Source organism: Somniosus microcephalus, chromosome 8, assembly GCF_052327205.1.
Source record: "Somniosus microcephalus isolate GS21.2 chromosome 8, FLI_Smic_1.0, whole genome shotgun sequence".
NCBI lineage: Eukaryota > Metazoa > Chordata > Chondrichthyes > Squaliformes > Somniosidae > Somniosus > Somniosus microcephalus.
This window is the reverse complement of record NC_140994.1, coordinates 95,530,257-95,602,345: the sequence shown is the minus strand read 5'-3', so window position 1 is coordinate 95,602,345 and position 72,089 is coordinate 95,530,257.

The following is a 72,089-nucleotide window of genomic DNA, read 5'->3' as shown; positions in this document are numbered from 1 at the left end:
CCAAACTGACACTTGGCCGGGTTGATAATCAGGCTGTGTTGGCTGAGGCGTCGAAAAAGGGTGCGTAGGTTGTAAAGTCCGCGCCTCAATAATGCACAGACTTCGGGAGAACAGTTTAACAAGTACTTTACTGAACAAGAGGCAGCTTGAAACTGAAACTACAGAAGCCTGCTAGGGCCTTTTATAAAGGGGTGGTCACTGCCGGTACTGCAGTCTAAGACCAGTTATTCCCTTAAAGGGACATACACAACAATTCCTCCCCTTTTAGATAAACAGTACATAACATTCATTTAACAACTAAATAATAACTAATTACAATTACAATTTTCTCAGTAATATATACATCAACTGGAATAGTCATTTGTAAGTTCAGTCTTTGAAGAGGCTTCCTGATCCGGGCTGGATAGTGCCTTTCTCGAGTATCCTGTTCTGGCGGTGGAGTCAATTCTGGCTCATTGTCATTGATTGGTTCGTCAGCTTCCAATACCCCTGCTTCTGAGGTAGACGCAATCTGTACTTCAGGCTCATTACCAGGTGCACATGCTTGTGGTACAGGTTTGGCTTGTTCCTGTGACTCTAGAATCTGGTCAGCATGGCGTCTCACGATGCTCTCTCCAACGTCCACTGTGTACATTAGTGGTCCCTGCTGTGTGCATATCGTGCCTGGCTGCCATTTATCTGTTCGGTAGCCGCGGGCCAAGACTGGTTGCCCTATCTTGAAGCTCCTGGTTGGCTTCTCATTTATGTGCTGGAACTGCTTATCCTCAACATCTCGTCTTATGTTTGGTTTGAGCAAATCCAAGTGACATCTTAGTCTCCGGTTGAAAAACAGTACGGCTGGAGTTTGGTTGGTGACTGCATGTGCAGCATTCTGGTAAGCAAACAGGAAGTTATCCACCTTGTGTTGCAGTGGTATGTCGTCATTATACATTGCCTTTATGGCCTTTTTAAAGGTCTGAACAAACCTCTCAGCCAATCCATTTGTGGCTGGATGATATGGGGCAGATGTGTAATGCTTCACCCCATTATTCTTCAGGAACCTCCGGAAATCCTCAGACACAAACTGTGGGCCATTGTCGGAACAGATCTGTTCTGGCAACCCATTCCTGGCGAAGGTGGTTCTTAGGACTGCAATAGTTTTCTCCGTGGTGGTGGAGGACATTTTAATGACCTCTGGCCGTTTCTGTAAAGTATGCGCATATACTTGATACAAAAAGGAAGAGACAGCTTGGAAGGGTTTAACTTAGGTCTTTACTTCATACCCACAGGCGGGAACTGAGGGGAGATCAGTACCCGCAGTACTATTTATACCCCTATGGCCAGGAGTGGCACTACGGTATCACTACGCCCTACAAAGTAGTGCTGCCCTGGCCATAGGGTTAAAGTAGCATACATATTACATACACAACATTCCTCCCCTTTTAATTAAAACGTACCCGTGCAATTAAGTCAACAGATGCACCATAACTAGGGCTAATAACATTTGGTAACACAACATACATAACATATTTACATCAGAGTTGTCTACCTATATATATATAAAAAGAAACATGTTATAGATTCAGTCTCTGAGGAGGCCTCCTGTCTCGACTAGGATAACGTCTTTCTCTAGTCGGTCTCGGTGTAGGCGGCGGTACTTCCGTCACCACTTCATCGCTGGAGTCGTCGGTGTCTGATGGCACATCCTGTGCCGTGGAGCTCACTGGAGTGCTGAACTCCTCGCCATCCTGAGACTTCTGTAGCGACGAGCTGGGCCGTGATTCCGCTGGAACAATGTGCTGAGACGTTTGAGGTAGTGAATCAGTTGGGTTTCTGGACTCCACAAGTTGATCAGCATGTCGTCTGATTATGCCGTCCCCAGTATCCACTGTGTACATCAAAGGTCCCTGGCGGGCCTTTATCGTACCAGACCGCCACTTTTCATTTCTATAATCACGGGCCAACACTTGCTGCCCCACCTCGAAGCTCCGTGTCTGTCTGTCAGGAGCCCTACGAAATACTCGGTTTTCCACATCTCTCCGGATGTTTGGTCTGAGCAATTCGAGGCGAGACCTTAACCTTCTATTAAAGAACATGACGGCGGGGGCCTGGTTGGTCACCGTATGTGCAGCATTACGGTACGCGAATAGGAAATTGTCCACCTCGTGTTGTAGTGGCAACCTTTCCTCCCCCATCGCCTTGATGGCCTTTTTAAAAGTCTGTACAAATCGCTCTGCCAGCCCATTTGTAGCCGGATGATATGGTGCGGACGTATAATGTCACACTCCATTCCTTTTTAGGAATGCTTGAAATTCTTCTGCCACAAATTGTGGCCCATTGTCCGAACAGACTTGCTCGGGCACCCCGTTTCGGGCAAAAATGGTCCTTAAGGCTGCGACCGTCTTTTCGGCTGTCGTTGATGACATCTTTATGACCTCCGGCCATTTTGAGTGGGCGTCCACTACAATAAGGAACATCGCATCCATGAAGGGCCCAGCGAAGTCCACGTGGATCCTTTGCCACGGCGTTGAGGGCCACTCCCACGGATGTAGTGGGGCTTGGGGTGGTACGTTCTGTACCATCTGGCACCCTTGGCATGCTTTTGCTACTTCCTCGATGTCCCTGTCAATGCCGGGCCACCAGACGTAGGCTCTGGCGAGGCTTTTCATTTTGACACCCCCCAGATGACCTTCGTGTAAGTCCCGCAACACTTTATGTTGTAATTTTTGAGGGACCACCACCCTGGCTCCGCACATCAATGTGCCCCGGCATACGGACAACTGGTCCTTCCTCGCCGAAAATGCCGGCAATGATGCGTCACCCTGCGCCGGCCAGCCTTTCACGGTCAATTCGTAAACCCTTGCCAGTGTCGGGTCATTCTGTGTTTCCCGCTCGATACATTGGCTGGTGATGGGCAAGTGTTCCATAACCGCCGTATGATATATTTCCACGGGGTCCTGTACTATCTCTTCGATCTCTGCAGGCAATGGTAGCCGCGACAGGCCATCCGCATTGCCATGCTGTTTGGTACCCTTATATTCGATAAGGTACTGGTGTGCTCCTAAGAACAGTGACCATCTCTGTAGCCTTTGGGCCGTCATCAGGGGCACCCCTTTTGTTGGATTAAATATCGACACCAACGGTTGATGATCCGTCAGTAGTGTGAAACGTTGTCCATGTAGATAGTGGTGGAATTTTTTTACACCCCACACCAGACTGAGGGCCTCCCTGTCGATTTGCGCATAGTTTCTTTCGGCTGTAGTTAACGACCTTGAGGCAAATGCTATTGGCCTCTCCGTCCCATTGGGAAATTTGTGTGACAACACTGCCCCTATACCATACGGGGAGGCGTCACATGCCAACCTCATTGGCATTTTTGGGTCAAAGTGTGCGAGCACTTCCTTTGATGTAATGAGTTGTTTACCCTTTTTAAAAGCAGCCTCACACGCTTCGTCCCAATTCCAGGAGACTCCCTTTTGCAGCAATGAATTTAGTGGATGTAAAATGGACGATAAGTTCGGGAGGAACTTATGGTAATAGTTTATAAGGCCTAAGAATGATCGTAACTGAGATACATTCTCAGGGGGCGGGGCCTTCACTACTGCCTCGATCTTTTCCGGGGACTTATGCAGGCCTTCCTTATCTATAATGTGACCACAGTATGAGATACGTTCCTGGAAAAACTCACATTTCTGCTTGTTCGCCCTGAGTCCGTATTGTTGCAACCGCAGAAGTACTCGCTCCAGGTTAGCGAGGTGGTCGTTATCCGTTTGTCCTGTCACCAGGATGTCATCCAGGTAGCACTGCTTTCCTGGAATGCCCTGTAGGACCTGTTCCATGGTCCTCTGCCATATGGCTGGGGCGGACGCCACACCAAATACCAGGCGATTGTACTGGTACAATCCCTTGTGGGTGTTAATCGTTAGGAGCTTTTTCGAGTCCTGCTCCACCTCCATCTGTAAATAAGCTTGACAAAGGTCAATCTTCGTAAAGTGTCTACCCCCAGCTAACGATGCGAATATGTCCTCTATCCGCAGCAGCGGATACTGTACCGTGTGCAGGACTGGGTTAATAGTTATTTTAAAATCCCCGCAAATGCGAACCTTCTTTGGTTCCCCCGGCGTGTTATTTGCAGATTTAATTTATATCTGGGACGATGGGCGTGGCCCACTCGCTCCACTCAATCTTTGTAAGGACACCTGCACTCTCTAAGGCATCCAGTTCTGCTTCCACAGCTGGCCGGATGGCGTAAGGCACCGGTCTGGCCTTACAAAACTTGGGGTTTGCGTCTTGAGCAATAGTTATTTTTGCTCTAATGTCCTTTAAGGTCCCCAGCCCTTGTTGGAGCACCTCTGGCGTTTTTGCCAATAGTTTCGACAGCCTGCTTGTAATGGTTGTATCATCCTTGGTGGTCTCTACTTTTATCTCGTGTATCGACTTCCAGTCGAAATGGATTTTTCTTATCCATTCCCTACCCAAAAGTGGTGGTCCGCCGTTTGGTAGGATGTATAAATAAAGTCCTGGCACTTTTCTGCCATTGTATTTAACTGTTACTTGCATTTTTCCCTTCGGGTAAACTTTTTGTCCCGTATATGTTTTTAATTTGATTTCGGTGTCCTTTAAGGGAATGCGTTTGAACAGCCTGTTATAATCTTGTTCATTAATTACTGATAGGGTTGAACCCGTGTCCAGCTCCATATTAACTTCGACGCCTGCTACCTTCATTTTAACCCACATTGTGCTGTGGTCCTCCGTTTTGTCTACACCATATAACTTGAGACATCCCAGACCTTTAGGCTCTGCTTTTGTGCCTTCCTGTGACTCGTCTGAGCTACCGTCAGATATCTTATGTATTTTTGTCCTTGCCTTGGTACTGCTCGGATTGCCCCCACTATTGGGTTTCGTACCCGACCGACAAACTTTCGCTATATGCCCCTTTTTCCCACACTCCCGGCATATTTTATCACGAAACCAACAATTACTTTGGTCGTGGGTGGTTTTGCCACAACGGTAGCATTTACCTTTGTGAAATGTCACCTCATGGGTGTCATAGCCGGTTGTATTTTGTCGTATTTGGGCAGCACCCTGTGCTGCTGCTTCATGTGCCAATGCTATTTCCATCGCCTGATCTAGGCTGAGCTGTTTCTTGGCCAGCAACCGTTTTCGTGTACTCTCATTTAACATGCCACAGACAAATCTGTCTCTGATCGCTTCCGCCAAAAAGGCTCCAAACTGGCAATGTTTGGACAACCGTCTGAGCTCAGCCAAATAGGCTGCCTGCGACTCATCATTCCTTTGGTCGCGTCTGTAAAAGCGGTACCTTTCCGCTATAAATGGTGGCTTAGGGTTTAAATGTTCCTTTAACGTATCAACAATTTGGGCATACGTTTTGTCTGCTGGCTTTTCTGGAGTAAGAAGATTCCTCAGCAGACCGTATGTTTTTGCCCCCATAGAATTTAATAAGGTTGCTGCCTTTTCGTCATCTTTCACCTTGTTTACTATGCAATAAAGTTCATGCCTTTCTACATATGCGTCCCAATCTTCTATGTCGGCAACAAATTCTGACAACCGAGCTTCTTTAGCCATTTTTAAAACTACTGAAGAGGTTTTCCCGCCTTTTTCCACTAGATGGCGCTGTTATTTTATTTTCTAAGAGAAAAACTTTCCCCCTTTTGTCCACTAGATGGCGCTGTTCATTTTAAACTGCTGGAGAAAAACTTTTCCCCTTTGTCCACTAGATGGCGCTGTTATTTTTTTTTCTAAGAGAAAAACTTTTCCCCTTTGTCCAATAGATGGCGCTGCTCATTTTAAACTGCTGAAGAGAAAGACTTTTCCCCTTTGTCCACTAGATGGCGCTTTTCCCGCCTTTTCTCCCTCTGCTGTCAACGACGTCTCTCCAGGTTCGTTATTTTTTTCTTCTTGCAGCTCCCGTTATTGCCACCGCCGCTATTACAACGACCTTCCCCTCTCCTGGCCCGCTAGTCCTCGTGGCTCCGTTTGTTCCCCAGATCGCCTGCCCGTTCTGGCCCTTGCAGCTCGCGTTCCCCGGGAAGGATTGCAGTTTACCTGACCCTGGGTGGACTTTTGCCCAGTGGCTGGAACGCCCGTTCAGCCTCTTCTCTCAGCTGCCGCAGCCTTCGCTGGAACCTCTCTCTCTCGCTCCGTTGCTGCCGCTCCTCCTGAACTGGGTGGCCTCCTTCGGTCGACGCTGGACTCTGCACGCTGGTAAGAAGCTTCCCTCCCCGTACTGCTACCAATCCTTTGTTGCACCTTGTACTGGTGAGTTCGAACGTTCCTAGTCGCCAGTGTAAAGTATGCGCATATACTTGATACAAAAAGGAAGAGACAGCTTGGAAGGGTTTAACTTAGGTCTTTACTTCATACCCACAGGCGGGAACTGAGGGGAGATCAGTACCCGCAGTACTATTTATACCCCTATGGCCAGGAGTGGCACTACGGTATCACTACGCCCTACAAAGTAGTGCCGCCCTGGCCATAGGGTTAAAGTAGCATACATATTACATACACAACAATTTCGAATGGGCGTCCACAGCGATTAGAAACATTGAGTCCATAAATGGACCAGCGAAATCAATGTGTACCCGTTGCCATGGAGATGAGGGCCACTCCCATGGATGTAGCGGGGCCTGTGGTGGAGCGTTTTGGACCTTCTGGCATCCTGTGCATCTCTTGGTCATATCCTCGATTTCTTTATCGATTCCCGGCCACCACACAAACGCCCTGGCTAGGCTCTTCATTTGTACCCCTCCCAGATGACCCTCGTGAAGCTCATTGAGTACTCTATCTCTCAACTTGGGTGGAATTACCACTCGGGATCCACACATCAAGGTTCCCCGGCACACTGACAGCTGTTCCCTCCTTGGCGAGAATGCTGGCAACAGTGAGTCACCATATGCTGGCCATCCCTTCACCGTCAAATCATAGACCCGAGAGAGTGTCGGTTCATTTCGGGTTTCCTTCTCAATACTTGCGTTTGTAACAGGCAAACATTCGACTATGGTCGCATGGAATATCTCCACAGGGTCCACTGCAGGTGCTTCTTCCGCCGTAGGCAACGGTAGGCGTGACAGCCCATCAGCGTTTCCATGTTGTTTCGTACCTTTGTACTCTATGTCATACTGATGTGCCCCTAGGAAAAGTGACCATCTTTGCAGCCGTTGCGCCATCATCACCGGAACGCCCTTCCTTGGGTTAAAAATTGAGACCAGGGGTTGATGATCAGTCAGTAGGGTGAATTTCTGTCCGTGCAGATAGTGATTGAACTTCTTCACCCCCCACACCAGGCTGAGGGCCTCCCTGTCAATCTAGGCGTAGTTACGCTCGGCTGAGGTTAGCGAGCGCGATGCAAAGGCTATTGGCCTCTCTGAACCGTCACGGAATTTGTGTGACAGCACCGCTCCAATGCCATAAGGTGACGCATCACATGCCAACCGAATCGGTAGTGTTGGGTTGTAGTGGGCCAATACTTCTTTTGAAGTGATTTGGCATTTACATTCCTGAAAGGCACGCTTACACTCATCTCTCCATTTCCATGTTACACCAGTTTGAAGGAGGGCATTCAGTGGGTGCAGAATTGTAGATAAATTCGGCAAGAACTTATGGTAGTAGTTCACCAACCCAAGGAACGACCTCAGTTGCGACACATTTTCTGGTGCTGGAGCCTTGACTACAGCCTCAATCTTGTCCGGCGACTTATGCAACCCTTCCTCATCAATCATGTGGCCACAATACGAGATTTGTCTCCTGAAGAACTTGCATTTGGGACGGTTGGCTCGTAGCCCATATTCCTGCAATCTCTTGAGCACCTGTTCCAGGTTGGCAAGGTGTTCATTGTCATTTTCGCCCGTAACCAGGATGTCGTCCAAATAACACTGGGTCCCCGGGATCCCTTGCAGGACTTGTTCCATTGCCCTCTGCCACATAGCCGAGGCCGATGCTACCCCAAATACCAGGCGATTGTACTGGTAAAGGCCTTTGTGAGTGTTTATCGTGAGGTATTTCCTAAATGCTTCTTCCACCTCCATTTGTAGATACGCTTGAGCCAGGTCAATCTTTGTAAAACGTTTCCCTCCAGATAGTGAGGCAAAAATATCTTCTATCCGCGGAAGCGGATACTGTACTGTGTGCAGGACTGGCTTCACAGTCACCTTGAAGTCCCCACAGAAGCGAACCTTCCTTGGCTCCCCAGGCGTGCTGCTCAATGCTTTCTTCATTACAGGAATGATGGGTGTGGCCCACTCGCTCCAGTCCACCTTAGACAGCACCCCCGAACGCTCCAGACTCTCCAGTTCAGCTTCCACAGCTGGGCGTATCGTGTATGGCACCGGTCTGGCCGTGAAAAATTTTGGGGTTGTGTTATCCTCAATCTTTATGGTTGCCTTTACTCCTTTTAGAGTCCCAAGTCCTTGCTGGAACACCTCTTCCGCGTCAGATAGAATTTGTGACAGACGTCCAGGTGCGAAGTCATCATCTTTTTTGTCAGTCACAGTTAGTGCCAGAATGGAATGCCAATCCAATTGTAGTCTTCGGATCCATTCACGTCCCAATAATGGTGGTCCTCCATCTCGTAGTATATACATGTATAGTTTCTGTGTTTCCTTTCCGTTATATTCAACTGGCACCCTTATTTTTCCTCTGGGGTAGACCTTCTGCCCCGTGTATGTCTTCAATACAATGGACGTGTCCTTTAAGGGTATGTGTGAGAATAGCCGCTCATAGTCTCGTCGATTCATGAGAGTTAGGGCTGATCCTGTGTCCAATTCCATCTTCACTGGGGACCCTGCTATCATGAGGGTGACCCAAATGGTTCGGTGATCTTCCTTTGCGATCACGTTGTGTAACTTTAAACAACTTAGTCGCCTGCTCCCGGAGTCCTTATCACTCTCCTGGTCTTCTGAACTACTATCTGTCAGTTTCTTTACTTTCCTGTACTGTTCCTTAGTAGTTCTTGTCGTGTTGATCTTCTTTCCCGACCTGCAGACTCTTGCTATATGTCCCATTTTCCTGCATTGCCTGCATATTTTGTCTTTAAACCAGCAGTCCTTCTGCTCATGGGTTGTTCTGCCGCAGCGATTGCACTTTTCGGCTCCATACGCCATTTCGTTAGCGCTGTATTCTTGTGGTTTCTGTTGTATTTCCGCAGCTCCCCGTGCTGCTGCTTCGTAGGATACTGCCACGCTGAAAGCCTGTTCTAGCGTCAGGTTCTTTTTTGAAAGTAGTCGTTTCTGGGTTCCTTCACTCTGGAGCCCGCAGATAAACTTATCCCGTAAGGTGTCTGCCAGTCCTGCTCCGAACTGGCAGTGCTTCGATAACTTGCGTAGTTCCGTAAGATAGTCAGCATTGCTCTCATCTTTGTGCTGGTTTCTTTTATGGAACTTGAATCTTTCTGCTATCAGCAGTGGTGTAGGGCTTAGATGTTCCTGTAAGATATGAACAATCTCCTCAAAACTTTTCTCCATTGGTTTAGCTGGGGTAATTAAATTCCGCAATAGGCCGTACGTACTCGCACCCATCAGATTTAATAATACCGACGCCCTCTTTCCATCAGCCACCTCATTTGCCTTGCAGTACACTTCAATTCTTTCCACATACGTGGTCCAGTCTTCTACCTCGTTGTTGAAAGCAGTGATACTGCCACTTTTCGGCATCTTGGCCGATTTAAAATGGCGCCTCCCGCGCTTTTGCTTCTTCCCCAATGGAATAAAATGGCGCCTCCTGCGCTTTTGCTTCTTCTCCAACTGGATAAAATGGCGCCTCCCGCGCTTTTGCTTCTTCCCCTTACTGCCACGCTGCTCCTAGCGTTCTACGGGGTAATGGCGGCGACCCGCAGCTTCGGCGCGTCTCGCTTTCCTTCCCCCCCGTTTAGTTTCTCTCCGCTGTCCTGTTCTCGAGCACCGACCGTGCCGTGTGCGCTCCACCCTCTCTCTCTTGTTTTCTTTTCCCGGCGACGCTGCGCGGCCCGATTTGTAGAGCCGCTCGATCGAGCTTGAGCCCACCGCAGTCCAGAAGGGTCAGCGCGCTACCTGCTACCAGCACGATTCGCTGGAACCACAGTCTCTCCCGCAATTCTCCAAACACCAATGGATTCTTTGGGTGGTTGCCCTCGGTCGACGCCCGTTGCTCAGACTACGACCTTCCACGACCTTCCTTTCAGGCGAGATCCCCGTGAGATGATGCCACACTGCTGGTGAGTTCAAACTTACTCGTCGCCACTGTAATGTCCGCGCCTCAATAATACACGGACTTCGGGAAAACAGTTTAACAGGTACTTTACTGAACAAGAGGCAGCTTGAAACTGAAACTACAGAAGCCTGCTAGGGCCTTTTATACAGGGGTGGTCACTGCCGGTACTGCAGTCTAAGACCAGTTATTCCCTTAAAGGGACATACACAACATAGGTGACAGGTATGTTCTTCCTTGGTAGGACTGGCAATTAGAATATCATACAGGTAGACGAAGAGGAACTTGAGGCATGGAGTCCATCAGGCGTTGGAAAGCCTAGGCTGCGTTCTTTAACCCAAACGGCATCTGTAAAAACTCGAAGAGGCCGAATGGGGTGATGACTGCGGTCTTCTGGACATCATGTGGATGAACTGGGACCTGGTGGTAGTCCCGGACGAGGTCGACTTTTGAGAACACGGTGTTCTCTGCCAAATGGGCAGAGAAATCCTGGATATGGGGCATCGGGTACCGATCAGGAGTGGTGGCGCCGTTTAGCCATCCGCCGCCAGGCTTTGGGACGATATGGAGGGGTGAAGACCAGGGACTATTCGACCGGAGAATAATCCCTAACCGTTCCATGGTTGCGAACTCCGCCTTTGCGACCGCCAGCTTGCCAGGTTCCAGGCGCCGGGCCCACGCGTAGACCGGGGGGCCATTGGTGGTGATGTGGTGTTCCACACCATGTTTCGTGGCTGTGGAGGAGAATGTGGGTCTTGTCAGGTCGGGGAATTCGCTGAACAGGCGAGTGAACTCATCAGGAGTCGGGAACGCACAGGAGACGGTGCGTGACGTAGTGTTACTGCGGTAACACGGAAGAGAATTAAAAGTTGCTGCGTTGATCAGCCGCCGGTTCCTAACGTCGACCAGAAGGCTGTTGGCGCACAGGAAATCTGTGCCGAGGAGGGGCTGGGAAACTTTCACCGTAACAAACTCCCAATGAAAACGTTGCCCCCCGAGGCACAACTCCACTCGCCGTCTGCCGAAGGTCCGAATTGTTCCACCATTGGCCACTTCAAGGGTGGGGCCGTGATTCCCCGTCTGCACATCGAGGGCGGATGCGGGTAAAATGCTGCACTGCGCTCCGGTGACGCACAGAAAACGACGACCGGAGAGAGTGTCAGTGATGAACAGCAATTTTCCCACATTGTCGATCGCCATCGCGGCAGCGGGGTGCCCGTTAGACCCGTTCCTTGGTGGTCGCAGTGTCAGCTGTTGTTTTTTTTGGGGAAAACTGCAGGGAGGGTGGCAACGCTTCACCTTCGCGCCGAACTGCGCATGGTAGAAACACAGCCCAGCAGACTGACGAGCTGGGGCGGCGTCTGCGGGGGATGGGTGCCTCGTGGCGGCGCAGTACTGCCGAGTTACAGCGAAAATTTTGTCAGCCTCCACAGCGAGTGTTGCGCAGTCTTCTATTTCAGATCTGGCCAGGGCAGCTTGTACCTGTTCAGGCAGTTGGCTGAGGAAAATCTCGCAGAATAGGAAACATTCCCGTTCTGAGCCCAGGAGTGTGAGCATTTGGCTCATCAACTCTGAAGGCTTGGAGTCCCCGAGCCCGGGCATAGCGAGTAATCGACGGGCGCGCTCCAATTTTGTGAGCCTGAAAACTTGCAGTAACCGCGCTTTGAGGGTTTCATACTTGCGCTCCTTTGGGGGGTTTTCGAGGAGGCTGACGATCCGAGAGGCGGTAGAGCTGTCGAGTGCGGAGACCACATAAAGGTACTTGGTCTGATCCGCATCGATGTTCCTCAGGGCAAACTGGGCCTCGACTTGAATAAACCATGAGGGGGCTTGCTGCTCCCAGAATTGCAGTAGCTTTAGTGAAACGGTGTTTGCTTCCATGCTGTGCTCTTCTTTTGTGAAAACGTTCACAAAAACGGGGTCACCAATGTAGGAATTAACTAATTCCTACAAATAACTGAGATCGACACAGGAGAGCAATTAAACAGGTCTTTACTCAAAGGAGATGCCACAGGGACTGCCTGGGCAGCCCCGTGGTTTGCGACGTGATGTCATCGCGTTTGCCCACGTTTTCCCGTGCTCTTAAAGGGGCCACACCCCGTACATGCAAACCCTATATACAAAACACAGTAATGCCTAACACAATGGTACAGGTTTAGGCTGGTTTTAGAACATCGTTAAAGAGAATTATATACAGTTATCCAGAGTCATTCAGTGGTTCTGCCACACTACATACTTTAAACCAAGGGGCAACAGTAAATAAGTAAATAATCGCCCCGGAGGTAATAGAAACAGTGACGTCATAATCAGTACACAAACAAGAGCGGCAGAACCCGAGGAAATTAGGATAGGTATATAGGTAAGTATCTAGATATCCGTTTGTGTGTTTAGGGGGAAAAATTCAATATCACCCCGTTTGGGGCGCGATTATCGGCTGGCGCTAATTATCGCCTCCAACTGCAAACTTGGATTTTATTGCCCCTGGAGGTGATTGGAGAGCTAAATCAGGCGCTGCACACCTGTCTTAAAGCACAAAGGCCGAGGAACGAGGCGCTAACTCGGAGCGCGGGCGCAGCGCAGGTGATGTCAGTTAGCGATGGAACACAGACACACTGGCACCGGACAGCTCTTAAAGGGGAGGGTCGATCTTGCTCTCCAGCCATACCCTGCTCATTGGAGCCTTGAATCTCGGCCTGGAGAGACCTGTGCCTAAATCCTCCAGCCAAGGACCATGGAGAGGGTGAGAGAATGAGCTCAGCGCTTCAGCGAGCGGGCCTTGGAGGCTCTGGTTGGCGCAGTGGAGCGCAGAAGATCTATACTCTACCCTGAGAGTGGCAGGAGGCCTTTGCCACGCGAGTACAGAAGAGTGTGGAGGGAGGTGGCTCAGAAAGACTCCTCCAGGAGCATGGTGCCCAGGACCCATACTCAATGTTGAAAAAGTTCAACGACCTCACTCGGGTCGTCAGGGTGAGTGGCTTTTTTTCAAAACCTCTCCATCCCTCCATCTCAACCTCACTCTATGGCCAGAGGGTCTTAAAACCCCAATGCCCAACACTCATCCAACACCTATGGCCCTCTCATGAACACACACGCACATTCCACACTTTGCATACAGTAAGGGCTATTCACCTATGGGAGGCACATCAGGCAAGACCATGGCTGCATACAGTAAGGGCTATTCAATTATGGGAGGCACATCAGGCAAGAACATGCTTACATACAGTAAGGACTATTCAATTATGGGAGGCACATCAGGCAAGACCATGGCTGCATACAGTAAGGGCTATTCAATTATGGGAGGCACATCAGGCAAGACCATGGCTGTATATTTACTCAGATGCCATCATTTTTCTTGCAGGCCAAGCTATATCATAATAGGAGACAGCAGCAACGGATGGGTGGAGGGTGGCCTCAGCTGCAACCCCTCAGCGATCTTGAGGCGCGCGTCCACAGGATTGTGGCAAGCCGGGTGATCGGTCCCGTCGCCCCTGGAGAGGCCGACCCCATTCTGGACAGCAATGGTAAGGTCATCACCTTTTTGTCCTCTCTCATTCCACTTGTCCCTCACAACACCAGCCTTTGACACTTTCAATCCAACTTACTAAATCGCTGAACTCATGCCTCCCTTACTGCCCTGCTGTCCTCACGCTAAAGCCACTCTTGTACCTCCCTGCTTTCAGATGGTGATTCACCAGCTGAGGAGATGGGCCCTCAAGATGCCAGTGGGAGTGAAGTTGCAGGCGAGGAGGAAGAGGAAGCCGGGGTATCAGCGCCACCCTCTCCCGAGGAAACCCTTGCCCACACTGGGAACACGCCTTCCCTGGAGGAGAGCAGGGGGGAAGGGTCTGATGAGGGTGAAGCTCCAGGACCCAGCTGGCTGCAGCAATGCGATGGGGGTAGGGAAGCTCGGGGGACTTCTCCCCGGATGGAGAGTAGGCCAGCGAGTCCTGCTGCACTGGACACAGAGGAGGAGCGGCTCATCGCTGAAATGAACACCCAGGCGGTGGACATGCACACTGAGCACACTGAGGGGGGAAGGGTGCTCGAATGCATTGAATCACTGGCAAGGAGTGTGGAGCACTTCGCTGTAGCACAGGCGGATGCCACGCTAAAGCTTAGAGCTGCAATTCAGTTACTGGCTGTCATGACCCCATCTCAGACTGCTCTCATGCAGACTCTGATTGAGGCCACGCAAGCACTGACTGCTGCCATTGTCGCTGGTTCAGACACATTTCCCCGGGGTTCTCACCGCGCCACAGCAGGCCAGCAATCTGTGCTCCAGCAGATTGCTCCGGATGTTGATGTGCTGCCCCGTGGGAGTGCCAGTGTGTCGGTTGAGCAGGGTGTTGCTGTCCTCTTTCAAGATGACAGCATTCCTGCTGCCACCACTGGCACTTCCCCATTGCACTTGCCACTGCCTGTAGCCCAGACTGCTGCCGCCCATGCAGAGTTGGTGCGGTCTGCAGCCGGGCCTTCCAGGCCCAGAGCTGGTCGAGGCCGTCCTTCAAGGGCATCTGCAGTCTCAGGTTCTGACAATCAGCGTCCTTCCAGCAGCCTTGCTGCAGCCACTGGGGCCCCATTACGGAGGAGCAGTAGGGTGGGAAGGGGGGAAGTGCGCAAGGGAAGGAGATCACCCTCGAAGGGCAAAAAGTAGAAGGTGTGACAAAATGTTGGTCAATTTTTTATTAAAGGCTGAGGTTAGTGTTCAAACTTTTGTTTAGTGTTTTGGACATAGTTATGTTAATGACTGTTTTTTTGTGTTTCTTTCTATTAGTTTGTCAAGAAGAAATGACACACACACGGCTCAATTTTGTCATTGGGGTGGGTTGAGGGCATGTCAGTCGCTTTTCGTGTTAGCCACCCGACTCCAGTTTGATGTGGGAAAAATATGCGATTTTTACCTAATTGGGCAATTGGTTTCCAGCGTGTGGGAACCCCTGGCCCACTTAGTCTTTCCATCCTGAAAGTCGCCTCCGATGATGTCATCAGCGCTGGTGGATTTAAGGCCTGCAAGCAACCTTGCTTCTTCTGCAGACTGCAAACCTTATGCCCTTTGCTGTGATAGGTTCCTCCAGCCAATATATCTAGCAGTAGGCGAAAGTCTGCACCAAGGTTCGATGACGCCGCCCTGCAAGCTCTGGTGGAGGGAGCAAGAGGAAATAAGGAGGTGCTCTTCCCTTCCTCAGGGAGGAAGAAGCCTCCCCAGCAGATGAAAGCTGTGTGGATGCAAGTGGCCCAGGAGGTCAACTCTTTGTCTATGTGCCGCAGAACCTGGCTGCAGTGCAGGAAGAGGTTTCATGACCTTCTGTGCACTGGAAAAGTGAGTATGACTTTGCCATCACCCTCAATCTGATCCCCATTGCCTCTCCTCACCAGCACTCAGCTTTGACAACCTCTTCCTCCACATCCCACTTGACACTGACATCCCTGCACCCTTACCCATTCCCTCTCTCTCGATGGTCACATTCACCTAACTATTCGACTATGCAGTCCTCACACTCCCTATCGCTGTGATGCTATGAAAACAGCTTACAACATACAGGGAGGGCCCTTGGTCTTGCCACCTCACTCCATCTTTGTCTCCTTCTAACCATCAATGATATGGATTCCCTACACTCACTCCTTCATTCTCACTCAAACGCCACTTGTCTCCCTCATTGCAGGAAAAGAGAGCTCACATTAAGAGGGAAAGAGCCAGGACAGGAGGAGGGCCACCCTCAGTAGCCTAGCTCACCCCCTGGGAGGAGGTGGCCCTGGAGATCGTGGGAGTGGAGGAGGATGCGCAAGTGGGGGACGGACAGACGGGTGCATCAGAGCAAGCTGGTGACAGAATAGTTTATCATCTCATTGACATTGCATGAGTCACTGAAAATGATTCCGAAGCTCTAACAGATTGACTTTTGATCATCTGCAATATTCAATGTGCATGTAATCTTGGCCTCACATCTCTAACTCTTTCCTTTACTCCCCCACAGGACTATCGAAAGCCCCCGTCCCCACTATCCAGGAGGAACAGCCTGAGCCTCCAGACTCCTCAGAGGAAGCTCCAAACTCTGAGGGCGCAGTGTCAGTAGAATTCAGCGCACCCAGCACCAGCGCAGACACTCACACCTCGGTGGTACCTTCACGAGATAGTGCAGTGTTGTCACCTGGTGTATCACAGCTCACAAGTGAGCATCAGCAGATGGTGGAGACAGGGACAGCAGTGGAGAGTCCTAGTCGGAGGGTGCAGGACTCTGCCAGCTTGGCTCAGCTGCATGTCAACCCTCTGCCTCCGGGTCCATCCAGAAGAAGAGCGGTGCTGGAACTCCAGGAAGAGGAACAGGAGTCTCTGGCAGGTTTTGTCTCCAGGGTCGCTGCGAGTGTGGAGCGAATGGAGGAGTCCATCGCTAACATGAGCAGAGCCTTTGTGGAGGCATCAGCACATGAACGCATCACCACGGAAAGGATGGCAACCTCCGTGGAAAGGATGGCTACCGTAGAGGAGAGGATGGCTACGGCCATGGAGGAGCTTAGTCGCCAGGGTCGTGAAAACATGGTCATTGTTCAGAATAGACTGACATCTCTTGAGGAGCGATGGTCAGCTTTTGAGCAAACAAACCAGACCTTCAGGCAAGTCCTCGGGAGTAGGACTTCCAATACAGTAACGGGTCCTCATGGCCCCCCTGAATTGCAGCAAGGTGCTGTCAAGCCACTTGCTAGTTCTGAAGTGGGGCTGACCCATGAGAGGTGTTAAGTCTGTGTGTTATAGTGATAATTACTACACAGACTACAAGAGTAAATTCAACAGGTCTTTACTGGTTGGAGGTAGGGACTATACTGAATACAATATTACTACACAGTGCTTATATACCGGTGTGCTCACCACCGGTATTACGTATACAGCAGCCAGAGAAAGTAGCACATCTCTTAAGGTGGAACAGGCTGAAGTTCTCTTAAGGTGGAACAGGTTACATACACCACAATCCTCCCTTTTTAGCTTAACAGTCATATCCCCATTTAACATAACATAATAACATATATACATATATAACTTCAGGTATAACAGTTCAAAGGTTCAGTCTCTCAGGAGGCTTTCTGATGCGGCTTGGATAACGCCTCTCAGTAGTCTCTGATTCTTGTTGTTGAGGTGCCTCCTCTATTTGGTTTCCAATGTATTGGGTGTCATCATCATCAAGTACATTCCCTGCCGAGGTAGATGCTTCAGGTTCATTAACGTCTTCCACAGTTGTCTCTGTCACAACCATGGGTTCGACCCTTGCTCTCGACTCTACCAGTTGATCCGCATGACGCCTTATCACATTATGACCAATATCTACTGTGTACATCAGAGGTCCTTGTCTGGCCTGAATTGTTCCGGACTACCATTTTTCGTTTCCATAGCCCCTTGCCAACACTGGTTGTCCTACGTCGAAAGTTCGAGTGGTCTTGTTGTTAATATGCCGAAACTGTTTGTTTTCCACTTCCCTCCGCACATTTGGTTTTAACAAGTCCAACTTGGACCGCAACCTCCTGTTATAAAACATCATGGCCGGACTTTGGTTAGTCACTGCATGATCGGCGTTTCGATATGACATCAGGAACTTGTCGACCTTGTGTTGCAGCGGAATCTGATCATCGTTCATGGCCTTAATTGCCTTTTTGAATGTCTGGACAAATCTTTCAGCCAACCCGTTTGTCGCCGGATGATATGGGGCAGAGGTATAATGTTTTACTCCATTCTTCTTTAAGAATTGTCGGAATTCTTCCGATACAAACTGTGGTCCGTTGTCCGAACAGATCTGTTCTGGCAATCCGTTCCTTGCGAATATTGTTCTTAACACCGCAATTGTCTTTTCTGAAGCAGTGGTATTCATCTTGATGACTTCTGGCCATTTGGAATGTGCGTCCACCGCGATTAGGAACATGGAGTCCATGAATGGACCAGCAAAGTCAATGTGTACGCGTTGCCATGGGGCTGAAGGCCATTCCCATGGGTGTAGCGGTGCTATCGGAGGTGCATTTTGCACTTTTTGGCACCCAGCGCAGCTTTTCGTTAACTCCTCAATCTGTTGGTCAATACCCGGCCACCATACATAAGCCCTAGCAAGACTTTTCATTTTAACTCCCCCCAGATGACCTTCATGCAGTTCGTTTAAAACTCTTTCCCTTAACTTGGGAGGAATAATCACTCTTGTCCCGTACATCAAGGTACCATGGCAGACGGACAGCTGGTCTCGCCTTGCTGAAAATGCCGGTAACAGAGGATCACCCCGTGTTGGCCATCCTTTCACTGTCACCTCGTAGACTCTGGACAGTGTCGGGTCGTTCCTGGTTTCTCTTTCAATACTTGCATTGGTGACTGGTAAACACTCGATGGTGGTCGAATGAAATAACTCAACAGGGTCAACTTTCGTCGTGTCTTCTTCTTCAGGTAGTGGCAGGCGCGACAGCCCATCAGCATTGCCATGCTGTTTCGTACCTTTGAATTCTATTTGATATTGATGTGCCCCTAGGAAAAGAGACCATCTCTGGAGACGCTGCGCTATCACCGAAACACCCTTCTTAGGGTTAAAAATGGATACCAACGGTTGATGGTCTGTCAGAAGTGTGAATTTTTGGCCCTGCAGGTAATGATTAAACTTCTTCACTCCCCATACAAGGCTAAGAGCCTCCCTATCGATCTGCGCATAGTTGCGCTCAGCGGAGGCAATGATCTGGATGCAAACGCGACTGGCCTTTCCGTGCCATTTGGCAACTTATGTGAGAGTACTGCCCCAATACCATATGGAGAAGCATCACAAGCCAACCGAATAGGCAGTGTCGGGTTGAAGTGAGCCAACACTTCCTCTGAGGTGATCAATTCTTTGCTTTTGCGAAATGCCTTCTTACAGTTTTCGCCCCATTCCCATGGTACCCCTTTCTGTAAAAGAGCGTTTAACGGGTGCAGTACCGTGGATAGATTTGGCAGAAATTTATGGTAATAGTTAATTAATCCTAGAAACGACCTCAACTGAGAGACATTCTCCGGAGCGGGAGCCTTTACAACTGCCTCAATCTTGTCAGGAGACTTATGAAGCCCCTCCCGGTCAATGACATGGCCACAGTACGAGATCCGCTTCTGGAAGAACTCACATTTCTGCCGATTTACTCTAAGCCCATACTCTTTCAGTCTGTTGAGCACCAGTTCCAAGTTTGCGAGATGTTGTTCATCACCATCACCTGTGATCAGAATATCATCCAGGTAACATTGTGTGCCTGGAATTCCCTGTAATACCTGCTCCATGGCCCTCTGCCAAATTGCTGGAGCCGATGCCACTCCAAAAACCAGCCTATTGTACCGGTACAACCCTCGATGCGTGTTGATCATGAGGTATTGGCGTGACTCTTCCTCAACCTCCATCTGCAAGTACGCCTGCGCCAGGTCTATCTTGGTGAAGTGTTTCCCGCCAGACAATGAAGCGAAAATATCCTCAATCCGTGGAAGCGGATACTGCACCGTGTGAAGCAACGGATTAACGGAGATTTTGAAATCTCCACAGATGCGAACCTTCCCTGGATCTCCTGGCTTGTTGCTCGCAGGACGTTTCATAACGGGAACAATGGGCGTAGCCCACTCACTCCAATCTACCTTAGACAGTACACCTGAACGTTCTAGTGCTTCCAGTTCCGCTTCAACAGTAGGTCGTATTGCATAGGGTACCGGTCTGGCTTTAAAACATTTTGGTTGTGCATGTTCATCAATCTTGATGTTTGCCGTAATTCCTCTCAGTGTTCCCAGTCCCTGCTGGAACACCTAGAGACATAGAGTCATAGAGTTATACAGCACGGATAGAGGCCCTTCGGCCCATCGTGTGCGCGCCGGCCATCAAGCCCTGTCTGATCTAATCCCATATTCCAGCATTTGGTCCGTAGCCTTGTATGCTTTGGCATTTCAAGTGCTCATCCAAATGCTTCTTAAATGTTGTGAGGGTTCCTGCCTCCACAACCCTTTCAGGCAGTGAGTTCCAGACTCCAACCACCCTCTGGGTGAAAAAGTTCTTCCTCAAATCCCCTCTAAACCTCCCGCCCTTTACCTTGAATCTATGCCCCCTAGTTATTGACCTCTCTACTAAGGGAAAAAGCTCCTCAGCATCCATCCTATCTATGCCCCTCATAATTTTGTACACCTCAATCATGTCCCCCCTCAGCCTCCTCTGCTCCAAGGAAAACAAACCCAATCTGCCCAGTCTCTCTTCATAGCTGAAGCGCTCCAGCCCCGGTAACATCCTGGTGAACCTCCTCTGCACCCTCTCCAACGCGATCACATCCTTCCTGTAGTGTGGCGACCAGAACTGCACACAGTATTCCAGCTGTGGCCTAACCAGTGTTTTATACAGTTCCATCATAACCTCCTTGCTCTTATATTCAATGCCTCGGCTAATGAAGGCAAGTATCCCATATGCCTTTTTTACCACCTTATCCACCTGTTCCGCCGCCTTCAGGGATCTGTGTACTTGCACACCCAGATCCCTCTGACCCTCCGTCTTGCCTAGGGTCTTACCATTCATTGTGTATTCCCTTGCCTTGTTAGTCCCCCCAAAGTGCATCACCTCGCACTTTTCCGGGTTAAATTCCATTTGCCACTGTTCCGCCCATCTGACCAACCCATCTATATCGTCCTGCAGACTGAGGCTACCCTCCTCGCTATTTACCACCCTACCAATTTTTGTATCATCCGCGAACTTACTGATCATACCTTTTACATTCATATCCAAGTCATTAATGTAGACCACAAACAGCAAGGGACCCAGCACCGATCCCTGTGGTACCCCACTGGCTACAGGCTTCCAGTCACAAAAACAACCTTCGACCATTACCCTCTGCCTTCTGTCACTAAGCCAGTTTTGTATCCAATGTGCCAAGGCACCCTGGATTCCATGGGCTCTTACCTTCTTGACCAGTCTCCTGTGCGGGACTTTATCGAAGGGCTTACTGAAATCCATATATACCACATCCACTGCGTTACCCTCATCCACACACCTAGTCACCCCCTCAAAAAATTCAATCAAATTAGTCAGACATGATCTTCCCTTGACAAAGCCATGTTGACTATCCCTGATTAATCCTTGCCTCTCCAAGTGGAGACAAATTTTGTCCCTCAGAATTTTTTCCAATAATTTTCCTACCACTGATGTTAGGCTCACTGGCCTGTAGTTCCCCGGTTTTTCCCTACTTCCCTTCTTGAATAATGGTACTACATTAGCGGTTCTCCAGTCCTCTGGCACATCCCCTGTGGCCAGAGAGGTCCTGAATATATGTGTTAGAGCCCCCGCAATCTCTTCCTTTGCCTCACGCAGCAGCCTGGGATACATTTCATCCGGGCCTGGGGATTTATCCATTTTTAGGCCAGCTAAAACCGCCAATACTTCCTCCCTCTCGATGTGAATATGTTCGAGCATATCACAGTCCCCCCGCCCTATTTCTATGTCTACATCGTCCTTCTCCATAGTGAAAACAGATGCAAAAAATTCATTTAGAACCCCTCCTACATCTTCCGGCTCCACACACAGATTGCCACTTTTGTCCCTAATGGCCCCTATTTTTTCCCTAGTTATCCTCTTACCCTTAATATACTTATAAAACATCTTAGGATTTTCCTTTATTTTGCTCACCAGTGTTATTTCATGGCCCCTCCTTGATCTCCTAATTTCTTTTTTAAGTATCCCCCTGCACTTTTTGTACTCCTCTAGGGCTTCCTCCGTCTTTAGCCTTTTGTATCTGCCAAAAGCCCTCCTTTTTTTCCTAATCCATTCTCGTATATCCCCTGACATCCAAGGTTCCCTGTGGTTTTTGGAACCACCCTTGACCTTTACGGGAACATGCTGCCATTGTATGATCCCAATCTCCCTTCTGAAAGCCTCCCATTGCTCTGATGTGGATTTTCCTACAAGTAGCTGATCCCAGTCCATTTTGGCCAGATCCTGCCTTATCCTATTAAAATCGGCCTTCCCCCAATTTAGAACCTTTATTTCCGGCCCATCCCTGTCCTTTTCCATGACCACCTTAAATCTTACCATATTATGGTCACTGTCGCCAAAGTGCTCACCTACTAGCACTTTTTCCACTTGGCCGGCCACATTCCCTAGAATTAGGTCCAGTACCGCCCCCTCTCTTGTAGGACTTTCTACATGCTGGCTCAAAAAGCTCTCCTGGATGCACTTTAAGAATTCTACACCCTCTGAGCCTTTCACACTCTGACTATCCCAGTTAATATTGGGGAAGTTGAAATCCCCCATTATTATTACCCTATTATTTGCACATTCCTCTGAGATTTGCCTACATATCTGTTCCTCTATCTCCCCCTGACTGTTCGGAGGCCTATAGTACACTCCCAGCAAAGTGCTTGCCCCCTTTTTGTTTTTAAGCTCCACCCATATGGCCTCATTAGAGGAACCTGCTAATATATCATCCCTCCTTACTGCAGTAATTGACTCCTTAGTTAATATCGCGACACCCCCTCCTCTTATACCTCCCCCTCTGTCTCGCCTGAAGATTCTGTACCCCGGAATATTGAGCTGCCAGTCTTGCCCCTCCCTCAACCATGTCTCCGTGATAGCAACAATATCATACTCCCATGTGTTTATCAACACCTTCAGTTCATCCACCTTACTTGCAAGACTCCTTGCATTAAAATAGATGCCATCCAGCCTTGCCCTTATATATTTGCCCTGTCTACCAAGCTGACTTGTTTTTTTCTCTATAATTGGCAACACATCACCCCCTATTTCAGCTCCCCTCTATATCCCATCCCCCTGCCAAGTTAGTTTAAACCCCCCCCAACAGTGCTAGCAAACCTCCCCGCAAGGATATTTGTCCCGCTCTGGTTCAGGTGCAACCCGTCCGACTTGTACAAGTCCCACCTTTCCCAGAAGCAGGCCCAGTGATCCAGGAAAGTAAAACCCTCCCCTCTACACCAACTCTTTAGCCACGCATTCATCTGCTCTATCCTCCCATTCCTATACTCACTAGCACGTGGCACTGGGAGTAATCCAGAGATTACAACCTTTGAGGTCCTGCTCTTTAATCTGTTACCTAGCTCCCTAAATTCTTGATGCAGGACCTCATCCCCCTTCCTACCTATGTCGTTGGTCCCAATGTGGACCACGACCTCTGCCTGCTCACCCTCCCCCTTAAGAATGCCCTGTAGCCGCTCAGTGGCATCCCTGACCCTGGCCCCAGGGAGGCAACAAACCATCCTGGAGTCACGTTTGCGGCCACAGAAACGCCTATCTGTTCCCCTTACGATAGAATCCCCTACCACTATTGCTCTCCCACACTTTTTCCTCCCTTCCTGAGCAGCAGAAGCGTCCCTGGTGCCAGGAAGCTGGCTGCTGCTGCCTTCCCCTGGTGAGTCATCCCCCTCAACAGTATCCAACTTGGTATACCTGTTTGAAAGGGGGATGTCCGCAGGGGTTCCCTGCACTACCTGCCTGCCTTTGTTGCTCCGCCTGATGGTCACCCCATGCTGCCCTACCCTGAGGCGTGAACAACTCGCTAAACGTGCTATCCACGACCCTCTCAGCATCGCACATGCTCCAAAATTCATCCACCCGCAGCTCGAGCGCCGCAATGCGGTCTACAAGTAGCTGCAGCTGGATGCATTTCCCGCACACATGGTCGTCAGGGACACTGGCAGCGTCCCTGACTTCCCACATGGAGCAAGAGGAGCAGAACACGGGTCTGAACTCTCCTGCCATGACTTACTCCTTTAATTAATTAAAAAATTTATTCAATACCCCAGTTACAGGTATACTCTAGGGCGCTTTATTTACCAACTATCCCCACTAAACCACAGAAATTTAACACCTCTTTAGCATCATCCAATATTCTGGACAATCGTTTAGGTTTGACTTCTGTTTCCCCGGAATCTACCGTTAGTGCCTTCAAGGAGTGCCAGGCCATATTCATTTTCCTAATCCACTCCCGTCCTAGTAGTGGTGGACCTCCTTCAGGTAGCACATATAAGTCCATTACTTGGCTTTCTTCGCCCTTGTGGACCACTTCTACCTCTATTTTTCCGATGGGGTACACTCTTTGCCCCGTGTATGTTTTCAATATAATCTCCGTATCCTGTAGGGGAATATGTTGGAATAACCTTCTGTAATCTTTCTTATTCATGACCGTCAATGCCGATCCAGTGTCCAATTCCATTTTTACCTGGACTCCTGCTATCTGAAGAGTGATTCAAATTGTCTGGAGATCTGCATCCTTACCAACGTTGTGTACTCTTAAGCTATCCAGTTCATTACTGCTAGCGTCTGAATCTGACTTCTGTTCGGTCAAACTGTTCTTTGTCACCTTGTGTACCTTTGCGTATTTTCCTTGCGGTGACTTTTTGTTGCTGGTCTTCTTTCCTGACCGGCATACTTTAGCTATGTGGCCAAGCCTGCCACACGTTCTGCATTCTTGGTTTTTAAACCAACACTGGTTCTGATCGTGCGTTGTCTTTCCACAACGATAACATTTGACAGAACTCAAACCCAATTTGTTTGTACCGAGTTCCGGTGACCGTAGATGCATTACTGCCGTGCCTCTCGCTGCGGCTTCGTGTGCTGCTGCCATAGTGACCGCCTTCTCAAGTGTCAGCTCATTCTCCTCGAGCAGTCGCTTTTGTGTATCCTGTTTAAATAAACCACACACAAATTTATCTCGTAGTGCCTCTGTCAGTCCCGTTCCAAACTGACAATATTTTGCTAGCTTACGTAATTCCATCAAATATTCAGCATTGCTTTCATTCTGCAGCTGCCTTCTGTCGTAAAATTGAAATCGTTTCGCTAGCATCAGCGGCGTGGGGTTTAGATGATTTTTCAGGACAGTAACAATCTCCTCGAACGTCTTATCCGCCAGTTCATCTGGTGATACAAGGTGTTTCAATTGCCCATATGTCTTCACACCCATTAAATTTAATAATGTTAGTGCTTTATCTGCATCAGGAATTTTATTTGCCTTACAATAATTTTGTATGCGTTCTACATACATGGCCCAATCTTCGATGTCACTATCAAAGGTATTAATGTTCCCATGTTTAGGCATCGTTGCAATTTATTGTATTTTTATGTTATCCAAGATGGCGGCTTCCCGCTCTTGTCGTCGTCCTCCGCCCACAAAATGGCGGTTTTCCCGCGCTTGGCGGTCTTCAACCGTCCCCCGACGCTGTCTCTGCTTCACCGCGGCTCTCGCGCCTTCAGTTTCCCCAGACGCTGCGCCTTTTAGCCCGAATGCGGCCCTTATCTCCGGTCGCGATCGATGTCCCCGCGCTGCGCCTCTCGCTCGAAAGCGGCCCGGCCCTTATCTCCGGTCGCGATCGATCTCACCACCCTTATTCCTCCGTCTTCCCAGCCCCGTCTGTACAGCCAACGCGGTTGACTTTCTGTCGCGTCGCTGCCCGGCTTACCCACCACCGAGGTAGAAAGAAGAAGCTGACAGTCGCTGATGGAGGCTTCGAGGTCAGGATGTCTTCTGCACTCCGGTTTCTCGATGCCTGCCGCTCGACGTGTCTTCCAGTAGGATGATGAGGGTGGAAACCTCTCTTCGACGTCCTGTCTGTGGACGAAGCCGCCGTGGAAATAACTGCCGCAGGGTAAGAATCGGACTCATCGCCACTGTTAAGTCTGTGTGTTATAGTGAGAATTACTACACAGACTAAGAGAGTAAATTCAACAGGTCTTTACTGGTTGGAGGTAGGGACTATACTGAATACAATATTACTACACAGTGCTTATATACTGGTGTGGTCACCACCGGTATTACGTATACAGCAGCCAGAGAAAGTAGTACATCTCTTAAGGTGGAACAGGCTTAAGTTCTCTTAAGGTGGAACAGGTTACATACACCACAAGAGGGATTTTGGTGGCATACAACAAGGAAGTGGGGGCTCCTCCACAAGCACTCACACGACCATGCCACGGTCAGAGCCCCACCAGAGCCTCCACCCAACTAAGATCGGCGTCTCAGCCCCTGCACAGCCGCAGGAGCAGCAGACTGTTGCCGAGCCCTCACAGGTTCACAACCCCAGAGGACGCCCGCCAAAGGTGTCGAGACAGGAGCAGCAAGAAAGTGAGCAAGGGGCCTCCACATCTGCTGAAGCCACAGGGGAAGCACCATGTAGGAGCACGCGTAAGAGGAAGATAATGCACAAGTAGTCACAAGGGTAGTCACTTGGGTGTAATGTTGTGTTTATTTTTTAAATGCCATCACTTGCTTATAGTCATAAAAAATTCTGATGGCAAACTGTTGCAGTTGTGGCGTGTGTCATTTTGCAAATGGGACTTCCACATTGCGGGCTTAGGGCAACTTGCAATTGTCAGTATGGTGGTCAGAGTGATAGGAAGCCACAGGTTCTTGGCCATTGTCGATGGTCTGATAAGAATGTGCGAGGCAAAAGTGTTTGATTGTGCAGGCTAAGCAAATCTGGCCAAGATGAGTGCGTTCTGTAGTGTATGTACCTTTAAGGGGAGAACTACTTTTTACAGCTCCTGTATACTGTAGTACAGGTAGACTACCTTTTATCCGAACTTCCGAAAACCGAAACCCTCTAAAAACCGAAGGTTTTTTCGTTCAGCGTAAGTCGTGCGCACGACATGACCAGAGTGGCGCACGACCCCGACCTCCGCCGATGACCTCCCGCGGACCCCCCCGCCGACCCCCCCACAGACCCCGACCCCCCCCGCGGACCCCCGCCGACTCCTGCCGACCCACCCCCGACAAATTTCCCAGTCTTATAAAATACCTTCCGAAATCCGAAATTTTCTGAAAACCGAAACACGGCTGGTCCCGAGGTTTTCGGATAAAGGATAGTCTACCTGTACCAGCAGTGACCACACCTGTATATAAACCCTGAGTAGGGATCTGTACAGTTAGTTTTAGAGTAACCCTCATCCAGTAAACACCTGTTGATTGTTCCCTGCAGTCTCTTGTCTAATTATTGAAGGACACAACATCAAGATACACAGACCTAACATTGGCGACGAGAAGATTCAAACCTACCTGCAACTCTGCATCACCTCCCAGGGATTCGCTCCTGGAGAACAGTGAAACAAGAAGGCCGAGTCCAGAAGCACGGACGTCGACCACGGGAAACCCCCCAGTCATCCAGCGGAGATTTGAGCATCGCAGGGGAGGCTGTCGAGAGCCGGGCTTGGTTCTCCAGTCACGGTGGTCCAGCAAAATGGGCTGGCAACAGGTACGGCGCAGACCCTTCCCGGACAGCGGTGGCTAGAGCCGACCGATGGCACAGAAAAAGGCCGAGCAGCGTCGATGGGAGAAGAGAGAGGGTAGAGCGCACAGGGCGCAGCCGGTGTTCAGGACTGAGCGGCGTCGATGGGAGAAGAGAGAGGGTAGAGCGCACAGGGCGCAGCCGGTGTTCAGGACCGAGCGGCGTCAATGAGAGAGAGCAGAGCGCAGCCGGTGTTCAAGGGCCGAGCAGCGTCAACGAGAGAGAGAGGCGCGCAGGAAAACACGCAGAGCGCAGCCGGTGTTCAAGGGCCGAGCAGCGTCAACGAGAGAGAGAGGCGCGCAGGAAAACACGCAGAGCGCAGCCGGTGTTCAAGGGCCGAGCAGCGTCAGCGGGGAAGAAAGGAAAACGTGGGAGCCACCATTTTGAGCCGCAGCGGAGAAGAAGGCAGAGCGCGGGAGATGCCATTTTGAGCCAGTCTAACCACACCCAGGGATGCCGAAGAGTGGCAGTGTCACAGCGTTCGACAATGAAGTCGAAGATTGGACGACATATGTGGAACTCATAGAAGTGTACTGCAAGGCGAATGAAGTGCCAGATGACAGGAAAGCGCTGGTATTGTTGAATTCAATGGGTGCAAAAATGTATGGCTTACTGCGAAACCTAGTAACCCCAGAGAAGCCATTGGAAAAGGATTTTGAAAACAGTGTCAATCCTACAGGACCACTTAAACCCCACACCGCTGCTGATAGCAGAAAGATTTAAGGTTCACAAAAGAAACCAGCATTAAGATGAAAGTGATGCTGAGTATTTAACGGAACTGCGCAAGCTATCAAAACACTGCCAGTTTGGAACGGGACTAGCAGATACTTTAAGGGACAAGTTTGTGTGTGGGCTTCAAAGTGAAGGAACCCAGAAACGGCTTCTATCAGAAAAGGATCTTACGCTGGACAAGGCTTTCAGCATTGCCGTATCACAAGAAGCAGCCGCACGGGGCGCTGCAGAGATACAACGGAGACCGCAAGAATATGGCACAAATGAAATGTCATACGGAACAGTGAAGTGCAATCGCTGCGGCAGAACAACACATGACCATAATGATTGCTGGTTCAAGGACAAAGTGTGCAGACAGTGTGGAAAAGTAGGACACATAGCAAGAGTCTGCAGGTCAGGAAAGAAAACCAGCAGCAAGAAATCTCCACAGGAGAAGTACAAGAAGGTACATAAGGTGACGGAGAGTAGTTCAGACGAACAGAAAAGTGATGCAGACTCCGAAAGCAAGGAGCTGGGTTGTCTGAAACTACATAATGTGATCAAAACAGAGGATCACCAAACAATCTGGGTCACGCTCAAGATAGCCGGAGTCCAAGTGAAAATGGAATTGGACACAGGATCAGCCCTAACAGTCATAAACCGAAGGGACTACAAGCGGCTATTCTCACATATACCCTTGAGAGATACAGAGATTGTCTTGAAGACGTACACGGGGCAAAAATTCTACCCCAAAGGAAAAATAAGGGTGAACTTTATATATAACGGCAAGGAAACACCAAAAATGAACCTATATGTATTGCCAGATGGAGGACCACCACTACTAGGACGTGAATGGATCCGGAAGATACAGCTAGATTGGCATTCCATACAAGCACTGACTGTAGATGCCAAAAAGGATGGTGACTTCACACCTGGACGACTGTCAAAAATGCTAACTGACGCACAAGAAGTGTTCCAGGAGGGACTCGGAACACTAAAAGGCATAACAGCGACGATCAAAATAGAGGAAAATGCAAGCCCAAAGATTTTTAAGGCCAGACCGGTGCCTTATGCGATCTGCCCAGCCGTCAAAGCAGAGCTGGAAGGTTTGGAATGTTCAGGAGTACTGTCCAAAGTAGACTGGAGTGAGTGGGCTACACCCATCGTTCCTGTAATGAAGAGGTCGTTGAGTAATATGCCTGGGGAACCAAAGAAGGTTCGCATCTGTGGGGACTTTAAGGTGACAGTGAATCCACTCCTTCACACGGTACAATATCCGCTTCCGCGGATTGAAGATATTTTCGCCTCGCTATCTGGAGGGAAACGCTTCACTAAGATTGATCTGGCCCAGGCATACCTGCAAATGGAGGTAGTGTCACGGGTCCGTGCATTCACGGGGCCGTTTTGCTAGGGTTTCGGTAGTAGACCCAAGTGCAGGAAACCTATCCAAGGACTCGAGACCAGGTAGAACTTGAAAGATGCTTCCTTGAGACTCGAGAACATAGAAACAGGGTAACACTCGAAAGGAGATTCACTTGAGACTCGAAAACACAGAGACATAGTAACACTCAAAAGGTGATTCCTTGAACCTCGAAAACACAGAGAGACTCGAGGGAGCTGCTACCTGCAGGCAGGCAAACCCAGCACTGAGCCAAGAGGACAGGAAACAGGAAGCTTAAATACAGGCCAGAGTGGTCACGTGACATAATTAATCAAATGAGACAGGAGACAAATACATTAACAAGATACAGGTGAGGCCAAAGGCACAGAGAAACAAGACAAGGACAAAACTGAACAACTTTATTAACTCGCCTAATTACTCTGATGAGATCAATTACTCGAGAAACAGGTGAGAAGAGGGGCCCAGAAGGCACAGCAGCAGTGCACCGAAGCCTCAAAAACCGCCCTCAGGCGGCGAGCAGAGGGAAGTGCCGCTGAAGCCGTTACAGGTAGAAGAAGCCTCGAAGCAGTACCTCACGATCAACACTCATAAAGGTCTCTACCAATACAACCGACTGGTGTTCGGGGTAGCATCAGCTCCGGCTATTTGGCAAAGGGCAATGGATCAAGTCCTGCAAGGGATTCCAGGGACCCAATGTTATTTGGATGACATCCTGGTCACGGGCGAAAATGACAGTGATCACCTCGCCAACCTGGAGCAGGTGCTCACTAGATTGAAGGAATATGGGCTCCGAGCTAATCGCCACGAATGCGAGTTTTTCCAGAAGCAGATCTCGCATTGTGGCCATGTTATTGATGAAGAGGGGTTACATAAGTCCCCTGAAAAGATTGAGACAGTAGTCAATGCTCCAGCACCGGAAACTGTGTCACAACTGAGGTCGTTCCTCGGGCTGGTGAACTACTACCATAAGTTCTTGCCGAATTTGTCTAGAGTCCTACACCCACTGAACACCCTACTGCAAACGGGGGTACCATGGAAGTGGAGTGATGAATGTAAGCGAGCTTTCCAGAAGAGCAAAGCATTGATCACATCGAAAGAGGTGTTGGCTCATTTCAACCCAGCACTACCAATTTGGTTGGCGTGTGATGCATCACCCTATTGCATTGGAGCGGTGCTGTTGCACAAATTCCCGGACGGCTCGGAGAGGCCAGTAGCCTTTGCGTCTCGGTCACTAACCTCAGCCGAGCGTAACTACGCCCAGATTGACAGGGAGGCCCTCAGCCTAGTGTGGGGAGTGAAAAAGTTCAATCACTATCTGCACGGGCAGAAGTTCACCTTGCTGACTGACCACCAACCACTTGTCTCCATCTTTAATCCAAAGAAGGGCATTCCGGTGATGACTGCGCAACGGCTACAAAGATGGTCCCTTTTTCTAGGGGCGAACCAATATGAAATCGAGTATAAGGGCACGAAACAGCATGGAAACGCTGATGGGCTATCACGCCTGCCACTGCCTACTGCAGAGGAGGCACCAGCAGTGGACCCTGTCGAAATATTTCATTCGACTATAATTGAACGCTTGCCAGTAACTAACGCTGATATAGAGAAGGAGACCCGAAATGACCCGACACTGTCTCGGGTATATGACTTGACGGTGAAGGGATGGCCAACACATGGCGACTCACTGTTGCCAGCATTCTCATCCAGAAGAGAACAGCTGTCAGTATGCCAGGTGTGGTGTATGTAACCTATACCACCTTAAGAGACTACCTTAAGAGATGGACTACTTTCTCTTGGCTACTGTATATTGTAGTACCGGTGGTGACCACACCGGTATATAAACTCTGTGTAGTAATTTGCTAAGCAGTTCAGCCCTGACCTTCGATTAGTTAAGACCTGTTTAAGTTATTCTTGTTGTCTGTGTCCAGTGATTTAGAATAAGCATATCTGGGACACTCAGACTCAACAGTGGTGACGAGTCCGATCTTACCCTGCGGCAGTTTTGCATCCAAGGCAGCTTCGTCCTCAGAACGGGCGTCGAGAAGAGGCATCCGCCCTCATCATCCTGCTGAGCACCGCATCGCACGGGAGGCATCGAGAACCCGGGTTAAAATTACTGACCACGAAGTCCTCCATCAGCGACAGGCAGTGATCATCCTTCTACCACGGTGGTGGGTAAGCCGATCTAGCGACACGGGCAGAAAGTCGGCCGCGTTGTCAGTGGAGAAGGGGAGGGAAACCGGAGGAAAAAGGGCGGAGAACTCGACCGCAGCCGGTGAAAAGGGCCGGGCTGCAATCGGGGCTGAGAGGCGCAGCAACGAGGGAAGCGTTAATGCCCACGAGAACCACGGGGGAGCAAAAGCAGCGTTGGGGAAATTAAGAACCGCTGGGAGGCGAGAACGGCAACAGCGCGGTCATCGCCATTGTAGCCAGCGGGGGAAGAAGACAAGCGCAGGAAAAGCCGCCAAGCACGGGAAGCCGCCATTTTAGTAGGCGGGGGAAGAAGACAAGCGCGGGAAGCCGCCATTTTGGAAAAATAAAATATTTAAAGAAACTCTCAAGGATGCCTAAACACGGTAACATCACTGCTTTTGATAGCGATGTTGAAGATTGGGCCACGTATGTAGAACGCATTGAAGTTTATTGTACAGCAAATGAGGTACCCGATGATAAGAAAGCACTAACCTTATTAAACTCAATGGGTGCGAAGACGTACGGGTTATTGAGGCACCTTGTAACACCAGATAAACCGGCGGATCAGACTTTCGCGAATATTGTTAATATCCTGCAAGAACATTTAAACCCCACGCCGCTGCTGATAGTGGAACGATTTAAATTTTACAGAAGAACACAGCCGAAAGAGGAAAGCAACGCTGAATTCTTAATTGAACTGCGCAAGCTATCAAAGTACTGTCAGTTTGGTACAGGACTAGCAGATGCTCTGAGAGATAAATTCGTGTGTGGGTAATTAAAAGAAGGAACACAAAAGCGACTGCTAGAGGAAAAGGACCTTACGCTTGATAAAGCTGTCACCATTGCAGCATCGCACGAGGCCGCGGCAAGAGGCACCGCGGAAATGCAGCTAAGGTCATCGGAACTCAGCACCAATCAAATGGCATTGGGTGCAGTAAAGTGTTATCGTTGCGGAAGGACAACGCACGATCAGAACCAGTGCTGGTTCAAAAATCAGGAATGCAGAAAATGTGGCAAGCTCGGTCACATAGCTAAAGTATGCCGGTCAGGAAAGAAGACCAGCAACAAAAAGTCACCGCAGGAAAAGTGCAAAAAGGTACACAAGGTGACAGAGAACAGTTCGGATGAACAGAAGATGGATTCAGACTCCAGCAGTAAGGAACTGGGTTGTCTAAGAATACATAATGTGGGTAACACAGCAGACCACCAAACTATCTGGGTCACACTTCAGATAGCAGGAGTCCAAGTGAAGATGGAATTAGACACTGTTTAAATTGGGATGTACACTGTTAAGCTAAAAAGGGAGGAATTGTGGTGTATGTAACCTGTACCACCTTAAGAGACTACCTTAAGAGATGGACTACTTTCTCTTGGCTACTGTATATTGTAGTACCGGTGGTGACCACACCGGTATATAAACTCTGTGTAGTAATTTGCTAAGCAGTTCAGCCCTGACCTTCGATTAGTAAAGACCTGTTTAAGTTATTCTTGTTGTCTGTGTCCAGTGATTTAGAATAAGCATATCTGGGACACTCAGACTCAACACCAGGGGAACTTGATGTGTGGATCCCGAGTGGTAATTCCACCCAAGTTAAGGGAGAGAGTGCTCAATGAGCTTCACGAAGGCCATCTGGGAGGGGTGAAAATGAAAAGCCTTGCTAGGGCTTATGTGTGGTGGCCGGGGATCGATCAGCAAATCGAGGACCTGACAAAGAGCTGCTCAGGATGCCAGAAGGTTCAAAATGCACCACCACATGCCCCTCTACACCCATGGGAGTGGCCCTCATCTCCATGGCAACAGGTGCATATTGATTTTGCCGGTCCATTCATGGACTCAATGTTTTTAATAGCCGTGGATGTGCACTCGAAATGGCCTGAGGTGATCAAAATGTCCTGCACCACCACGGAGAAAACAATTGCAGTCCTACGGACCATATTTGCCAGGAACGGCTTGCCAGAGCAGATTTGTTCTGATAACGGACCACAGTTTGTGTCCGAAGAGTTTCGAAGATTTATGAAAAGGAATGGGGTAAGGCATTACACATCCGCCCCGTATCATCCAGCCACAAATGGATTGGCTGAGAGGTTCGTACAAACCTTTAAAAAAGCAGTAAGGGCCATGTGCGATGACGACATTCCACTGCAGCATAAGGTGGACAATTTTCTGTTAGCCTACAGAAATGCGACACATGCAGTTACCAACCAGACCCCGGCCATGATGTTCTTTAACCGAAGGTTGAGATCTCGTCTGGATTTGCTCAGACCAAATGTAATAAGAGATGTTGAGAATAAGCAATTCCAGCACACCAATGAGAAGCCGACAAGGAGCTTCAATGTAGGGCAACCAGTCTTGGCCCACGACTACCGAACAGAGAAATGGCAACCAGGAACGATATGCACACAGCAGGGGCCACTAATGTACACAGTGGATGTTGGGGAGAACATTGTGAGACGCCATGCTGACCAGATCCTAGCGTCACAGGAACGAGTCAACCCCATGTCTCGCGTACCTGGTGATGAACCCGACATACAGGTAGCATCTACCCCAGAAACAGTAGCATCGGAAGCTGATGAACCAACCGACGACAGGGGGCCAGAATCGCCTCCGCACCAAGAGCAAGACACTCAGGAAAGGCGCTATCCAGAAAGGATCAGGAAGCCTCCCCAAAGACTGAATTTATAAATAGTCTATTTTCAGTTAATGTTGCATGTTAAAAGTGTTAATTGTAATTAGTTGATATTTAATTGTTAAATGAATGTTATGGTACTGTTAATCTAAAAGGGGAGGAATTGTAGTGTATGTACCTTTAAGGGGAGAACTACTTTTTACAGCTCCTGTATACTGTAGTACCGGCAGTGACCACACCTGTATATAAACCCTGAGTAGGGATCTGTACATTTAGTTTTAGAGTAACCCTCATCCAGTAAACACCTGTTAATTGTTCCCTGCAGTCTCTTGTCTAATTATTGAAGGACACAACATCAAGATACACGGATCTAACACGTCCCTTGCATCCCGGGCAGCAATGTGGTCGCGCGCTGGCGCCTTCTGGCCTGTGCAGCTTCAGGTGGGTGAGCAGCAGCTTGGAACTCCTGCTGTTGCTCCTGCAGTTGGTGCTGCTGTTGTTCAGGGTTCTGCTGCTGCCGCGGCTGGTCTTCGTCCAAATCTGATGTCCAGGAGGAAAGAAAATAAATGGTTCCCATTCTTCTGGTATATACCTCAGTTGAGGAAACACTCATTCAAGGTGGGGAGAGGGGTTTCCCAGGAGGTCACACTGGAGATGGGTGTCAGGCTCCAAACTTCCACAACAATGAGTAGGCCTGTTAAAAGTTCCACCAGACCTGAGACAACAAAGTTCTGCCACCTGCAAATGATGACTGGTAAAAACTCCTTTTTAATGGTGGAGCTGCAGCTGTTAGTAAGCAATCCACTTGTGCTGCCGCCAGGTTTCACTGGTGTGTTTCAGAGGAGGCGTGCAGCACGTGGGAAAACTGTTAAAATCAGAAAGGCCTTTCAAAATGGGATTATAGAGAAACTTAACTGGTTGTTAAGGGCCTTAAGGGTCTATCCCGCCTCTTGGAGGCGGGATGGAGATGGGGTCAGAAAACTCGCATGTGGGAAAATTGCTCAGAGGCGGGATGGAGGCAGGATCGGGCCCGCCCACCAGTTTTTGCGATTTTAACACCTCACACGCCTCCTCGGGCCTGGCAAAATCGAGCCCATAGAGTTTCTAAAATAAAGACGTTTTTGTATTCAAAATGTACATGTTTGGTCTTTGGAATCATTGCTGCCTTGGCCGGCTTAGGGGTTGCAGGTTGGTTTCATTCATGCTGTTCTCAATGGCAGAAGCCATTTCCTCAGCAGGGGCCTAGAAGCGGCTTGCTATCAGCCGTTGATGGACGGCCCTTGCAGTTTCAACATTGTGGGCCTCCCTCCCGCCTTAGTGCTGCTGATGATCATCCTCCTCCTCTTCCTCCTCCGCCTCCGGTGGTGCTCCAATGCCTGGTGGCATTGGCTGGGTCCTGAGGATTGCCAGGTTATGCAGCATGCAGCACACAACTATAAAGAGGGAGACTCGCTCAGGTGAGTACTGCAGGGCTCTTCCTGAGTGGTCCAGACAGTGGAACTGTTGCTTGAGCATGCCGATCGTCTGCTCAACGATATTGCTGGTGGCGAGATGGCTCTCGTTGTACCGCAGCTCAGCAGGGGTGTTGGGGTTACGGAACGGTGTCATCAGCCAAGTGCACAGTGGATAACCCTTGTCCCCGAGGAGCCAACCACTTGGCTGATGCGGTGCCTGGAAAAGTTCTGCCACAGCAGTCTGGCGCAGGATGAATGCATCATGGCTGCTGCCAGGATAGCGGGCATCGACAGTGAGTATCAGCTGTCTGTGGTCACAGACCAACTGGACGTTTAAGTAGTGGAATCCCTTGCGGTTGCGGAAATCCTCTATATTCTCATGCGTTGCACGCAATGCCACATGCGTGCAGTCAATGGCGCCCTGCACCATGGGGAAGCCCGCTATCCTCGCAAAGCCCAATGCGCGTTCATGCTGTTTGGCCCAGGTCATCGGGAAAGAGATGTACTGGCGTCTCCTTTTATAGAGGGCATTTGTGACCTGACGGATGCAGCAATGGACCGCGAACTGGGAGATATTGGCAATGTCCACAGTAGCTGCTTGAAAGGAGCCGGTGGCATAAAAGTTCAGAGCCACTGTGATCTTCACTGCCACCGACAGAGACATCCTGGTCCTCAGTACAGGCTGCAGATCTGGCTGCAGCAGGTGGCAGAGCTCAGTGACCACCTCCTTGCTGAAGCACAGCCTGTGCAAACACTGCTCCTCAGACAAATTAATGTAGGAGTATTGTTGGCGAAATACCCTGGGAGGGTAAGGTTTCCTGTACACAGGCCTGTTGGCCATCCTCCATCTGGCTATGATTGCCACTCTCTCTCTGCGTCTCTGTGGCCTCCGAATCTGCAGGCGCAGGATGATGCCCAGAATCAGTGCAGCCCCCATAGTCTCTTGGCAATCAAAGTAATGAAGGTCAAAACCAAAGTACCTGCAAAGTGATGCTCAGTAGCCAAAACTACTTTACACAGCGTTGAATCTATGCAGAAGTCTCTCCTTCTCTCTCTCAGAATTTCTCTCTCTGTCAGAATGAGTGGTGCAAAAACGTCTACCACAGAAAAAGCCAGTTGAGATCCAGATTCATGAAGATTGTGTTGCCTACCGGTGCCGGGGTAAGGGACATCTCGAAACAGCTGGAAAACAATCTGGAAAGGGAGGAGGAGGATCCAATTGTTGTGCTCCATGTCGGAACCAATGACGTAGGAAAGCTTAGGGAAGAGGTCCTGCTAAGGGACTAACAGGAGTTAGGAACTAAATTGAAAAGCAGGACCTCACAGGTAATAACCTCGGGATTATTACCTGAGCCACATACAAATTGGTACAGGGACAAACAGATTAGGAAAGTCAACACGTGGCTAAAGGAATGGTGTGGGAAGGAGGGGTTCATGGGACACTGGCAGCAGTACTGGAACAGGAAGGAGCTGTACCATTGGGACAGGCTGCACCTGAACCAGGCTGGGACCAAGGTCCTAACAGAAAGGATAACTAGTGCTGTAAATAAGATGTTAAACTAATAACATGGGGGGAGGGACCTGCTAAAAATTACAGAAACCTAACAATAAAGGAATCAGGAAAAGAGAGTAAAAGACAAACTAAAGGAGGGAATAAGAATAACCTGAATGGCCAGAGATCGGATAAAGTCATAGGGCATGAAGGTAAAATAACTACTAAAAACAAAGAGAGAGGTGTAGGAATTGCCGAATTCCTACGAATAATTGAGATCGACGCAGGAGAACAATGAAACAGGTCTTTACTCAACAGAGATGCCACGAGGACTGCCTGGGCAGCCCCGTGGTTTGCGACGTGATGTCATCGTGTTTGCCCGCGCTCTTAAAGGGGCCACGCCCCGTACATGCAAACTCTATATGCAAAACACAGTAATGCCTAACACAATGGTACAGGCTTAGGCTGGTGTTAGAACATCGTTAAAGGGAATTATATACAGTTATCCAGAGTCATTCAGTGGTTCTGCCACAGAGGAATATTAAATACAAACAATTTAAACTGTTGATTCAGAAATGTATGTAGCATTCAAAACAAAATGGATGAACTGGAGGCAATAATTTGCAGTGAGGATCTGAATATAGTAGGGATGACTGAAACATGGCTACATAGAAGACAGGATTGGCAACTAAATATTGCAGGATATAACCCATTTAGGAAGGAAAGGGAAGGAAGGAGGGGAGGTGGAGTAGCTGTACCAAAACAACAACAACTTGTATTTATATAGCACCTTTAACGTAGTAAAATGTCCCAAGGTGCTACACAGGAGTATTTTAAGACAAAAAATTTGACACCGATCCACATAAGGATAAATTAGGGCAGGTGACCAAAAGCTTGGTCAAAGAGGTAGGTTTTAAGGAGCGTCTTAAAGGAGGAAAGAGAGGTAGCGAGGCGGACAGGTTTAGGCAGGGAATTACAGAGCTTAGGGCCTAGGCAACAGAAGGCACGGCCACCAAAGGTTGAGCGATTAAAATCAGGGATCCTCAAGAGGGCAGAATTAGAGGTGCACAGATATCTTGGGGGGTTGTGGGGCTGAAGGAGATTACAGAGATAGGAAGAGGTGAGGCCATGGAGGGATTTGAAAACAAGAATGAGAATTTTATGAGAATACTAGTTAAAGGTAACATAATGACAGTAGAAAAAATGGTAACTAGCAGTAAGGTAGGGGGCGATTTTCCCACTGGAGGCGGATTGGAGGCGGGTTTCGCTTTGGGTGGGTTCCAAACCCGCCTCCACTGATAGGTTTGAAAAAATTGCGATTTTCCCCTGATTGGCCAGTTGATTTCAGAGGTGTGAGTTGCCCTTCGTCAATTAGTGTTTTGGGACTGAAACTCGCCTCTGCTAACATTACTTTTCCAGCCTCATTGAAGGGCTGCTTGCTGCCTTGGATTATTCCACTGGATTTCTGTCAATGCTGCACCACCTGCAACATATTTTGAGAAACCACTATGTCCAATTCCAAGGCAAGGGCCTCCCCAAGGTTCTCGGATGAAGTGCTGCAAATGTTGGTTGAGGGGGTGAGAGCTAGCAGGGAGGTGCTCTTCCCCTCATCTGGGAGGAAGAGGCCTCCCAAAGAAACCAAGGCTGTGTGGGTCTAGCTGGCAAGGAATATAACCTCCAGATCTGTGTGCAGATTGGGTGAATGTTTATGTGTATTGATGAAATGCCATCCCTGTTGGAAAGCATTAAAATGTTTTGATGGCAAAATGTTGGCATGTTGGCATCTGTTCTTTCGCCTTAGGCAGCTCCACATTGTGGGCTCCACGACCCTTGCATTGTCAGGTTGGTGGCCAGAGTGAAAGGAGGCCAGAGAGTCATGTCCATTGTCTATGATGTCTTAAGATAGAGCCAAGGACATGTGCCAACATAGGCAACCTGTGCAAATCTGGCCAGGATAAGTTCATCCCTTGCATCACGGGCAGCCATGTGCTTGCATGCTGCTGCTGCTGCTGGTCAATAGACCGGTGCTTTGACCTCCTCCTGCTCCTCCTCCTCCTCCTCATCCTCATCCGCATCTGACGAGGCCTGGAACTGAGCCACTTGTTCATCAGGAAGCTGCAAGCCATGACGCTGTGCGATGTTGTGCTGTGCAAAACAGCCCACGGCCATTCTGGAGACCCTGTATGGTGTATACTGCTGGGCTCCACCTGATCGGCCAAGGCATCGGAAGCTCATCTTCAACAACCCAATGGTTTGCTCGATGATGGACCTGGGCGAAGTGTGGCTGGCGTTGTAGGGCTCTTCAGCCTCGTTAGCTGGCCTCCTGATCGGCGTCATTAGCCACTTCTTCAGGGGGTAGCCTTTGTCACCAAGGAGCCATCCGTTAAGTTGGTTTGGCAGATTGAAAAGCAGAGGAACACTAGAGTGCCACATGATGAAAGAGTCATGGCAACTACCACAGAATTTGGCGCAAACATGCAAAAACTCCTTCTTGTGGTTACACACCAGCTGTACATTGAGGGAGTGGAAGCCCTTGCGGTTGACAAAGATAGCTGGGTTGTGATGGGGTGCCCTAAGGGCCACATGTGTGCAGTCTATGATGCCCTGTACCATTGACAAACCTGCCATATTTGCAAAGCCAACCAAAGCCACGGTTATACTTGCTTAATCCCTTGAGAACTGGATGTAATTGTGCGCCTTTGCGAAAAGGGCATTGGAAACCTGCATGATGCAACTGTGGGTGGCCGGCTGAGAGATGCCACTGATGTCTACTGATGATCCCTGGAAGGAGCCTGAGGCAAAAAAGTTGAGTGTGGTGGTGACTTTGGCAGCCACTGGTAAGGGGTGTCCACCCATTCCTCTGGGCTCCAGGTATTGGTGCAGCAGTGCGCAGATGTCTCGGACAACCTCTCGCGAAAGTCTCAGCCACCTTTGGCACTGCTGCTCACTCATGTTGAGGTAGCTCATCCTCTGCCTGTAAACCCTCTGTTGGGGGTATCTCCTGCGGCGAGGTGCCTCGATGCGCTGGCGCCTTCTGCCCTGTGCAGCATCAGGTGGCTGAGCAGGAGGTTGGGGCTCCTGCTGCTGTTGCTGCTGAGCTGCCTAGTTCTGCTGCTGCCGTGGATGCTCCTCATCCGAATCTAGGAAATGAATGGTTCCCATGCTGCTTGCAGATGCCTCCGTTGGGGAAGTGCTCATTCCAAGCGGGGAGAGGCTCTTCCAAGGAGGTCCCACATTTGATATATAGAAGCTGCAGCACCTCCGACTTCAGGAGACCTGCTAAAAGCGCTGAAAGATCTTTTAAAGCAAAGTTCTGCCACCCTGCAACTAATCCCTGATGAAAATTCTGTTTTAATGGTGGAGCTGTAGCTGTGAGGAGGCAACCCACTTGTCAACCCACCAGGTTTAGCTGGCATGGTTTAGGAGGGTCGTGGAACACGCTGAAAATGTCAAAAAATAACGAGGGCTTCTCAAAATAGGATTAGATAGGCCCTTAATGACCATTTAAGGCTCTTAACAACCTCTCTGGCCTGCTGGAGGTGGGACCGTTTCCCACCCTGCAAAACCGGCACAGGCAAAATTGCACGGAGGCGGGTTCCGAACCCGCACTCATTTTTTGTGATTTTCCCGCCTTTCCCGCCTCGAAACCCGTCTCCTTGGGACTGAGAAAATCGCCCCCGTAGAGACAGAATCCATATGGATTGAGTTAAAAGATAAGAAAGGATCCATCACACTAATAGGGGTATACTATAGACCACCAAATAATGGAAGGGAATTGGAGGAAGAAATATGTAGACAAATCTGCGAGGTGAGTAGCAGGCATAAAATAATAATTATGGGGGAGTTTAACTACAAATAAATTGGCAGGAAGAAGTAGCGAAAGGAGAAAAGGGAATCGAGTTTTTACAGTGTATGCAGGACTCCTTTCTCACTCAGTATGTAAGAAGTCCAACAAGAAAAGAATCATTAATACAAAAGCAAAATACTGCGGATGCTGGAAATCTGAAATAAAAACACAAAATGCTGGAAATACTCAGCAGGTCAGGCAGCATCTGTGGGGAGAGATACAGATTTAACGTTTCAGGTCGATGACCTTTCATCAGTACTGGTCAGAAAACAATCACTGCTGGACTGGGTAATGAACCATAACAAATAGGAGAAGTAAGAGTAGGAGAGCATCTTAGTAGTAGTGATCACAACATAGTATGGTTCAAGATTAGAATCAAGACTGATATAAGTAGGACAAAGGCTAAGGTAATAGATTGCAAAAGAGCAAATTATGAGGAAATGAGGGTGGAATTAAAGAAGGCAAACTGGAAGAAAATCCTGAAAAATAAAAAGAGACAGGAAAAGAGTGCGACATCTTTAAAAAGGTAATCAATAGAGTTCAAGCGAAATGTATTCCACTAAAAGCCAAAGACAAGCAAACTAATTATGGGGCACCATGAATGAATAAAGAACTAAAGGCAAAATTGAATCTAAAGAAAAAGACATACATGAAGTATTTAGATATTAAAGGAGAGGAGGGCAAAAGAGAATATTAATCTAAAGAGAAACTTAGGAGAAAAGTTTAAAAAAATGAAGAAGGCAAAGAGAAATTGAGTGGTAGCGCCCCAAGAGGGAAGCTACGGGAAGCTACTGGAAGCGCCCCGCCTCCCTCTTGGGGCGCTGCGAGGGAATAGGCGCTGCGGCACATCGCGCTGCAGTATTACAGGCCTTCCTCCCCTTCTTAAAGAGGAGGGGCCTTGCGCAGCACGACCCAGGGCCCAGCTGGGCCATCAGGGATCGGAGTGCTGGCAAAAGAGCCCAGCACTCAAGAGAAGTGCCGGGCTCATGGAGCGCAGCTGGCACTCCGCGGGGGGGCGGGTCAGGAGGCCGGGGATGTAGTGTCCGTGTGTAGATAAAGACACTGAAGACAGGAGTTGGTTCATAGGTATTTACTAAGCAAGTCTGGGGGGGGGTTTCTAAAGGATATACACAATACACAGGCTTATATAGCCCAAGTGGCAATTACCGGCATTACGCACACCTGGGGCTCTTAAAGGCACATACACCACAATTCCTCCCCTTCTAGCTAACTAGTACATCATATTTTAAGTAATTATTAATTACATGTTATATGCAAAATAATATACATTGCTGTATTAATTAATTATAAGTTAGTCTCTCAGGAGGCTTCCTGACTCGGTCCGGATAACGCCTCGGGGGTGTAGTCGTTTCTGGTGGTGTAGTAGGTTCTTCTGGCAAGGCTGATTCGGCTTGAAGGCCAGTGTCGGGTTCATCGGGTTCCAGTATCACCGGATCGGAGGTAGATATGGGTATCTCTACTTCATCGTTAGATGTATAGCGTGGTGGTGTAGGTTGTCCCTTTTCGGATGACTTGATGATTTGGTCAGCATGGCGCCTTATTATGCTTTCTCCGATGTCCACGGTATACATCAGTGGTCCTAGTCGTGTGCAGATAGTTCCAGGCTGCCATTTCTCGGTACGGTAGTCCCGGGCCAAAACTTGTTGACCTATCTGGAAGGTTCTAGTTGGCCTTTCATTCATGCCTTGAAACTGCCGGTTCTCCACGTCCCTTCTGATGTTGGGCTTGACCAAAGCCAGCCGGCATCTTAGGTTTCTATTGAAGAACATCATGGCGGGAGTTTGGTTGGTAACCATATTTGTTGCATTCCTGTATGCGAATAAGAAGTTATCCACCTTGTGCTGAAGTTTTATGTCTTCATTACCCATGGCCTTTATGGCCTTCTTAAAGGTCTGGACAAACCTTTCAGCCAATCCATTGGTGGCGGGATGGTATGGGGCGGACGTGTAGTGCTTTACCCCATTGTTCTTTAAGAACTTTCTGAAATCTTCGGACACAAATTGCGGTCCATTATCAGAACATATCTGTTCCGGCAGCCCATTCCTGGCAAATATGGTCCTTAATACTGTGATGGTTTTTTCCGTGGTGGTGGAGGACATCTTTATTACCTCCGGCCACTTGGAGTGTGCATCAACTGCGATTAAGAACATTGAGTCCATAAATGGACCAGCAAAGTCGATGTGCACCCTTTGCCAGGGAGATGAGGGCCACTCCCATGGATGTAGAGGGGCCTGTGGCGGAGCATTTTGGACCTTCTGGCATCCTAGGCAGCTCTTGGTCATGTCTTCGATGTCTCCATCGATACCTGGCCACCATACAAACGCCCTAGCTAGGTTTTTCATTTTCACTCCACCCAGATGCCCCTCGTGAAGCTCCTTTAGCACTTTATCCTGGAGTTTGGGTGGAATCACCACTCTGGATCCACACATCAAGGTTCCTCGGCACACTGACAGCTGTTCTCTTCTTTGCGAGAATGCTGGCAACAGTGGTTCGCCATGTGCTGGCCATCCCTTCATTGTTAAATCGTAGACCCGTGAGAGAGTAGGGTCATTTCTTGTCTCCCTTTCAATGGCAGAATTTGTCACCGGTAGACATTCCACTATGGTAGAGTGGAATATCTCTACTGGGTCTACTGTAGGTGCCTCTTCTATCGTTGGCAACGGCAGGCACGATAAACCGTCAGCATTCCCATGCTGTTTTGACCCTTTGTATTCAATGTTGTATTGGTGTGCCCCTAGAAAAAGGGACCACCTCTGTAGTCTTTGTGCCGTCATAATGGGGACACCTTTCTTAGGGTTGAATATGGAGATGAGGGGTTGATGGTCAGTCAGCAAGGTAAATTTTTGTCCGTGTAGGTAATGGTTGAATTTCTTCACTCCCCATACCAGGCTGAGTGCTTCCCTGTCTATCTGGGAATAGTTACGCTCAGCTGAGTTCAATGAGCGTGACGCAAAAGCTATCGGCCGTTCCGAGCCATCAGGGAATCTATGGGACAATACCGCTCCTATGCCGTAAGGGGATGCATCGCACGCCAGTCTGATTGGTAGTGATGGGTTGTAATGAGCCAAAACTTTCTCGGATGTGATTAAGTCTTTACATTTATGGAAGGCATGTTTACAGTCTTCGTTCCATTTCCAAATCACTCCTGTGTGTAGAAGATCATTAAGAGGGTGTAGAATAGATGATAAGTTCGGTAAAAATTTATGATAGTAATTTATTAATCCCAGGAATGACCTCAATTGTGAAACATTTTCAGGTGCTGGGGCTTTCATAACTGCTTCAATTTTTTCAGGTGACTTATGCAACCCTTCCTTATTAATTATGTGGCCACAATATGATATCTGATTTTGGAAAAATTCGCACTTGGGGCGATTTGCTCGTAGGCCCCGTTCTTTCAGCCTAGTGAGCACCTGCTCCAAATTGGCAAGGTGCTCGTTGTCGTTTTCTCCTGTTATAAGGATGTCGTCTAGGTAGCACTGAGTCCCCGGAATCCCTTGCAGGACTTGCTCCATAGCTCTTTGCCAGATAGCTGGAGCTGATGCTACTCCAAAAGCCAGTCGATTGTACTGGTACAGGCCTTTGTGTGTGTTTATTGTGAGATACTTTTTAGAGGTCTCCTCAACCTCCATCTGTAGATATGCCTGTGCCAAGTCAATTTTTGTGAAACGTTTTCCTCCGGATAGTGAGGCGAAAATATCTTCTACTGTACCGTGTGAAGGACCGGGTTTACAGTCACCTTAAGGTCCCCACAGATGCGAATTTTTCTTTGTTCCTCAGAGTTATTTTTCAATGCTTTTTTCATGACTGGAACGATGGGTGTTGCCCATTCGCTCCAATCTATTTTGGATAATACGCCTGCCTTTTCCAAATTCTCCAGCTCTGCCTCGACTGCCAGACGTATTGCGTATGGCACCGGTCTTGCCTTAAAAAATTTTGGAATTGCTGCATCTTCCACTTTTATTGAGGCGGTGATGCCTTTCAAGGTTCCTAGTTTCTCTTGAAACACTTCTTTGGCGTTGGCCAAGATGTCTTTTAATCGTTCAGGTATGATGTCATCATTGTTTTTTTCCTTACTGGTCACCGTCAGTGCCTGAATGGAGTGCCAGTCTAAACGTATCTTCCTTATCCATTCACGTCCCAACAACGGTGGACCACCATCTTGTAGAATGTATAAATACAACTTTTGTATTTCTTTGCCGTTGTATACCACAGGCACCTTTATTTTTCCTTTGGGGTATACTTTCTGCCCCGTATATGTTTTTAAGATAATGGATGTGTCTTTTAGAGGTATATGCGAAAATAGCCTCTCGTAATCTCGTCGATTTATTACGGTTAGAGCTGATCCTGTATCTAGCTCCATTTTAACTGGGGACCCTGCTATTATGAGGGTAACCCAAATGGTCTGGTAATCTTCATTGGCAATTACATTATGTAATTTGAGAGAGCTTAGTCTCTTGTTCCCGGAGTCGCTATCGCTCTTCTGGTCTTTGGAGCTACTGTCCGTCATCATTTGTACCTTTCTGTGCTTTTCCTTATTGATTCTTTTCCCGTTAGTGGATTTTTTATTTTCAGATCGGCATACAGTTGGAATGTGTCCCATCTTTCCGCATCGCCTGCATGCTTTTTCTTTGAACCAGCAATCCCTCTGGTCATGGTTGGATCTGCCGCAGCGATAACATCTCTTGAAACCCCATGTCATTTCATGGGTGCCGAAGTCCTGTGGCCTTTGCTGTATCTTTGTCGCTCCTATTGCACTGAAAGCCTTGTCCAGTGTTAAATCTTTTCCAGAAGATACCTTTTTTTGTGTTTCTACACTTAGGGGATCGCAGATGAATTTGTCTTGCAGAGAATCTGCCAGTCCTGTCTCGAATTGGCAGTGTAGGGTATCAACAATCTCCTCAAAATTCTTGTCCATCGGTTCAGCTGGAGTGATTAAGTTGCGTAACAGCTTGTATGTTTCTGCGCCCATTAGATCCAGAAGCACTGAAGCTTTTTTTTCATCTTCTATTCCATTTGCGGTGCAAAACACCTCCACTCTTTCTACATGTGTGGTCCAATCCTCTATCTTGTTATCCAAAACATCAATATTGCCAAAGTTAGGCTCTGTTTCGTTATCAAAAGCATCAATATTGCCAGACTTAGGCATTTCAAAAAAGATATGGCGCTTCCCGCGCTTTTTTTTTCTCTCTGTAGCAACGATATGGCGCTTCCTGCGCTTTCCCGCCGCTGCTACCGATAACAACGCTGTTTTACTATGGTTTCCGTTTATTCACTGTTGGAGACTCGTTCCCGATGGAGGTCTAAACGCTGACCTGCTTGCCGCACCGGCCGTCTCCCGAGTGCACCCTCCCAGTCCATTATTGCTTGCCTCCGATTTCACTGCCTGTCTCAGCTGTAGAGCCCGCCGCTGGAGCCCCAGCCTGACGCCCAGGAAGGATTAGCGCAGTACCTGCCACCAGCTTGGCCAGCTGGTGAAACCACAGTTTCTATTACTTCCTTGAGTCTTCTGGATGCTGGAGGAATCGATGTCCTTGAGGTGCTGCTGAATTGCAGGTAAGTCCGTTTCCACTTCGTCGCCACTGTAGTGTCCGTGTGTAGATAAAGACACTGAAGACAGGAGTTGGTTCATAGGTATTTACTAAGCAAGTCTGGGGGGGGGTTTCTAAAGGATATACACAATACACAGGCTTATATAGCCCAAGTGGCAATTACCGGCATTACGCACACCTGGGGCTCTTAAAGGCACATACACCACAGGGGACAGCAGTGGTGGCAGGTGCTGGCAGGCGGCCAGCAACAAAAATGGCCGCCTGTCACCTCGCCTTTAAATAGCACCGCCCCGGCCGCAGGTAGGCCCCCGCTGACACTGTCGGACATAGCGTCCAGCAGTAAGTCAGGGGGCGCTACCGAAGATCGCGGCCGGGGTGCTGCGCACGGCGATGATGTCATCTCTGGCAGCACAGCACCGCGGCGCGCTAACAGTTATCGCCGCCGCTAACCTCCCGCTGAAATTCACGGTAGCTGTTGGTGGCGACGCGCCGGGGGGCTAGTTGCCTTGCGCCCCGTTAGTGCCCTCTTAGCAACCAAATTTTTCCCCAAAGAGTATAAAACCCCAGGTCTGGATGGTATGCACTCAGCTATACTCAAGGAAACTAGAGAGGCAACAGCAGAGACACTAATTTATATATATATATAAAAGTTCCATAGAAGAGGGGACAGTGCCAGAGGACTGGCGGACAGCTAATGTTGTTTCTATATACAAAACGAAAATAGAACGAAACCTGGGAACTATAGACAGTCAGCTTACCGTCAGTGATAGGAAAGATATCGCAATCTATTCTAAAAGAAGTGATAGAAGAGCATCTACAGACAGAAAATATAATTTTAAAAAGTCAGCATTGGATTCTAAAGGCTAAGTCATGCTTAACTAACCTGATAGAATTATTTGAAGAGTTAATGGAAAGAGTAGACAAGGGTAATATAATAGATGTCATATACTTGGGTTTTCAAAAGGCCTTCAATAAGGTACCACCGATAGGCTCATGACAAAGGTTAGGGCATGTGGAGTCGGGGGACAAATAGCTGAATGGATAGCAAATTGACTAAAAATTAGAAAGCAGAGAGTAGGGGTAAAGGGTAGTTATTCAGATTGAAGGAAGGCAGAAAGCGGTGTTCCACAAGGATCAGTGTTGGGCCCACTGTTATTCATAATTTACATTAATGATTTGGACTTTGGAACATGTAACTCAAATTCAAAATTTGCAGATGATACCAAACTGGGAAGTACAGCTAACACTGAGGAAGAATGCAACATAATACAAGAAGACATTAGAAAACTTGCAGACTGGGCAGTTAAGTGGCAAATGAACATTAACATAGATAAATGTAAAGTGAAACACTTTGGTGGGAAAAATAGAAATATCACCTACACCTTAGAAAGTAAGAAATTGAATGGGGTAGAAGAGCAAAGGGATCTAGGGATACAGGTGAACAAATTATTAAAAGCAGCATCACAGATCAGCAAAGCTATTAAAATGATAACAAAGCACTGGGATTTATTTCTAGGGGTATAGAATTCAAAAGTAGTGAAGTTATGTTAAACTTGTATAGGACCCTGGTCAGGCTGCACTTAGAGTACTGTGCACAGTTCTGGTCTCCATACTATAAAAAGAACATTGAAGCACTGGAGAAAGTGCAAATAAGATTACCAGGATGGTACCAGAACTGAGGGAGTACAGCTATCAGGAAAGCTTGAACTGGCTGGGTCTTTTTTCTTTAGAAAAGAGAAGACTTAAAGGTGACCTGATCGAGGTCTTTAAAATTATGAATGTGTTGGACAAGGTAGATGTGGAGAGAATGTTTCCACTTGTGGGAGAATACAAAACTAGGGGCCATAAATACAAGATAGTTACTAATAAATCCAATAAGGAAATAAGGAAAAACTTCTTCACTCAGTGTAGTTAGAATGTGGAACTCGCTGAGGTTGAGGCAAATAGCTTAGATGCTTTGAAAAGGAAACTAGACGAGTACATGAGAGGAAAGGAAATAGAAAAATATGTTAAAAAGCTGATATGAGGCAGATGGAATGGAAGGAGACTCCTGTGGAATATGAACACCACCACGGACTAGTTGGACTGAAAAGCATGTTTCTATGCTATATATTCTATGTAATTCTATGTAATATCTGAAATGTTAACTGTCTGTTCTCTCCACAGATGCTGCCTGACCTGTTGGGTGTTTCCAGCATTTTCTGTTTTTGCTTCAAATTTTTAGCATGTGCAGTATTTTGCTTTTTGGGCATTTTACTCATTTGCTGTTTGTGTGAATTTGCTCTGTGCAAGTTGGTTGCTGTATTTACCTACATAACACAATAAGGGCGAATTGGTTGCAACTGAGAAATTATCCTTATTACAGTGCATTGTTAGGTATGACTGGCAATTGTTATCTTAAGAGATGCCCTGGAGACGCCAGTTTACTTCTTTTGGCATTGTGTACCAGTGCAATGATTATCTCAGGTGGCTGTGACTGCAAAGCTACCTGCTGTGGGCTTGGATTATGCCATTTGTGGACCTCCTTTCTCAGCACCAAGAAGCTGGGTCCTCCTTTTTCAGGCTGCAGACAATGACACCTGAAATGTAGAGCTTAAACTTGTGGGCTCGGTGCCTTGAAGAAACATTAGTCTGACATTTTAGTGTGCCACAATATTACAGTTACTAAATGGTTGCCTTGGCCCTTTCAGCTGGTGCAGCAACACTGAATCCACCTCACCACCGCCCCTCCCCCCCACCCCACCCAACCATGCCTGCGGTGTGGCCACCCTACAGAGGGTGCTACTGGCACAGGAGTCTGTCATGATTATTCAATGACAGTCCACCAAGGAAAATTGGAGTGGCCCTCAGTAATAAAACACTGGTGAGTGGAAGTGCTTTTTTGGTGCTGTTTCATAGAAACATAGAAACATAGAGATAGGAACAGGAGTAGGCCATTCGGCCCTTCGAGCCTGCTCCGCCATTCAATGAGATCATGGCTGATCTTCGTCTGAGATCATAGCTGATCTTACCAGTTCAGTACCCCGTCCCCGCCTTTTCTCCGTAACCCTTAATCCCCTTAGCCTTCAGAAATATATCCAATTCTCTCTTGAAAATATTTATTGAATTAGCCTTCGCAGCCCTCTGTGGCAGGGAATTCCACAGGCTCACCACTCTTTGAGTGAAGAAATTCTTCCTCATCTCTGTTTTAAATGATTTGCCTGCTATTTTTAGACTGTGGCCCCTGGTTCTGTGCTCCCCGGCCATTGGAAACATTCTCTCTGAATTCAGCCTGTCCAGGCCTGCCATAATTTTATATGTTTCGATGAGATCCCCTCTCAATCTTCTAAACTCCAGTGAGTACAAGCCCAAACTATTTAATCTCTCTTCGTAGGTCATTCCCGCCATTCCAGGTATCAGCCTGGTGAATCGCCGTTGCACTCTTTCCATGGCAAGAACATCCTTCCGCAGATGGGGCGACCAAAACTGTACACAATACTCCAGATGCGGTCTCACCAGCACCTTGTACAGCTGTAGTAAGGTATCCCTATTCCTATACTCGAACCCCCTTGATATGAAGGCCAACATACCATTTGCCTTCTTAATCGCCTGTTGCACCTGCATGCTCTCCTTCAGTGACTGGTGCACAAGAACACCCAGGTCCCTCTGCACTTCCCCATCTCCCAATCTATTGCCATTTAGATAATAATCTACCCTCCTGTTTTTACCCCCAAAGTGGATAACCTCGCATTTATCCACATTATAGTGCATCTGCCACGTATCCGCCCATTCCCCCAACCTGTCCAAATCGCACTGTAGCCTCCTGACATCCTCATCAGAGCCCACCCCTCCTCCTAGTTTAGTGTCGTCAGCGAATTTGGAAATATTGCATCCAATTCCCTGATCCAGATCATTTATATATATTGTGAACAGCTGGGGTCCCAGGACAGATCCTTGCGGCACCCCGCTGGTCACTGCCTGCCACTCCGAAAACGAGCTGTTTATTCCAACTCTCTGTTTTCTATCCGCCAGCCAGTTCTCTATCCACGTTAATACTTTGCCCCCAATTCCATGAGCCTTAATTTTGCATGATAATCTTTTGTGTGGAACCTTATCGAAGGCTTTCTGGAAGTCAAGGTACACCACATCCACTGGCTCTCCCCCATCTATTTTACCAGTTACTTCCTCAAAAAATTCCAGCAGATTAGTCAAACACGATTTACCCTTTGTAAATCCATGTTGACTCTGTCCGATCCTTTCCCCATTTGTCAAGTGCTCCGCTATTTTATCCTTAATAATGGACTCTAGCATTTTGCCCACAACCGATGTAAGGCTTACTGGTCTATAATTCCCTGCTTTCTCTCTACCCCCCTTTTTAAATATTGGGGTAACATTAGCTACCCTCCAATCCACGGGTACTGTTCCCGAGTCAATGGAGTTCCGGAAGATGATCCTTAGAGCATCTGCTATCTCCAGGGCCACCTCCTTAAGTACCCTAGGATGTAGTTTATCAGGCCCCGGGGATTTGTCGGCCTTCAGTCCCCTCAACTTACCCAACACCATATCCCTAGAGATACTAATTTCTGTCAGCTCCTCCCTCTCATTAGTCCCTATGTTTGCCGATATTCCTGGGAGGTTATTTGTGTCCTCCTTTGTGAATACAGAACCAAAGTATGAGTTTAATTGGTCTGCCATTTCCTTATTCTCCATTATATATTCTCCCGAATCGGACTGCAAGGGACCGACTTGGGATTTTACCAGTCTTTTCCTCCTGATATACCGATAAAAGCTTTTGCAGTCTGTCTTTATGTTTGCTGCAAGTTTACTTTCGTATTCTATTTTCCCCTTCCTGATTAATCCCTTTGTCCTCTTTTGCTGTATCCTGTACTGCCCCCAATCTTCCGGTCTGGTGCTTTTTTTGCCAGTTGATATGCCCTTTTTTTTTATTTTATGCTGTCCCTAATTTCCCTCGTTATCCACGGTTGAGTCACCTTTTTAGGTTTATTTTTATGCCAAACCGGTATAAACATGTTCTGGAATTCTTTCATTCTATCTTTGAATGCTTGCCATTGTCTCTCCACTGTCAATCCCCCCAGAAACACCACCCAATCAATCTTACCCAATTCCCGTCTCAGACCCTCGTAATTCCCTTTATTTAAGTTCTGGACCTTAGTCTCTGATTCAATTTCCTCACTCTCCATCTCGACTGAGAGCTCGATCATATTATGATCGCTCTGACCCAAGGGGCCTCGTACAAGAAGATTGCTGATAAGTCCCTTCTCATTGCACAATACCCAGTCTAAAATGGCCTGATCTCGAGTCGGCTCCTCGACATATTGGTCCAGATAACCGTCCCGAAAACATTCCAGGAATTCCTCCTCCTCAGAATTTTTACTAATTTGGGTAGTCCAATCAATATGTAAATTAAAGTCACCCATGATGACAGCTGTGCTCTTATCGCACGCTTCTCTAATTTCCCTTTTTATGCCTTCCCTCACCTCCATATTACTATTTGGAGGCCTATATATCACACCCACTAACGTTTTCCTCCCCTTGCTATTTCTCATTTCTACCCATACAGATTCCGTTTCATCCGAGTTAATATCCTTCCTTTCCATTGCATTAATCCCCTCCTTTACCAGCAATGCTACCCCACCTCCCCTACCTTTTTGCCGATCCTTCCTAAATATTGTATATCCCTGGATGTTAAGTTCCCAGCCTTGCCCACCCTGCAGCCACGTTTCTGTAATCCCAATCAAATCATACTTGTTTACCTCTATTTCCACAACTAATTCATCCACCTTGTTCCTAATGCTTCTAGCATTAAGATACAAAGCCTTCAGGCTTGCTTTTTTCACACTCTCATTATGAATTAGTTTGGCCCTTTGTGTTTCTCTCCTTTGCTTATTGCTTCTCACCTTTCTACCATCTATTTCTGACTTCATATGACTTCCCTCTTTTCCACTACCTAGGTTCCCATCCCCCTGCCAAATTAGTTTAAATCCTCCCGAACCGCCCTAGAAAATATTACCCCGAGGACATCGGCTCCCTCACAGTTCAGGTGTAGACCGTCCCCTTGGTACAGGTCACTCCTCCCCAAGAACTGGTTCCAATGCCTCAAGAATTTAAATCCCTCTCCCTTGCACCACTGCTCAAGCCACGTATTTAGCTTATCTATCTTACTCTCTCTAAACTTATTAGCTCGTGGCACTGGTAGCAATCCAGAGATTACTACCTTTGAGGTCCTACTTTTCAATTTAGCTCCTAACTCCCTAAATTCAGCTTGTAGGACCTCCTCCCTCTTTTTACCTACATCGTTGGTACCTACATGTACCACGACAACTGGCTGATCCCCCTCCCCCTTCAGAATGCTCTGCACCCGCTCCGAGACATCCTTGACCCTTGCACCAGGGAGGCAACATACCATCTTGGAGTCTCGGTCTCGGCCACAGAAACTCCTGTCTATCCCCCTTACAATTGAATCCCCTATCACTATAGCCCTATCCCTCTTTTTCCCGCCCTTCTGTGCAGCAGAGCCAGTCATGGTGCCCTGAACCTGGCTGCTGGTGCCTTCCCCTGATAAGTCATCTCCCCCAACAGTACCCAAAACGGTAAACCTGTTTTGGAGGGAGATGACCGCAGGTGACTCCTGCACTACCTTCCTGCCTTTACCCTGCCTTTTGGTCACCCATTTACTGTCTGAGCTAGCCTTTACCTGCGGTGTGACCAACTCACTGAATGTGCTATCCACAAGATCCTCAGCATCGCGTATGCTCCAGAGTGAGTCCATTCGCAGCTCCAGCGCCACCATGCGGTCCGCTAGGAGCTGCAGCTGGACACACCTCCTGCACACATAGTTGTCAGGGACAGTGTCCCTGATTTCCCACATGGCACAGGAGGAGCATGACACGGGTCTGAGCTGCCCTTCCATGACTTAACCCTTACAAGACCCTTTTATTTACTACGATTTAGCTTAATTATTGAATTCTACTTAGAATAAGTTTGTGAAAGTACTCACCAACCAGTCACCTACCTGTGTTCTGGTGTTGTATTTTCACTGCCGCCTCCTATCCTGGAACCTTTTCCACCTAGGTTAGGCTCCTGAAATAAAATAAATTGAACCTACCTTTTCAACTTCCCCTAACCCCTAAAAGGTTAGAGGAGGTGGAAGGGTGGGAGACACTACACTGTAGTGTTTCGGGTTTAGCAACAGCTCCACCTATATAAGAGTTACTGGCCTCCTGCTCTCCCGACTGCACCAGCTGCTCCCTGGTGACGTCACACACTGATTACTATTTGCCCCTCTCCTCTGCTGTTGATTTGGTACGCCTCGCAACTGCCGCCGGTTTTTAAGCCGGGCTCCTCCTCGCTGCTCTCTGCTGCTCCGAGTGCTCTCGGGCCTCGCTGGTCGTGGGTTTTTATACCCGGCTGCTCCTCCTCTGCTCCGAGTGCTCTCGGGCCTCGCTGGTCGTGGGTTTTTATACCCGGCTGCTCCTCCTCTGCTCCCGCTGCTCCGAGTGCTCTCGGGCCTCGCTGGTCGTGGGTTTTTATACCCGGCTGCTCCTCCTCTGCTCCGAGTGCTCTCGGGCCTCGCTGGTCGTGGGTTTTTATACCCGGCTGCTCCTCCTCTGCTCCCGCTGCTCCGAGTGCTCTCGGGCCTCGCTGGTCGTGGGTTTTTATACCCGGCTGCTCCTCCTCTGCTCCGAGTGCTCTCGGGCCTCGCTGGTCGTGGGTTTTTATACCCGGCTGCTCCTCCTCTGCTCCCGCTGCTCCGAGTGCTCTCGGGCCTCGCTGGTCGTGGGTTTTTATACCCGGCTGCTCCTCCTCTGCTCCCGCTGCTCCGAGTGCTCTCGGGCCTCGCTGGTCGTGGGTTTTTATACCCGGCTGCTCCTCCTCTGCTCCCGCTGCTCCGAGTGCTCTCGGGCCTCGCTGGTCGTGGGTTTTTATACCCGGCTGCTCCTCCTCTGCTCCGAGTTTCAATGGCAAATTCGCCACGGAGGGAAATCTGGCACAATGGCTTGGATATTAACGGGCGAGTTCCGTCGGCAGGGGGGAGGGGGTGGACTTGTGGACAGGAAACCACGTACAATGGAGTTTTAACCCCACAGCATGCGTCTTTTGCACTTGACAGGTTCCCTGCCCAGAAGTCAGCCTGATGGACAGGCTTGGCTTCCAGTCAGGCGGGGAGGCCTCCGGAGCAGGCCACAGGACTAGGTAGGTCCGATCCCCGACCCCGGGGGGGAGGTCCAATCCCTGACCCCAGGAGTCTTTGTATGGGGGAGGGAGCTTGTGGGACGGGGGGCAGGGGGGAAGCACTCATGCTCCCCCTGGCCCACAAGCAGTGCTGTAATGGCAACTATCTTCTACCCGAAGCTGTCCTCACCTCTCTTCAGCTGTCGGGTTTCCCGAGACCTGGGAAACCCGGCCAGCCACTGTTAAACCTGCAAATCAGGTTAAATCAGAGACTGCCAGCCTCATTAAAATATTTAAATTGCCAACCCGCCTCCTGGGAACTTGTTGGCAACCCGCCCCTTGTCCCGTTTCCATTCAACCCGGAAGTGGGTGGTGGGTTACAGGCAGTTTGGGGTTAGAGGCAGTTTGGTGTCAGGTTTGAGATTTAAAAATTTTTAACACCTGACCCGACCCCAACCTACCCATTTTTGGGGGTTAAAATTCACCCCAATGTTTTTGTTAATAAATGGAAGATTTGAGACAATTAAAATGCTCACAGCCCAAAATTCTGCAAGCTCAGTTTTGCCTTATGGAGACCTAGAACTTTTCTATAGATATTATTGCTTTCACATCATTAATTAACAAGTAACATTTGGTACTTCGCATTTCTGATTATCTCAATACATTTTATTGGCAGACCTTTTCTGGACTTCTTGTGAACTTGCCAAGTGTTGCAGACTGGCTAAGCTGGCTCCAGTACGTCAGTCTCCCTAGATACTGCTTTGCAGTAAGTTATTGCTTATCTTCTTGTTGTTACGTTAACAAGACCAGAACAGTTTGCAGTTTTGTTTCTACAATATCAGCTAAAACACCAAACTCCACAAGCCTGCATCTTTGAATTTACATTGTGTGATGAAATAAGTCTGTGTTCTAGCATTTGTATTGTTGTTGTTGTTGTTGTACTTGTTAATGTCTGGAATGTTCCACCGGTGTAACCATTAATGCTCCTCCCTAGCCCCGCCCCTCTTCTGGAATGTTCTACCAAGAGCTGGGTTGGTGATGAATGATGGTGGCCCTGTGTTAACTTGATGCCATGTTCTTACTTAATAAAAGCCTTTAGTTTTAAGCTTTAACCTCATGGATTCAGGCAGTTATTTGGCACATCAATTTTATTAAGTAACAACTTTTGGAAGATGTATCGATTTTTGAAACCAGAGCATCTGGATATCGATCCCCATTCGGCAGATGCGTCGAAGAAATTTACGCATTGGCTTCAATGTTTTGAACACTTCATCGCATCGGTCGATTCGACGGTTAACAAGTTGGGTCTTCTAACCAACTTGGTAAGTCATCAAACTTACTCGATAATTGAAGATATTACTACATATGAAGAGGCTCTCACAGCCCTTAAGGCCCAGTACCTTAAGTCAGTTAACGAAGTATACGCCAGGTATCTTTTGTCTACTCGCAGGCAATTACCCGAGGAATCTCTGGACGATTTCCTGCAGGACCTTAAGGCTTTGGCTAAGGATTGCAACTACAAGGCTGTCTCTGCCATAATGTATCAGGAAGAAGCCATCCGCAGTTCTTTCATATCTGGCCTCCGATCTAATTATATTAGACAGAGACTCCTCGAGAACGACTTGTTAGCTTTAAAAACGGTTGTCGCTGCTGCTCGATTGTTAGATGTAGCCCAGAAGAATTTAGAAGTGTATGCATCAGCCCATGCGTCTCTCTCAGCCTCGTGTGTTCCGAGTATGGAGGCATCCATAACACCAATGGAGCCTCCACTTAATCCTATTGTTGCGGCTGTACCCCATGGGTCTAAGTGTTATTTTTGTGGCCAATCTAAACACCCCAGGCAAAGTTGCCCAGCCAGAGAGGCTACCTGTTTTAAATGTAAGAAACGGGGACATTTTAGTAAAGTGTGTAAGGGTAATCCTGTACCCGATGTCTTCTCTGCTGCCGCCTATCGTTTTACTCTAGCCTCGGCTACGGTTGACCAGACCATACCGTGTTCCTTGTCGAAATCTATGATGGACATCAAGATTAATGGTCGTCCTACTGGGTGTTTGATGGACTGTGGCAGTACTGAAAGTTTTATACACCCCAACCTTGTTAACTCCTGTTCATTGAAGGTGTATCCTACTCAAAGTGAAATTGTGATGGCGTCCAAGTCCCTTACTTCGGAGGTAACTGGATATTGTAAAGTCACATTGACCGTTCAGGATACGGAGTATAAGGACTTTAAACTCCTCATACTACCTCAGCTGTGTGTGAACTTAATTTTAGGCTTGGACTTCCGGTGTCAGCATGAGAGCATTACCCTTAAGTATGGTGGATCTCAGCCTCCACTCACAGTCTGCGGCCTTTCTACTTTAAAAGTAAGTCCGCCTTCTTTGTTCGTGAACCTTGCTCTTAATTGTAGACCTATAGTGACTAAGAGTCGACGGTATAGTTCAGAAGATAAAACATTTATAAAAGAGGAAGTGGAAAGGCTTCAACAGGAGGGAATCATCGAACACAGTAATAGCCCGTGGCGTGCCCAGGTGGTGGTGGTTAAAACTAATGAAAAGAAAAGACTTGTGGTTGATTATAGCCAGATGTGCTGCATTCCATAAGGTCTCTTTTGTGTACAGCGCCGAATGCCACCCCTCATGAAAGGATGTTTAGTTTTCCAAGAAAAGCTACTAATGGAGTAATGTTACCCACATGGTTGACGACCACGGGCCCTGTGTTGTTGTGCAGACATGTGAGAGGCCACAAGACTGATCCACTGGTGGAGGAAGTAGAACTCCTCCATGCTAATCCCCAGTATGCGTATATTCAATATCCGGATGGGCGAGAGGATACGGTCTATATTAAAGATCTTGCACCGGCTGGAGCTCGAAAAGAGTTTGACTCTGAGAGTAGAGTTTTCAATCGTGGTATTGGACCTTCAGAGACACAAACCCTCAGTGTGGAAAATACTGATGATTCTGGGAATTCGAATGAACCGGAGTTAGTACTCCGGGAGGAGCCTCAGCAAGAGTTACGTCGTTCCCAGAGGATTATCAGACCTCCTGACAGACTGAATCTATAGCAGGGGGTGAATGTGATGAAATAACTCTGTGTTCTGACATTTGTATTGTTGTTGTTGTTGTTGTACTTGTTAATGTCTGGAATGTTCCACCGGTGTAACCATTAATGCTCCTCCCTAGCCCCGCCCCTCTTCTGGAATGTTCTACCAGGGGCTGGGTCGGTGATGAATGATGGTGGCCCTGTGTTAACTTGATGCCGTGCTCTTACTTAATAAAAGCCTTTAGTTTTAAGCTTTAACCTCATGGATTCAGGCAGTTATTTGGCACATCACATTGTGATAGTAAGGAAACATTTCATGGGGAGCACGGGGTGGGGGGGATAAGAAGGACGTAGATGGCATTAGTATATCTGTTGAACCTGCAGCTGAACATGTAGGGATAATTTAACGTTGAGCTTCACTAAGCAGGTGCTTAGCATGGAGAATTGGCTCTATAGTATTATAGCCCTGTCTCTGACTCACGCTCCTGTCTAACAAGGCTCCACACTGGGGAATGTAACCCCACAAAGTGACCCATTACAAATCCTACTTTTCATCAAAGGTCATTTCACTGCAATAGTTTCACTTTACCAATAAAAAATATTTAGAATGGATCCTGCATGGAATAGATTAAGTAACAACAACAATATGCATTTATAAAGCACCATTAATGTAGTAATATGTCTCGAGGCACTTCACAGGAGCATAACCAGACATAAATTGGCATCGAGCCAAAGAAGGAGACATTAAGACAGGTGACCAAAAGCTTGGTCAAAGAGGTAGATTTTAAGGAGTGTCTTAAAGGAGAATAGAGAGATGGAGAAGCGGAGAGGATTACGGAGGGAATTCCAAAGCTTAGAACCTAGGTGGCTGAAGGTACAGCTGCTAATGGTGGGTGAAGGAAGTGGGGAATGCACAAGGGGCCAGAGTTGGAGGAACACAGAATTATTGGAGAGTTGTAGGGCAGGAGGAGGTTACAGAGGAAGGGCTATGCCACAGACGGATTTGAGCACAAGGATGAGAAGTTTAAAATTGAGGTATTGATGGATCGTGAGCCAATGTAGGTCAGCGAGCACAGGGGCAATGGATGCATGGGACTTGGTGTGAGTTACGATACGGGCAACAGATTTCTGGATGAGCTTAAGTTTATCATGAGTGGAAGATGGAAGGCCAGCCGAGAGACCATTGGAAGTAGGTGGTTTTTGTGATGGAGAAGATATGGGGTTGGAAGCTCAGCTCAAGTTCAAATAGGATACCGAAGTTGTGAACAGTCTGGTTCAACCTCAGACAGTGGCCAGGGAGGGGATGGAATCAGTAGCTAGGGAATGGAGGTTGTGGCGGGTTCTGAAGACAATGGCATTTTGTCGTCCCGGTGTTTAATGGGAGGAAATTGTGGTTCATTCAGGACTAGATGTTGGGCAAGCAGTCTGACAACACAGAGGCAGTGAAGAGGTCAAGAAAGGTGGTGGTGAGGTAGATCTGGGCCTTGTCAGCGTACATATGGAATCTGGCTTGTCTTTGGATGATGTCACCAACGGGCAGCATGATTTAAGTAACTCTTAAATATGTTTTTTTAAGGCACTGCAGGTGAATGAATTCAGAAATCTGTACTTCTGTAATGACCAACAAAGGAATGACACAACATTATCACAGGCATTAGTCAATTGCTCTGGAAGCATGCCACCAAGTAAAGCAATGTAAGTTTTAATTGGTCACGTGTCTAAAAGAGAAAGTTTAAAATTACTATTATCTCTGCTACAAACAGCTGATTATCTTCAACAAAATAGTTACAGGTGTTGTTTAAACTTTCTCTTGAGCTTTTGGTATTCACATCCTTGTATTGTTCTGAACCCATGAAGTTTCATATACAGGAAACTCTTTGGTATCCGGCACCGATGGGACCGGCGTGTTGCCGGTTGATCAAAAATTCCGGATGACGGAAAGGGTTATCTACCGAGGCTATTTTTAACAAAGAAAAATTAAAAAATCAAGAAATGTGCAGTATACAGTGAGGAAATCTACATGATATAAGGGGTTAATTTCAAGTGCTTGCTGGGTAAAAGTTTTCAGACTTGACACAGGTAAAGAGTCGATGTGTAACTAGAGCTATTGCATGTACCTGGATTACAGCCAAGAACAGATGTCTGCCCACCTAATGAGAATGTAGAAGTGAAACAATGGGTTTCATTTCTGAAATACCCAGTGACCTAATAATTTGTTAGATCTAGTCTCCAGATACATGATTAAGATTAAGGAGGACCTCCGGTTACACGATTCATATCCTGTTATAGCTTAACCGTTGACTTGTGTGTCCAGGATCCTTCTGTCAATATGTCATAAGACCTAATGATTAACCTAAAATGTATCCTGATTGAGGAACAAAGGAATGTCAATTAAACTTGTTTGTTACACTGTATAAATATGGAACGCTTACGCTGTATCATTGGAATAGTAGCCTCACCCCTTGAGTAGAGGTGCTGATTCCCCTTGCAAGTGAAATAAAAGGCCTGTCCGTCTGACGAATCCAAGAGTGCATTGAGTCATTACCCAGAGCTAAGAAGTATTCCACTTCAACAATTTGGAGGTTCCACCGAGATGGCTTGCTGTACCAATTGGTGAGTTAACAGACGCCGAGTACGTTGCTCGGTTGGGAAAATCCCATCGGCCGAAGGTGGTGTTTTGCCACATTTTTGGGACTTTCCCTGCCAGAAGCATAGCTGCGCATAGTCTGTTTATTCCATTAGACAGTACTGCCATCGGGTAATTGACTCACAAGGTTCGGAGGGTAAACTGCCGTTGTGACTGCTTCCCTTTCAGAAACGGAACAGAGGATCAGCCATGAGGCGCTGACGCCCCGCGAACAGGATCATGCAGAAAAGGACTGTATAAAGGTACCAGAGAGAGAAGGTTAAGTCAGGAATTTGATTAACTAAGGAGCTAGCGATTTACTGGAAATTGAACTAGTAAGGTTCCATAAAGGGAGTAGGGTAAAAGGAGAGAGAGTGGGTGAAGTTAGTTGGGACAAATTGAAGGCCCTTTTTGCTAAAAAATTTGGCTAAAGGGAGTAAGTTAGAGGGAAGAAGAGTGGGCGATTGTCTGAAACACAGTGTCAATGTTTAATGTTTATGAGAGTGAGTATTTAACTACTTGTTATTATCAATCAACTTTGTCCAGTAAGGCTGCATAGGTTGGGGATTTAGTAACACTTTGGTTATTGTTTAACAAGTGTATTGTTTATTGTTTATTGTTATATGTATTAATGTTTAGTCATGTCTGATCTGTAGAGGCGTCCCACGCAGATCATAGAGTGTTACGGAATTGTATGTTTTAACTAAAATATTTAAGCTGAAAAAAAACTGCAGAAGGGGTTGGAAAAGACCCAAGCCGGGGAAGTGAGTCCCGCGGCGGAATGTATGGTTGAGAAAATAGTGATGTCTTTTACATGATCCACTAAGCTATTGTGGATTCAGTATTTTCCCCAGTTAGAAATACCTTCCACGAGGGTTGAGAACCCTCGAGTTTTAAAGCATAAGGATATGTCTTAATGTGTTGTAAATTTTAAAAAAACCTTGTTGCAGTCAGTTGACTAAATTCAGTCAGGAAGTGCTGAGTTTCAGTCGCCTAGCCTCAGGCCGGTTATTAAGAGGGCAAATACCCCACGTGAAGGCCGGGACCATAAAGTAGGCGCCGAAACTCTAAAGGCACTCGGAGTGACAAATGGTCAAGGACTTTGTGACACTGATTTGAAGTAAAGACCAAGAAGATTGGATGTGACTGTAATTTTGATACGTATGTATAGTTTATTAATCTGATCTGTAGGGGCGTACAACGCAGATCACGGATTGTCACGGGAGTTTAGATTGTTTTAAGTGAACCATTTAAGCTGCTAAAATGGGTGCTAGCACCAGTAGCCACCCGAGAAAGGCACGCCAGCAGCCTTTATGTTAAAGAACTGTGGTCAATCATCCATTGATCACCTACCAAATTGGTCCAAATGGACTGTAAATAAGACTAGACCCTTTCCCTCAGATGGTTCATTTAACATAGAAAGAATTACTTGCCTCGAGGAATGTTTAACGGACAAGAGAGAAATAGAGAACAGCCAGATAAAAAGACTGCCTCTATGTTTGTTGAGTCAGAAGAGAAAAAAAAAAATTAATTACCCCGAAGAAACACCTTTCTCCTCTATTATGGTAGGATAACAAGGTAACTATAGAAGGATGAATAGAGGGGAATATAGAGGAAGACGTGGTAGAGTAAGAGGGTATGGACGATCTGGTAATTGTTACAATTGCGGACAATCCGGACATTGGGCAAACCAATGCCCTGCGAAAAATCGTCAGAACAAAACCTCCAATAATGGACCTCCGTTAGAGAATAAAGGTCCTAATTTCACTGTCCATAACCCTTTTTCGGACCAGTCAGGAGGTTACCCTACAAACGGACAGGGATTTAGGAGAAATAGAGATCAGAATTACTGACTGACACCAGCAGCCCCAAGCGCCACAGACCACCAAATGCCCGTTGTTTCTTTAAATTCACGCAGCGAACCTGAAATTAAAATGCAAATAGCTGGGAGACCTATGTCATTTTTGTAGATACAGGAGCAACCTTTTCGGTGTTAGGAAAAGGATATTCTGAAGGAATGCCTATTAATGGGAAAAAGACCCCGATAGCTGGATTGGCTGGAATACTACAACGCTTGAATCAATCGACTCCCCTCACAGTAAAAGTAGAAGAATTTGAGGAAGAACACTCCTTTCTGTTATCAGGAGATGTCTCTATGAATTTATGTGGAAGAGACTTGCTGTGCAAAATGAATGCTACAATCATTTGCTCCCCATCAGGAGTAACGGTAGAAATCCAAGTAGATAAGGCATATGCATACCCAGTAACAGAAATAAAACACCCTGTTCTTTACGCATGGGAAATTGCCGACCCAAGTTTGAGTCCCAAACTTGTCAGTCTGTTAGGAGTGTGGGGATTCATTACAAGCTCCGTAAAACAACACCAGGAATCCCTGAAACTAGGGAAATGGCATTCAAAATTGCACTGCACGGCCTGCTATGACAAAACAGGACAAGATTATCAGCCGTTTTTAAATTTAAAATACCTCCTAACTATTAGACTGCACAGCCCTATAAAGTTACAATTAATCCAGCTGCACCATTACCCAAAAGGTCACAGTATCCATTGTCAGAGAAAGCAGAAAAAGGAATTGAGCCAGTGATGGAATCATTGTTAAAACAGGGAGTTAACGCCAGATAGAATAAAGGTCGTTTGCAACACATCGTTGCCAAAAACTAAAAGAGAAATGAAGCATTTTCTAGGAATGACTGGCTATTGTAGACAATGGATATTGAACTATTTAGAAATAACCAGACCACTATTCGACATGAGCATGACAAATTTGGAAAATTCGCGGTTACCTGACTTCCTCAGGGGAACCCAGATTAAAAATGCACAAGAAGTGCAAAATCTTTTACTAGCTATTCAGAGACGTAAACAGATTGCAATTATTAAGTGCCAAGCGCACACGGGGCATTTGGACAAGGTTGCGCTTGGAAACGCTGCTGCAGATAGCGCTGCTAAGTCAGTAGCTATATCAAGTACTGAACGACAAGTTTCAGCCTTCCCTGTTAGGGAAAAGCCAGAGATACCGCAGCCCCCGTCCTTAGATGATGTGCTGACCCATCAAGATAGGGCCAGTTCTGATGAAGTAAAGGAATGGATTGTTAATCATTGTTTTAAAAACACTGACGGCTTATGGGTTCATCATGACGGCCGCATGGTGGCACCCAAATCATTACTATCACCAATTGCCCGATGTGTTCATAAATTCACCCATGCGGGCAAAGGGGGGATGGCGGACTATATCCTTAAGACCTGGTATGCACCAGGAATCTCAAAATTGGCAAAACAAATTTGTGAAAATTGTAATGCAGGAAAAAAAATAAAGAAGGTACAGCCCGCATCCCATCCAAACCCCATGGGTCCTTTTGTACACTTGCAAATGGATTTTATTGAACTACCTGTGTGCATGAGCTTTAAATATGTATTAGTTATTGTTGATATGTTTTCAAGATGGATTGAAGTGTTTCCTTGTAGAAAGAGTGATGCCACCACTGTTGCTAAATGTTTATTGAAGGACATTGTGCCTCGCCTTGGGATACCAGCAAAACTGTCAAGTGACAATGGGTCCCATTTTATGGGAACAGTGATTAAGGAACTATGCAAAGCCTTACAGATTAACCAGCACCTCCATTGCAGTTATCATCCACAGTCGGCTGGACTAGTGGAAAGATATAACGGGATGCTGAAAAACAAGCTTGCAAAACTGTGTAAAGAAACTGGACTTAAATGGGTTGATTTGCCACCCATAGCTTTAATGACAATGCGGTCTGCTACCAACAGAACTACAGGATTGTCGCCTCACGAGATCGTCATGGGAAGACCACAAAGATTGCCCTTTTCGGCACCTTTAACAGCTAAACAAATGGCATTTCTAGTTTCCATCAACAGGTGAAGGAAGCCCAGGTCGATCCTGCTGAAGGAAAGTGCCATACTTTCGAGCCAGGAGATAACGTCTACATAAAAATCTTCAAGCGAAAGAATGGCCTTCAACCCAGATTTGAGGGACCCTTCCAAGTACTCCTGACCACAAACACCGCTGTAAAAGTAAAGGAGCGACCAACATGGATACATGCGTCCCATTGTAAGAAGGCATCAGTTGAAGACGATACACTGCCAAGATGAACTGGATTTGGACTTTAACAAGACTGTTCTTTTTGTCAACAATAATTGAAACTGCCATATGGATTTACCCAGATCCTCTGCAAGGCAAACCATGCATAAAAGAATGTGTACTTTTAACCAAAAATCTCTTTTATATTATATGATATAATGAGACCATGAAAGTCCAGCTCCAGGACCATACTATGCAGGTACCCCCGTATCAACCCCTAAATCTTAGGGTAAGACAGGGTAAGATAGTAGAAGAAGATAGTGGACAAAGGCTTGATAAGCTATGGGTCACATGCCCTGATACTGTATTACCAAGTGACAGAACTGCGAACGGAGGGGTTATCTGTAATGGTAATTTGAGAGGAGGACTGGCCCTGACAGCTAAGTCAATGTTTTGTGATAATCCTTTTACACAACCCCTCATTTCAACATCAATTACTCAGAAAAGAAAAATTAATAGGACCGCTAAGAAACAAGGAGGGAGAGGTGGAAGACTGTTAAATAAGCATAACTATCATCATGTTAATACCTTTGTATACATGAGTTATTTGCACCAGATATGGAACAAATTTGAAGCCTATAATAACACCTATTTCATCTGTGGGTGTAAGAGCCATAAAAGCTTAAGAAAATACTTTAAATTAGTGGCTAAATGGCATAATACAGTTAATTTACCTGAACGACTTATTGTATTAAGAAACCCCATATTTTCTTGTTCCAGTGGTATAGTCCGACACCCCCTTCATTCTTGCCACAATGGAACAGTCCCTAAGCCACACATTGGGTGCAGCCTTTTCACAGTTTAAACTGCACGTGGTGAAAGAGGCAGAAGTTGTGAGGTTTGGAGCAGTACAGTTTTTGACCGTGTTCGTTTATACGTGTTTGCTTTGTAATTCCGTTTGTTAAGTGTTATAGTAAACAGTTTAAAATACAAAGCTACGTTTGGGAACGTTTTATTTCGACACGCGTCTACTCGTTGTTAAAGGCCCCACAGCTCAGTGGCCTGCCTGTTTGGAAACTAAGAAGCGCCACTACATTAGTCAAAAACTAGCTCCCTAAGAAGGAAGGGACGGAATCGTCGGCGAACGTATACATGAATGGTCACGGAGCCAGACGACAATTTAAGAAAGCGAAGGTACAGTGACTGTTACTTGCTTTGTTCATTCTGTTGAGAAGCTAAATAAGAGCTGCGGGTAAAATGGCCGAGGCCTTACGGAGCCAGGAGCTTCCCCCAGCCAGAAGGATTGCTGGCCAAAAGAGGGAAATAAAGCTCACCCCAAAAGCAAGGGAAGAGAAGTTACATAGAAGCATAGGTGCAAGGAAAGCTAAATTAGTTCAGATAACTGGAAAAATGAAGATAATTGATCGTCTCATGGAAGATAATGCTAATATTAAGAAAGCTGAAGACATGATGTACTACGATTTCTCCAAGCTGCATGAAGAATTTAATATACTCAATGAAGATGTATTAGCACTTCTGTCTGAAGAAGAGGGAAACACTGATCAGCACGACTGGTTTGATCCTAAATCAACCAGCATTAAGGACTATATCAAGGCCACGGAGCAGTGGATGTTAAAAATTCGTCAAGATGCTGATACAGCAGAGAAAGATAAGGTTGACGATGAAGTCGGACCAGATGATAGCATTTCAGAGACTTCCGCCAGACCGAGCAAAAATCGAAAAGAAGGTAGCTCTGTTTCTGGACGCAGGTCAGTCGCTTCTACCACAAGCTCGGCGCGACGCATGAGAGCGGAGGCTGAACGGGCGGCGTTGATGGCGCGCGCAGCATCTTTAGATGAGAAGCAAGCTCTTGAACGGGAAGAGGCCCAACTGCAGGTCCAAGAGGCCCAACTGCAGGCCCAACAGGCCCAACTGCAGGCCCAAGTGCAGGCCCAACAGGCCCAAGTGCAGGCCCAGCGGGCCCAGGTGCAGGCAAAGAAAGAACGGCTGGAGATGAAAACAGCTATCGAGGTCTCAGATGCCAGGTTGAGTGCGTACGAAGATTATGAAGGCTCACGGGACGGCGGGAGCCACTGCCAGTCAATGTTGCCACATAGAGTTGGATCCAGGGCACCTTCAAGAGTTACAACAGAGCCCGAAAGCAATTCCCCGGCATTACAGCGTGGAAGAGTGGCCTCTCCACTAACAGGAGCACGTGATGCTACCCCAGATGTCAGACGGTCTAGACTAGACCCTGCTGATGACCACCAGAGGCCTGAAGACACAGGGAGAAGCCTATACCGAGTGATGCAACGTCAGAACGAAATTACAGAGATGCTTGTAAAACAACAGAATCTGTTTCGACTCCCTCAAAGAGACATACCAGTGTTCCAAGGCGACCCACTCAAGTATAAGCCCTTCATCAGATCCTTTGAACAAGCCATTGACTCCAAGACAGAGAGCAGCAGTGATAAGTTGTACTACCTGGGACAGTACACCAGTGGTAAACCACAAGACCTGGTCAGAAGCTGTGAACACATGAGACCGGACCGGGGATACATAGAAGCCAGGAAGTTGCTGCAGGAGCACTATGGTAACGAGCTGAAGATAGCCACTGCATATATCGAAAAGGCTACCAAGTGGCCACAGATCAGATCGGAAGACGGAGAGGCATTGAACGCATATGTTCTCTTCCTCATAGGATGTCGCAACACCATGGAGGATGTTGAATTCATGGAAGAGATGGACAATCCTACGACTATGAGAATCGTCATCTCTAAGCTTCCTTACAGGATGAGAGAACAATGGAGAAGAACAGCCTTTGAGATAATGGAGAGACGGAAAAGTAGAGCCAGGTTTGCAGACTTAGTGAATTTCATAGACAAACAGGCTAAAATCGCTAGGGACCCATTGTTTGGAAACATCCAGGATGTCAGCCCGACCACCGATGGAAGAGTGAAAGCCAAGCCTGCTGAATCAAAGACTCTCAGGAAAGGTGGTTCCAGGGGAAGCAGCTTTGCAACTATCGTCACTCAGGCCGAGGAAGAAAGGCCCCAGAACTCATCTCCCAAAAAGAGCAGCACAGTGACGCCTGCTAATGCCTTTCAGAAGCCATGCTTATTCTGCCAGAAGAATCATACATTGGATTTCTGCAGCGACATCAAAGCACAGCCACATAAGGACAGAATCGAATTCCTGAAGTGCAACGGCCTATGTTTTGGATGTCTCTCTCAGGGGCACCTGAGTAGAAATTGTAAGCAAAGAACAACATGCAGAGAGTGCACTCGGAAACATCCCAGTCTGCTGCATATCCATAAAGAAGAACAAGTCTCTAAGAAGAGTGAAGAAAACAATACCGACGAGAAGGTTGTTTCAAGTGCTCTGGTGTCGCTAGAACCAGAGACTTGTGGACTCACTGGGGCCGGTGACAGTGACTGTATTCTTGCCATCGTACCAGTAAGGATCAAGTCTAAGAGGAGTGAGAAGGTTGTGGAGACTTACGCCTTCATGGATCCAGGTAGTTCAGCAACGTTCTGCACAGAATCACTCATGCGACAGCTGAACGTTAGAGGCAGAAGAACAGAAATCCTATTACGCACCAAGGGTCACGAGAAGTCAATGCAAAGTTATATCCTGTCAGACCTAGAAGTGTGTGGACTTGAAGAGAAGGACTTCATAGACCTGCCTAATGTTTTCACACAGAGGGAGATTCCTGTTAGAATAGGGAACCTAGCCCTGCAGAAGGATGTGGATAGATGGCCCTACCTAGAAAAGGTGCGTCTCCCATACATTGAAGCAGGAATTGGCCTATTAATTGGAACCAATGCCTACAAAACTATGGAGCCATGGCAAGTGATAAACAGCAAGGATGACGGACCCTACGCCGTCAGGACAACCCTTGGATGGGTAATCAATGGACCGGTAAGGAGAGATGATGGCCACAAGTCGAACAAGGAGGAACGACAAAACGTCACAGTTAATCGCATCTCTATCGCAAGCATTGAAGAGCTGTTGATACAGCAGTTCAACGCAGACTTCTCAGAACGCAGCTGTGAGGAAAAGACAGAGATGTCACAAGAAGACCATCAGTTCATGGGTTTGATGACAAGGTCTACACAGTTCATTGATGGCCACTATCACACTGGTTTGCCACTGAGAAGACAGACCGCGAAGATGCCGAACAATCGCTGCATAGCAGAGCAACGCGCCATCAGTCTAAAGAGAAAGCTGAACAAGAACCCCGACTTTCACGAAGACTACAAAGACTTCATGAGAAACATCATAGCGAAAGGCTATGCTGTAAAAGTGCCCGAAGAACAGTTGAACAGAGACGATGGAAGGGTCTGGTACATTCCTCATCACGGGGTGTATCACCCAAAGAAGAAAAAGATCCGTGTCGTGTTTGACTGCGCCGCCTCATTCAGAGGAACTTCATTGAATGACCAGCTGCTTCAAGGTCCTGATCTTACTAATACCCTCATTGGCGTCTTGACTAGGTTTAGACAAGAGCTCGTTGCCATGATGGCAGACATAGAATCAATGTTCTACCAAGTCAGAATCCCTGACGAAGATGCTGATCTTCTGCGTTTCCTTTGGTGGCCAGGTGGCGACGTTAGTGAAGCGATGGTGGAATGTAGAATGGCCGTACACCTGTTTGGAGCCACATCATCTCCCAGCTGTGCAAGCTACGCTCTCAGAAAAACTGCAGAAGATGGCAAGGGCAAAGCACCATCCGAGGCTGTGGAGACAATCTTCAGAAACTTTTATGTCGATGACTGTCTGAAGTCCGTGTCAACAGAAGACGATGCCATCGCACTGTCAAGAGACCTTAGAACTCTGTGTTCGAATGGAGGATTCCATCTGACTAAGTGGATAAGCAACAGCAGAGCAGTTCTAGCTTCTATCCCAGAAAAGGAAAGAGCCACTGAAGTCAAAGATCTGGACCTGAGCCACGATGTCCTTCCTATCGAGAGAGCTCTTGGTGTACAATGGTGCATCGAGTCAGACACGTTCAACTTCAGGATAATGGTGAACGAAAGACCATCCACAAGACGAGGGATTCTCTCCATGGTCAGTTCCATCTACGACCCTCTCGGATTCCTGGCACCACTCATTCTGCCGGTGAAGCTGATGCTACGAGAGCTGTGTAGAGACAAGAGAGGATGGGATGAAGATATCCCAGAAGGTCAAGCTCAGAGATGGCACAGATGGCTGACAGATTTGCAACAACTTTCTAGCTTCAACGTCAGTAGATGCATCAAGCCCGCGAGTTTTGGAGTTACAAAGACGGCTCAACTACATCATTTCTCGGATGCCAGTGAGGACGGCTATGGCACGGCTACCTACCTCTTGCTGACAAATCAACAGGGCCAGAAACATTGTGCCTTCCTCATGGGAAAATCCAGGGTGGCTCCGCTGAAGCAGGTCACCATCCCGAGACTGGAATTGACGGCAGCGGTTGTTGCAGTTAAAGTTGACCAGGTGATGCGTAAAGAGTTACAGCTCCCATTAGAAGAATCTGTCTTCTGGACGGATAGCACGACGGTGCTGAAGTATATAGAGAATGAGAAGATACGCTTCAAGACCTTCGTAGCAAACAGAATCTCATCCATTAGAGAAGCTACACAACCATCTCAATGGAGGTATGTAAACACCTCATTAAACCCAGCAGATCAAGCCTCACGGGGATTGAAGGCTGAAAACTTCATGAGGAGTGAAACTTGGATACAAGGCCCAAGTTATCTGCTGGAAACAGAGAGATCATGGCCAGAAAGACCAGATATGCCAAGTCAGATTACTGAAGACGACGTCGAAGTCAAGAGATCAGTCACAGTAAATTTCATAACTACGAAAGAGAACTTTGACACAGTGAACAAGCTTGTTAACCATTTCTCAGGATGGCACCAGTTGAGGAAAGCAGTTGCATGGTTTCTAAGGTTGAAAGAGTTGCTGCTACACCTGCGCGGTAAGAGAAAAGAGTACCGAGCCACTATCAGTCAGTCTGAAAGTAACCCTGATAAGCAGAGAATGCTTCTACAGCAGTATATGCATCAGCACAAGACCACACTGAGCAAGAATTCATTGACCGTGGAGGATTTGGCCAAGGCTGAGAAGGAGATAGTTTGCTTCAGTCAAAGACAAAGATACCCAGAAGAAATCGAAGCTCTACAGCGAAATATTCCAATCAAGAAAGGTAGTCATATCTACAAGCTGGACCCTACACTGCAAGATGGAGTACTGAGGGTGGGAGGGAGACTAAACAAATCTGCTATGCCAGAGGAGGCCAAGCATCCTGCTATCCTTTCTAAGGACCTCTGGGTTGCTACTCTCATTCTTCAGCATATACACCAGAGTATTGGACACAGTGGGAGGAATCACATGCTTGTGAAGCTAAGACAAAGATACTGGATTCCAGGAGCTAATTCCGTAATAAGAAAAATACTCTCTGAATGTATTGTTTGCAGACGGTTACACGCTAGAGCTGGGGAGCAGAAAATGGCAGACCTGCCTGAAGACCGTTTGTCACCAGACAAGCCCCCATTTACAAACGTAGGGGTGGACTATTTCGGGCCTTTCGAGGTAAAGCGAGGACGGAGCCTTGTCAAGAGATATGGTGTGCTTTTCACTTGCTTGACCATCAGAGCAGTTCATATAGAGGTGGCACACACGCTTGACACTGATTCCTGTATTAACGCCTTGCGGCGCTTTGTCTGTAGAAGAGGACAGGTGTCCATTATGCGTTCTGATAATGGCACTAATTTCGTCGGAGCGGAGAGAGAACTACAAGAAGCAGCGTGAAAGGCTCCTGAACGAAAGAAAAAAGTGGACACTTGTATTGTAAATATGTTGAACTCATTAGTTTATGACTCTTAATGTTTGAGTAATTGATATGCTTCATGTGCCTAGTCAATTAGGGGCCGGAATGTAAGAGCCATAAAAGCTTAAGAAAATACTTTAAATTAGTGGCTAAATGGCATAATACAGTTAATTTACCTGAACGACTTATTGTATTAAGAAACCCCCTATTTTCTTGCTCCAGTGGTATAGTCCGACACCCCCTTCATTCTTGCCACAATGGAACAGTCCCTAAGCCACACATTGGGTGCAGCCTTTTCACAGTTTAAACTGCACGTGGTGAAAGAGGCAGAAGCTGTGAGGTTTGGAGCAGTACAGTTTTTGACCGTGTTCGTTTATACGTGTTTGCTTTGTAATTCCGTTTGTTAAGTGTTATAGTAAACAGTTTAAAATACAAAGCTACGTTTGGGAACGTTTTATTTCGACACGCGTCTACTCGTTGTTGAAGGCCCCACAGCTCAGTGGCCTGCCTGTTTGGAAACTAAGAAGCGCCACTACAGTGGGCATAGAGCATACCCTTGGTTACCACAAAATTGGACTGGGTCATGTTATTTGGGATATGTAGTGCCCTATATACATCATATTTCATCTTTGGATAGCCACCCTGGGACACGAGCAAAACGAGCCAT